Here is a 72089-nt window from a genome sequence, read left to right as displayed (position 1 = left end):
TAGCAAGGAATAGAACGGGAAGCCACGGAGGGTTTTCGAGAGACGATGGTGTAATCTAATGTATTAGTTCGCTCTGGCTGCCATAGCAAAATACCACATGCTGCGTGGCTTAAACAGCAGAAATGTATTTTCTCGCAGTTCTGAAGTCTAAGATCAAGATGTCAGAAGGGTCCATTTCTTCTGAGGCCTCTCTCTTTGACTTGCAGACTTTATTTGCCTCCTTGCTGTTCCCTCGAATGGCCTGGTGTCCCTTCCTCTTCTTATAAGGACACAAGTCCTGCTGGATTAGGGTCCAACTGCTAGGACCTCATTTAATTTTTTTTTTTTTTTTGAGACAGAATCTCACTCTCACCCAGACTGGAGTGCAGTGGCGCGATCTTGGCTCATTGCTACTTCCACCTCCAGGGTTCAAGCGATTCTCCTGCCTCAGCCTCCTGAGTAGCTGGGACTACAGGTGCCCGCCACCACACCTGGCTATTTTTTTTGTTTTGTTTTTTGTTTTCTAGTAGAGACAGGGTTTCGCCATGTTGGCCAGGCTGGTCTCAAACTCCTGACTTCAAGTGATCCACCTGCCTCTGCCTCCCAAACTGCCGGTATTACAGGCACGAGCCCATGCCAGGCCTTCATTTAATCTTAATTACCTCTTTAAAGTTCTTATCTCCAACTATAGTCACATTCTGAGGTACTGGGAGTTAGGGCTTCAACATATGAATTTGGGGAAGGGGGTCACAATTTGGTCTCTAACACCTGGTTTACATTTAACAGCATCTCTGGGTTGAGAATAGATTCTAGATTTGCAACATCAGAAGCCAGGAGACCAGTAACCCTGTAAAGACTTCCAGGTAACAAGAAGCTGAAGGAAGCCTCCAGCCAACAGATAGCAAGGAACTGAGGTCCTCAGTCCAACAACCATGAGGCGAGTGAGCTTGGAGTAGCTGCTCTTCTAATTGAGTCTTCAAATTAGGCCATGACCCACGGTGCCTACAGCCTCCTGAGAGCTCAAAAATCAGAGGCATCCAAGCGAGCTGTGCCTGACCCACAGAAATTGTAAGATGATAAGTGTTTGTGGATTTAAGCTGCTAAGTTTTAGGATAATTTGTTACTCAGCGACAGAGAACTAACATCACCCAGAACACAGAATAGTTCTCTCTAAATACTGGTTGAATAAATGAGTGAATAACAAATACATAGAGATATGCAGAGGAAAAAAGAAAGAAGATACTCAAAATCATTGATAGTGATTCTCTCTGGATAGATTCATAGGCACATAACTGATTATTTTTAAGTGTTTATCATTTCCAAATATGGTTCTAGCTTCTTATTGTGAAATATAACGGAGACATAAAATTGCATAAATGAAGAACGTAATGGAATATTACAAAATCAACACCTACGTAACCACCATCCGGGTCAAGGAGTAGAATATTGCCTGCACCCCAGAATTATGAGATTCTTTATAAAAACACTTTCTTCATATTCTGTGCTTCCAAACCCAGGTATTATCTTTCTATTAATTACTTCTTTTTTCATTTTTTATTGTGCTAAAATATACATTGCATAAAATTTACCATTTTAACCTTTTTTTTTTTTTTTAAGATGCAGTCTTGCTCTGTTTCCCAGGCTGGAGTGCGATGGTGCAATCTCGGCTCACTACAAGCTCCACCTCCCGGGTTCAAGCAATTCTCCTGCCTCGGCCTCCCAAGTAGCTGGGATTGCAGGTGCGTGCCACTATACCTAGTTAATTTTTGTATTTTTAGTAGAGACAGGGTTTCACCTTGTTGGCCAGGCTGGTCTCAAACTCCTGACCTCAGGTGGTCCACCCACCTCAGCCTCCCAAAGTGCTGGGATTACAGGCGTGAGCCACCACACCTGGCCCATTTTAACCATTTTTAAGTGTACAAATGAGTAGCATTAGGTACATCCACATGGTTGTGCAGCTGTCACCACCATCCATCTCCAGAACTGTTTTCATCTTCTCAAGCTGAAACTCTGCACCCATTAAGCACTAACTCCCCATCCTCCATTCCCCCAAACCCCAGCAACAACCATTTTACTTTCTGTCTCTATGAAGTTTACTCTAGGTACCACACATAAGTGGAATCATGCAGTATTTATCCTTTCAATGAATTACCTCTTAAATTAAAAAAAATTAGTATTTAAAAAATAAGATTAAACTAATGAGAACCAGTTCAGCCTTGTTAAATCCCATGATGCCCAACAATAAACAGTTCAGACGTGATTTAAGCAGCTCACTGGATGTCTCAACATGACAAGACTTAGCCATGTCTTGGCAAAGACTTACTTTTTCACCTCTTTCCATTCCCAAGTTTCCTCAAACCAGTTTGGGTGGGAGTAGAGCAGAAGCTAGAGAACAGGAGGAAGGTTTAGGGATGTCAAAACATCATTCCAGGTGAGCCTGCCACCTCACCCCACTAGCCTTTGCCTGGGAAATGTTTATAGCAGAACAAGAACGACAATGAAACTACTAATGATTAATTATACCAGCTGTCATCTATTAAACACCTTCTGTGGGCTAGGTCCCATTTAAAGTCCATTATGTGTATTATCTCATTCAATCCTCATAGCAGCTCTATGAGTTAGATATAACTATTATCCTCATTGGGCAGATGGGGAAATTGAGGCACAGGGAAGTTGGATAACTTGCTCAAGTTCACACAGAGAGTGGGAAGGCAAGATGATTTGAACCCTTGGCGGTCTGGTTTATTGCCCATGTTCCTCACCAGTAATTCTCAAACCTGAGTACATGTCAGAATCCCAGGAGGGCCTGTGAAAGCTCTCCCCTCCAGGGTCTCTGATGCAGTGGTCTGGGGTGGAGCCCCAGAATGTGCAGCAGAGCATTCTCGCTGTGCTGATGCTGCTGGTCCGGGGACCACACATTCAAAACCACTGCTCCTAACAAACTTAAAGGTAACTGCCATGTCTTGAGGACCTACTACAAATCAAGAACAGAAGGACTCTGAGAGAGGTTGCTTCCATTTTGCAGCTGAGGATTTGAGCACTAACAAGACTGAGGACTCGTTCAAGTTCACAGCCTGTATTCCAGGCCAGCTTCCTGAATGCCAAAGCCCCTGTCTCTTGCATCCCACTGCCACACTGATAGAACGAGGATAGGTGCTGTAGGCAGGGTAGTAATAGGGCACCTCTTTAAAGCAATGTTCAGTAAATATTTGTTGTTTATTTTAGTGGAGGCAAGAGAAATTGAATTTCTGTTAAGAAAATTATACATCTCACACATGTTATCTTTATGTTCAAAAATAGAATTAGCTGGGAGCAGTGGCACATGCTTGTAGTCCCAGCTAGTTGGGAGGCTGAGCCGGGGAGGAATGCTTGAGCCCAGGAGTTTGAGGCCAGCCTGGGCAACATAGTGAGACCCCGTCTGTTAAAAAAAAAAAAAAAAATAGAACTGCTCACCATAGCCTAACTTTTTAACCTCTGTAGCAGTGTCTTTTGCTTTATTTTATTTCTGTCACTCGTAGTTGAGTAGCATTTGGCCATTCACCGTCATTAAGTTTCAAAGTTTTGTTCAAAATTTACCAAGTTTGCTTGGTCCTTTGTGATTCTGATGTTGGCATAATAGCTCCTTGCCTTTTTTTTTTTTTTCTTTTAGACAGAGTCTCTCTCTGCTTCCCAGGCTCGAGTGTAGTGGCTCGATCTCGGCTCATTGCAACACCTGCCTCCTGGGTTCAAGAAATTCTCATGCCTCAGCCTCCCAAGAAGCTAGGATTACAGGCGCCCACCACCATGCCCAGCTAATTTTTGTATTTTTTGTAAAGGCGGAGGTTCGCCATGTTTGCCAGGCAGGTCTCAAACTCCTGGCCTCAAGCAATCTGCCTACCTCAGCTTCCCAAAGTGCTGGGATTACAGGCGTGAGCCACTGTACCGGCCAACATCTCCTTAATTTCTAAAGTTCTTTTTCTGCTTTCTGTGCTGTTTTACAGTTTATCAAGCCAGACAAATTCTGAGAAAAACTAGTAAAGGATTTAAGTTTGAGACTTTCAGCCAGCTCTAGGAACCAACCTTATGTTACTGTTGGCCGCTTGACCTCAGAGTTGATGATGGGGCCTATAATTGTGCTACTTGCAGCATACATGGACCTAGAGAAGAGTTTTTACTCCCCATTCAAGGTTGATGTCTACTTTGGCAAGATAGGGACAAATTTGTATTTGTCCTGTTACATAAAGAGTCAGGTACAGAGACCTGAATTAAATGGTCCCCTATTTTTTGCTTTTTTTTTTTTTCAGTGTTGTTGCGGTCCATTCTGTTGCTACCCATCCAAAGTCTTCCTTGCCTACAGAGCCCTGCTGTTATTCAGGTATTGGGAGTGCAGCAATGTGATAAGGGAAAGCAGAACCCTTCCCCAACTCCAGGGAATCAATTTGATTGTTCTCAAGCGAGTCATGGTAGTCTACACCTTTGTCAGTGATTGATCTAGGAGTGCACATGTGACCAAACTCTGGCCAATGAGATATAGAAGGAATACTGCTGGGGCCTCTGGGGAAGATTTTGCGCCCTGATAAAAGTAACAAAAGTTATTCTACTTCTTTTTTTTTTTTTTTTGAGATGGAGTCTCGCTCTGTCGCCCAGGTTGGAGTGCAGTGGCACAATCTCGGCTCACTGCAAGCTCCGCCTCTGGGGTTCATGCCATTCTCCTGCCTCCGCCTCCCGAGTAGCTGGGACTACAGGCGCCTGCCACCACGCCCGGCTAATTTTTTGTATTTTTAATAAAGATGGGGTTTCACCGTGTTAGCCAGGATGGTCTCAATCTCCTGACATCGTGATTCGCCCGTCTCGGCCTCCCAAAGTGCTGGGATTACAGGCGTGAGCCACCGCGCCCTGCCCTATTCTACTTCTTAATTCTTCCTTATTGCTGATCTTTTTTTATAGCACTTGTTTCTTTTGCAGAACATTTTTCAGGATACTATAAGTTACTATCTACTTCTCCTAGAAAGGATTGAAACAAATGTTAGAACTGGTTCCCATGAAAAGAAAAACTCCTGTAGCTTTGACCCTATAGCAGTTGCCCAAGATGGGGCCAGAATTGGAATGCTCAGAGTCCATTCTTGGGGACAAAGAACCCCTGGATGTCAGCCATCTCTCTCCTACGAGCTGGTCTCTGGACTTTGGCCCAGTTATCTAATGTGAGAATCTCAATTGCTATATGTTCTACAGCTATATTACTTATGAAGGCTCAGATAGTCTTACAGCTTAAATTACTTCCTGCAAAACCACCCATTCAGAATTCAATATAGCTGGTGCAGAACAAGACAAATCCCTTTCTGTAGGTAGGGATTTTCTGGGTTACAGGGACACCTGTGGGCTGTATCTGAGCCTTTGCAACTGCCCAATTATTACCAGTCATGTACCACTTATTAATTGAATTAATTAACAAAACATGGATGATGGCATCAACTTTGGTTTGGAATTCATTTCAACCTGGCCCAAGACTCTCAGGGTTAGAGATAGACAGCCCTGCTTCAAATCTCCAAGATCAGAAACCAAGGCCATTTTCTCACTTTGGGTTTCTGTATCAACCTTTGAACCTTGGGGCCTGCAAGTAGAGTCACTATTCTGTAAATGACTAAACCCAGAAGTCTCTAACCATAGTCTTTGGGCCAGAGACGGAGTAAAGAAAATCCTTCTTTGGTTTGTAGCCAGAAAGGGGGCCCTCCCACCTCCCAGCCAGTATTTGTCAAAATGCTGTTTTTCCAGACCCAAAGAAGAATCAGGCTTTCATTCTTTCTATGAAAATATTGAATTGTTTTACAGTTCACATGTCTGAATTACACCATTGTCTCTTCTTCTTGACTAGAATTTCTCAATTTTTTAAAAACTCAAGTCTCCTTCAAAGCTTTCTCATACCAAAGTCTATATATTCCTGACAGTCAAGATTGACGCAGCTTCATTTCCTGCGGTTTGGTTAATGAAAACAATCACTATGTAGAATTTATTTTTTGAACGAAAGTCACTTCTCTGGTCTCCGGGGTCCCCTAGACATAGTGACCTTTCCATGATTTGAGAATGTGTGTTCTAGTCCTGAATAATCCTAATCTTTGCACTTTCAACCTGTGGTGAGTCATTTATTTCTAAATGTAATTAAGGTACAAACCGTGTAAAGCAGGAATTTTATTTTATTTGAGTTTCTGTAACCTGGATAAGGAAATGTAAAAAGGAATGAGATCTTCTATTACATCTCTCACAACCCCCATATTTACTTATTTAATTTATTTATTTGTTTGTTTATTTATTTTGAGACAGAGTCTCAGTCTGTCACCCAGGCTGGAGTGCAATGGCGCGATCTCGGCTCACCTCAACCTCCGCCTCCCGGGTTCAAGCGATTCTCCTGCCTCAGCCTCCCAAGTAGCTGGGATTACAAGTGCCTGCCACCATGCCCAGCTAATTTTTTTGTATTTTTAGTAGAGACGGGGTTTCACCATGTTGTCCAGGCTGGTCACAAACCCCTGACCTCAGGTGATCCACCCACCTCGGCCTCCCAAAGTGCTAGGATTACAGGCGTGAGCCACCGGGCCCAGCCTACTTATTTTATTATTATTACTTCACTCCCTGCAATTGACATGAATTGTTGGCTATGTATCGGTGTACATTTTGCTTTTAGTATACTTTCTCTTAGATCACTAAAATTTTATAGCTTGTTACAAGTTCTATAAATTTTTCTTTTTTCTTTTTTCTTTTTTTTTTTTTTGATACAGGGTCTCCCTCTGTCACTCAGGCTGAGTGCAGTGGCACAATCATGGCTCATTGCAGCCTCAACCTCCCCAGACTCAGGGGATCCTCCCACCTCAGCGTCCCAAGTGGCTGGGACTACAGGCTCGCGCCATCACATCCCACTGATTTTTGTATTTTTTGTAGAGACAAGGCTTTGCCGTGTTGCCCAGACTGGTCTCACACCCCTGGGCTCAAGCAATCCGCCCACCTTGGCCTCTCAAAGTGCTGGAATTACAGGCACGAGCCACCGTGCCTGACCTTAAATTTGCAGGCGTATTCAAGTTAAAATGAGATCATGCTGTATTAGGGTGGGCCTTATTCAATCCTAATTAGGATTATTCAGGATTAGAACACACATTCTCAAATCAGGGAAAAGGCACTACATCTAGGGGACCCGGCAGACCAGAGAAGCACCTTTGGTACAAAAAGTAATATTCCACATGGCGATTGTTTTCATTAGCCAAACGGCAGGAAATGAAGCTTAGTCAATCTTGACTGGTAGAAATATACAGACTTATGAGAAGAGAGAAATTTGAACACATAGAGAGATGCACACATAGGGAAACCCCATGTGGAGACAGAGGCAGAGATTAGAATGTGGAGGAACACCAAGGGTTTCAGGGGTCCCCTAGAAGCTGGAAAAGGCAAGGAGGGATTCTCCCCTAGAATCTTTAGAGAGAACGCGTCCCTCCCAACAACTTCATTTTGGATTTCTAGCCTCTAGAACTGTGAGGCAATATGCTTCAGTTGTTTCAAGCCACCTTGTTTGCGGTACTTGGTTGCTACAGCCCTTGGACAATGTCCACCGTGATGATGGAATGTGAAGATAAATAAGACACAATTCCTGTCATCACAGTGGCCACAATCTAGAAGGCACAGCTGTGGACATTTTTAAATTACAGATTTTTAGTGTGTCATAAGTGTGAATATAAAACTCTGTCCACACTATAGAGACAATGCAAAAAAGGGGGTAACTAACACACGGGAAGTATACAGGAGAAGCTTTGTGAAAAAAGATAATTTTTTTTTTTTGACGGAGTCTCGCTGTCACCCAGGCTGGACTGCAATAACCCAATCTTGGCTCACTGCAACCTCTGACTCCCGGGTTCAAGAGATTCTCCTGCCTCAGCCTCCTGAGTAGCTGGGACTACAGGAGTACGCCACCATGCCTGGCTAATTTTTGTATTTTTAGTAGCCTGGGGTTTCGCCATGTTGGCCGGGCTGGTCTCGAACTGCTGACCTCAGCTGATCCACCTGCCTCAGCCTCCCAAAGTGTTGGAATTATAGGCATGAGCCAACGCGCCTGGTCAAAAGATGAATTTTTCCAATTATTTAATTTTTTTTCTTTTCTTTTATTTTTTTTAAGAAACAGGGTCTCGCTCTGTCACCCAGGCTGGAGTGCAGTAGTGCCATCATAGCTCACTGTAATCTTGGACTCCTGGGCTCAAGTGATTGGAACCACAGGCATGTGCCGTCATGCCCAGCTAACTTTTTAAAAGTTTTTTGTAGAGACGAGGTCTCGCTATGTTGCCCAGACTGGTCTTGAACTACTGGCCTCAAGTGATTCTTCCACCTCAGCCTCCCGAAGTGCCAGGATTACAGGCATGAAACTTTATCTCTTTGTGAACTATCTTTTTATACTGTTTGCTAATTATTCTTGATGGGGTTGTTTACTCTTTTGGATCAGTTTGTAAGAGTGTTTTGAATATTAGCAGTATTTATGGTATGTTTAAGTCTATCAATTTTCATTTGACTTTTTCATTGACTTTATTTTTTTTTAAAGAGAGAGGGTCTCACCATGTTGGCCAGGCTGGTCTCAAACTCCTGGCCTCAAATGATCCTCCCACCTCAGCCTCCCAAATTGCTGGGATTACAGGCGTGAGCCACCAGACCCAACTGACCATTTTTAATTATATCTTTTGTCACATGACATTTTGGGGTTTTATGCAGTCAAATATGTCTATCTCTTTTTTTAATAGCATCTGGTTTCCAGTATTTGATAAGGGAATCTCCTCTGCCTCTTACATGTAGTTTCCTAGATTTTCTCATAGAATTTATATATTATTATTTTATTTTTTACATTTAAGTTTTGATCTATCTTAAATTAATTTTTATATCTTATATAAAACAGGGGCCTGAAATTATTTTATTTTTTAATAGATAGCCTTTCCTCACTGATTTCAGCTACTCTCATGACCATATATTAAATTCTCACATGCACTATGAGCCATTTCTGGATTCTCTGTTTTCTCTATTCATTTCCACTGTTTTTTTTCTCTTTTTTTCGTTTCTTTCTTTCTTTCTTTTTTTTTTCTTTTGATGGTAATGGTGAGTCTATTCCTAGCCCAGTCCCAACTTGATTTGCTTACCATGACCTCCAATTTCCTCTCAAGCAAGAACCCCTCACAGCCTTCTTTTGCATATTTTTTTTTGGCTATTGGCATTTGGTATTCATCTTTCCATATAAACCATAAAAGGCTTAGGGTCTCAGGTGAAGGTCCATGTCTAGCTCAGCAGTTGAGTCACATGCTCAGAGAGGCAAGTCAGCTTTGCTTCTCCTTTTTAAACCATTAAACACCAAAGTTCTTATTTCCATACCCCCTTCCATGCTGAAGACCCTGACTGCTCTCAGGGCGTCTCAGACCCTCGCGACAGAACAGGTCTGATTACTTTGCCTGAAAGAGACTGAAGGGTGATTACTCTCTAAGCCAAGAACATGATTTACACTCCTGGGGTGAACAGGGAGTGAAATATGCAAAGGCATCCTAGAACAGCAGAAAAGAAAACACACACACACACACATTTTTAATCTCTGCTGTATCATATTAAGGAAGTTGGATTTTATCCTGTAGGTATTTAGCCATTTTAAAAGTTTTAGGCAAAGGAGTCACAAGATCAGTTTGACTAGGATGGAGTCAAGGGGGAAGCAGCTGGAGGCCCAGTTAGGCTGGCGCTGCAACAGGCCAGGCAAAGAGGATAAAGATCTAGAATAACACAATTGTCAGAGAGAAAAGTGGACAGATTTGAAAACCTCTTAGCAAGTAAAATTGTCAGGATCGGTGAGAGGTTTGATTTTAGGTTAGACAATAATCTAGGAAGACTCCCCGATTTCTAGGCTGGTTGATGGAGGTGACGGTAATATAGCTAAATGACACGGAAAACACAGGAGGAGGAGGAGACCTGGGTGGCAATATAGATAATAAACTTAGTTTGGGATGTGTTGAGTTTGAAGGCCTGTGAGAAGTGGAGATACTCAGAGGACTTGAAGATTCTATTGGGTTTGGAGCTAAGGGGAGCTCAAGATTGGACAAGCGGTTTTGAGAACCTTCAGAACATACATAATCATCAGGAGAGCTGAGGATGTAACATGGAGGGACACCAACCTTGACCAGAAGAGGAGGAGTCGGAGCCAGCCAGGGGTTCTGAGAACGTGCCACTTAAGAAGCAGAAAGGGGTAACACAGGCCGGGTGAGTGGCTCCTGCCTATGCGTCTGCGGTGGCAGAGGTGGGTGGAACACTGGAGGTCAGGAGTTCGAGAACATCCTGACCAATGTGGTGAAACCCCATCTTTACTAAAAATACAAAAATTAGCCAGACATGGTGGCAGGCACCTGTAATCCCAGCTACTCGGGAGGCTGAGGCAGGAGAATTGCTTGAACCCAGGAGGCGGAGATTGCAGTGAGCCAAGATCACGTCACTGTATTCCAGCCTGGGCGACAGAGTGAGACTCTGTCTCAAACAAAAAAAAAAGTGGGGAGGGGGTAACAGAAGATAAGACAGAAGTGTTTCAGGAAAGAGAAAGCAGTCAACTGTGCTGAAGGCAGCAGAGAGGCCTCAGAGGTATCCAGTGGATTTGCAGTTACCAAGTCCATGGTGAGCTTGGTCAGAGCAGTTCCAGTTGACTGTGGAGAAAATAAATCAGGTTTTAAACACAGAGTGAGGACAAAGAATGAGGGAATGTGCCAGATGTCTCCCTTTGTCCTTCCAGATTCACACTCAATGCTTTGCCACTCTGCTGTCTGTCCTGGGCACGCAGGCAGCACCAACAGATTCCCATGACTGTTGAGTTTGGCCAACGGTGAGCCCTAGGAGGAGACTGGAGGGAAGGAGGGTGAGATGGGGATATATATATATATCCCCCAACTCCTTCCCTAAGGCTTCTGCCACATTTGCTCAACCAGAAGTCATGGCTTTCCTCCTGGGTCCAGGTAACCACTCCTTCCCACCTCCTCTCAGGCCTAGAGTGGTAACAGCTCTGCTTTTCTAGGCCTGGGATTTTCTACTGCCCCTGGTGTTTCTCTGCAACCTGCCTACACCTTTGCAGACACTCCTTTATTACACCTTCCTCAAATTATCTTTATATGAACACACCATCTGTGTCCTGCTGGAACCCTGAATGATCCAGGAGGGAAATTTGACTGACAAGAGTAAAGAGACAGAAATACACAAAGGCAAAAGAGGTTTTGTCATGGGGTTTTATTTTTTAAGGGTTGGAGTGGCTTGGATATATTGATAAGCTCATGAAGTTTTAACAGTCAGGTCTTATTTCAAAGGCGTAATCTGAGAGGAAGGAAGAAAAGGCAGAGAGCTCTTTGCTCTCTGGAGTTGGTGACATGTCAAGTGGCCTCACCACAATTGCTTCAGATGTTCTAGAACTTGTGTTTCCAGTTTGTCCAAGACAGTCCAGTTGCCAGGTTTGCCCCGGCTGCATTGGTAAAGCGTTGGTCTGAGCCCTAAGCTGATGGAAAAGGAGACACAGAGGCTAAAGAAGGAGAAAGAACAAAGGTCAGGACCTCAACAAACCTGGACACACCTCAGCGCACTGAGGCAGTCAGACAATAAACAAAGTAGTTGGTGTTTTCTTAAACTTTGCAAGGCTCTGGATCACCCAGCCCTGCTCACCTTGCCAATCTCGACTCTTATGTCTCTTGGGTCATTGATCTGATTTCACTGCTCTGCCTCAGGGGCCTCCTCTCCCTTTCTCCAACGTCAGGAGCCGTGTTCTGCCCTTGAGCCTGAGCTCCTACCTGCAACCTGGCACTTCTCCCACCTCTAACCCCGGCCAGCTCTTTCTCACCCTCAGGTCTCATCTGAAACACCACTTTCTCCGCAGGCTGCCCACCCAACCCAAAGCAGTCCCTTGCTTTATCTCCAGAGCACCCTGGCTCCTCTTCCATAGTGGCTACCACTTCTTAAAATGCATGGAGATGAAGAATTTTATTTAGAAAGTCTAATTTTCGGCTGGACGTGGTGGCTCACACCTGTAATCCCAGCACTCTGGGAGGCTGAGGCAGGCAGATCACCTGAGGTCGAGAGTTCAAGACCAGCCTGACCAACATGGAGAAACCCCCTCTCTACTAAAAATACAAAATTAGCCAGGCGTGGTGGCGCATGTCTGTAATCCCAGCTACTTGGGAGGCTGAGGCAGGATAATTGCTTGAACCCAGCGGGAGGCAGAGGCGGCTGTGAGCCGAGATCACGCCATTTCACTCCAGCCTGGGCAACAAGAGCGAAACTCCATCTCAAAAAAAAAGTCTAATTTTCTTACAAACTTTTTTTGTTTGTTTGTTTCTTTTTGTTTTGACATCTATGTCTTTAATCTGTCTGAAACTTATTTTTGTATACAGTAGTCTGATTGTCTCAATAGCTATACAACATTTACCTTCCCGCTTTGCTGTAGTATTTTGTATTTTGTTTGTGTTTTTACTTGCATTGCTTATCCAGAGAACTCCATACCAAAGCATGGCTAAGAGCAGTTGAATGAAGCATCTCTTCTATTTTTCCCCTTTTCTGTCTTCTTTTGTGTTGGAAATAGTTTACCTTTCCTCGTGTTTCCTTTTTCAATTTAGAAGACACAACTAATATTTCTATACTTTTAAGGCTTTTCCTTAAATTTTTGGCATCTATTCAAATATGATATATTTTACTAATATTAAAAGTAATTTGTGGCTGGGCACAATGGCTCATGCCTGTAATCCCAGCACTTTGGGAGGCTGAGGCAGGCAGATCACTTGCGGTCAGGAGTTCAAGACCAGCCTGGCCAACATGCCAAAACCCCGTCTCTAGGAAAAATACAAAAATTAGCCAGGCATAATGGCGGGTGCCCATAATCCCAGCTACTAAGGAGGCTGAGGCACGAGAATTTCTTAAACCCAAGTGGCGGAGGTTGCAGTGAGCCAAGATTGCACCACTGCACTCCAGCCTGGTTGACAGAGTAAGACCCTATCTCAAAAAAAAAAAAAAAAGTAATTTGTTATCTAGACAAAGACCTTAGTGTGGTTTAGGTTCCATCTTACCTTCCCCTTCTTAATTTCCACATCATTACATAGAGTTTTTGTTCTACCTTATATGAAACATGTCTTTGTATTATTAATAATACTATTGCAATAATTACACTATACACAATCTAGGCTCATTGCAGCCTCCACCTCCCGGGTTCAAGCAATTCTCCCACCTCAGCCTCTCGGGTAGCTGGGATTACAGGGGCGCTCCACCATGCCTGGTTATTTTTTGCATTTTTAGTAGAGACAAGGTTTCATCATGTTGGCCAGGCTGGTCTCAAACACCTGACCTCAGGTGATCCACCTGCCTTGGCCTCCCAAAGTGCTGGGATTACAGCCATGAGCCACTGCGCCCTACCACAAATTATGTTTTATTGATGTTTTTCTCATTGTTGCTTTCTGTATTTTTCTTCCTTCCATTAAGTTCACTTTTGTTCTTGTTGAAGTTATTTAAATTAAGGGTCAAGGGTAAGGGCAAGGTAAGTATTGTTATTTTTTTGTACATCTACATTTTTTTCTGCAACTGTGAATAGTTCAGCTGAGTGTTCAAATTTTATCTTGACAGTCAGTTTTCTTTGGCATTTTGAAGATATTACTCCATGTTTCTTGGTTTCTATAGTTGCAGATGAGAAGTCTGTTGCCAACTCAATTGCTGTTATTTTGAAGGCAGTCTGTTGCATAATATAGGAGGCTTTTCATGGTCAGCATTTCTGTAGTGACTTGTTGGACTCTCTAACAGCTCTTCCTTTCACCCGGTCATTAATTTAACAATTGTTTACTGGTTAATGATTGTGTACTAGGCCTGTTATTGTGCACAATGACGGAGAGAATAATGACAGAGCTTCTGGGCCCCAGGCCTGGAGAGGGTCTGAATATACTTGGGCAAGTAGACATGAAAATGAAGAAATGACCGCATAACAAGATAAAGCTTTAATGATGCAGGCTGATTGTGAGTTTCTAGAATTCTGGCAAGGAATGTGTTTTTATTCTATTGAGTTTCTCACAGTTTATAGCACCATGTCTTACCCACTGAAATCACTTAAAAATACTTTAACAATTAACCTGAGTATAACATGTCTTTAATATTTTTCTTTTTCTTTTTCTTTTTCTTTTTTAATTGAGACAGAGTCTTGCTCTGCCACCCAGGCTGGAGTGTAGTGGCGTGATCTTGGCTCACTGCAAGCTCTGCCTCCCGGGTTCACGCCATTCTCCTGCCTCAGCCTCCAGAGTAGCTGAGACTATAGGTGCCTGCCACCACGCCCAGCTAATTTTTTGTGTTTTTAGTAGAGATGGGGTTTTACCGTGTTAGCCAGGATGGTCTCGATCTCCCAACATCATGATCCGCCTGCTTCAGCCTCCCAAAGTGCTGAGATTACAGGCATGAGCCACCGCACCCCGCCTAATATTTTTCATTTTAAAATTATTTTAGCTTTCACTTTTCTCCAGTTTCAAATGCATGGTCGACTACTTACTAGCTATCTCTGCCAGGATTTCCTATGAGAATTTCCAACTCAAGATGCCCTACAAAGAATTCTTTCCTCCAATACCTGGTTCTCTTTTACTCTTCACCTTGATTGTCTGCATTATTCTCAATGCTATCCTCTCCCTAAGCCCGTATCCAACTAGCCTGTCTATTCTAGGTCATAAATATTTTGTGATCTGTAATCTTATCCATTTTCTTATTCCCACCATCTTGGGTCAAACCTTCATTATCACTTCCCTAAACGGGTAAAAAAAAAAGTCCCAATAGATCTCCCTGCCTTTTACCACTTTTCTCTACAGTCTTTTAAGTGCCACCACAGTCTTATTTCTTTAACGTTGGATACTGAATTGGTTTTCTATTGCTGCTGTAACAAATTACCATAAATTTCGTGTCTTAACCCACATTTGTTATCTTAGAGTTTGGGAGGGTCAGAAGTCTTGAATGGATCTCACTGGGCTAAAATTAAGATATCAGCAGGGCTGCTTTCCTTTTGGAGGCTCTAAGGGACGACAATCTGTTGCTTTGACTTTTCCGATTTCTAGAGGCTGCTTCTCACACTGTTGGTTCATAGCTCTTTTCCTCAATTTTTCGAAGTCAGCAACATTGGCTGAGTCCTTCTCATGATACCATCTCTTTGGTTCTCTCTCTTCTGCCTCCCTTTTCTACTTAAAAGGATCTTTATCCAGCTGGATAATTTAAAATTATCTCCCCACCTCTAGGTCAGTTGATTAGCAACCTTAACTTCTCATTGTGGGGTAACTTAGCACACTCACCAGTCCTTCACATTAGCACTTGGACATCTTTGGTGGACCATTATTCTGCCTACCACAGGTTCAGTACAAATTGAAGAACGCATACCTATAATACCAGAGTCTTTGGGAGGCTGAGGTGGGAGGATCACTTGAGGCCAGGAGTTCAAGACCAGCCAGGGCAACAAAAGGAAACCCCATCTCTACAAAAAATTATTTAAAAATTGAATGCTGGCTGGGCAGGTGGCTCACACCTGTAATCCCAGCACTTTGGGAGACTGAGTGGGAGGATTGCTTGAGCCTAGGAGTTTGAGACCAACCTGAGCAACATAGTAAAACCCCATCTCTATAAAAAATTAAAAAATTAGCTGGGCTTGGTGATGCATGCATGTAGTCCCAGCTACTCAGGAGACTGAGATGGGAGGATGATGTGAGCCCAGGAAGTCCAGGCTTCAGTGAGCCATGATTGCGTTACTGCACTCCAGCCTGGATGACAGAGCAAGACCCCATCTCAAAAATGAAAATAAGGCCAGGTGCGGTGGCTCATGTCTGTAATCCCAGCTCTTTGAGAGGCCAAAGCAACCAGATCACCTGAGGTCAGGAGTTCAAGACCAGCCTGACCAACATGGAGAAACCCCATCTCTACTAAAAATACAAAATTAGCCGGGTATGGTGGCGCATGCCTGTAATCCCAGCTACTCAGGAGGCTGAGGCAGGAGAGTCGCTTGAATCCAGGAGGCGGATATTGCAGTAAGCCGAGAGAGAGCCACTGCACTCCAGCCTGGGCAACAGAGCAAGACTCTGTCTCAATAAATAAATAAATAAATATAGCAGGACAAAATAGTAAATACATAATGATTATAATTATAGCAAAGAAACTAGACACATAAATATGATTGAAGGAAAATAATAGTAAATGAATAGTTGTTATTGCTATGATTGTGGAATTTGAGTAATTGTTATACTTTTTTTTTTTTTTTTTTTTTGAGACAGAGTTTCGCTCTTGTTGCCCAGGCTGGAGTGCAAGGGCGCAATCTCGGCTCACCACAACCTCTGTCTCCTGGGTTCAAGCGATTCCCCTGCCTCAGCCTCCCGAGTAGCTGGGATTACAGGCATGTGCCACCACACCCGGCTAATTTTGTATTTTCAGTAGAGATGGGATTTCTCCATGTTGGTCAGGCTGGAATTCAAACTCCTGACCTCAGGTAATCCACCCACCTCGACTCCCCAAAGTGCTGGGATTACAAGCATGAGCCACTGTGCCTGGCCTGTTATTCTTTTATATCCTGCCCTTACTATAGTGTGGCTGTATAATTGAGGCAGGAACTGCTTGTTATCTACCCAACATCTACTCTCTCTTTCCTTCTTATAAAGATAACATTGATTGTCTTTGGGAAGGTAAAACTATTCCAAGATTTTCTTGCATGTGATTCATTTCTAGCTAATGAGCTACAGAAGAAAGTCATGGATGTGCTTCTGCTTCTAGGATTTTTTTCTTTTCTTTTCTTTTCTTTTTGATACAGAGTCTTGCTGTGTCGCAGAGGCTGGAGGGGAGTGCAGTGGCGTGATCTCAGCTCACTGCAACCTCTGCCCCCTGGGTTCAAGCAATTCTCATGTCTCAGCCTCCCAAGTAGCTGGAATTACAGGCGCCCACCACCAAGCCTGGCTAATTTTTGTATTTTTAGTAGAGCCAGGGTTTTGCCATGTTGGCCAGGCTGGTGTCAATCTCCCAACCTCAAGTTGATCTGCCCACCTCAGCCTCCCAAAGTGCTGCTGGGATTATAGGCATGAGCCACTGCGCCCAGCCTAGCATTTTTTAAAATTTTTATTATTATTTTTTTTTTTAAAGAGGGAAGTTCGGCTGGTATGTCTCTTTGGCCTTCCATTCTTTTTTCTTCCCATTTGGAATGTGGCTGCAAAGCCTACAGATGCAACCGCCTTTCTGTGACCACGAAGCATCAAGCCTCAGGCTGTTGGGCTTCACTTCCAAATGGAGGAGAGGAAAGATGGAAAGATCCCTGGGCTTTGCAGCTCTGGATTTATTTTTGTGTGAGATGAGTAACCTCTGTTTGCTTAAGTTATGGCTCACTGGGTTTTCTGTTATTCACAGCCAAATACAACTCTAACTGATAAAATTACTTCTGTAATTAAAATAAAATTAAAGAAGAAAAGTTGTCTGATTCCATTCCGTGACTAAACAAGGTTTTTGTTCTTCCTTTTTTGTTTTTGTTTGTTTGTTTGTTTTGAGGTGGAGTTTAGCTCTTGTTGCCCAGGCTGGAGTGCAATGACGCCCAGGCTTGGCCACTGCAACCTCCGCCTCCCAGGTTCAAGCGATTCTCCCAGCTAATTTTGTATTTTTAGTACATACGGGGTTTCTCCATGTTGGTCAGGCTGGTCTCAAACTGCTGACCTCAGGTGATCCACCCGATTCAGCCTCCCAAAGGGCTGGGATTACAGGTGTGAGCCACCGCACCCAGCCTGGTTTCTGTTCTTCTAAGCTCTGCCCACACTCTTCTTTCACCAATCCCTTCTAATCCTTACCCTCATTTCTTTCTTTGTCTAGCAAACTCCTACTCAACCTTCAAAACTCAGCTTAAGACCGGAAACAGAGGCTCACGCCTGTAATCCCAGTGCTTTGGGAGGCTGAGGCGGGCAGAACATCTGAGGTCAGGAGTTCGAGACCAGCCTGGGCAACAGGGCGAAACCTCATCTCTACAAAAATACAAAAATTAGCCAGGCGAGGTGGCGCGTGCCTGTAGTCCCAGCTACTCAGGAGGCTGAGGCAGGAGAATTGCTTGAACCCAAGAGGTGGAGGTTGCAGTGAGCCGAGATTACACAGCCTGGGTGATAGAGTGAGACTCCATCTCAAAAGCAAAAGACAACAATAAAAAACCTCAACTCAAATGTTAATGTTATACCCTGCAAAGTCTTTCCTAAACTTTCCCTCAAACAGATTCATCATCATTGTGCCCATGGTGTTTTGTCCGTGATTCTGTGATAGCACGTTTTACACTTGACTATGTTTGCCTATTTCCTTGGTATCTCCTCCACTGAACTGTGAGCAACATGTGAGCAACTGGAGGGTAGAAGCCACGTTTCATACTTGTTCCCTCCAAGGCAGCTGGCATACATACCACTAAGTATATAATAGGTGCACAACAAATATTTTCTGGAATGAGTAAACACAAGAATTAAAAAACAATGCCGGCCAGGTGCTTTGGCTCACACCTGTAATCCCAGCACTTTGGGAGGCTGAGGCGGGCGGATCACGAGGTCAGGAGTTCTAGGCCAGCCTGGCCAATATGGTGAAACCCCGTCTCTACTAAAAATACAAAAAATTAGCCAGGCGTGGTGGCACGCATCTGTAGTCTCAGCTACTCAGGAGGCTGAAGCAGGAGAATCACTTGAAACCAGGAAGCGGAGGTTGCAGTGAGCCAAGATCAGGCCACTGAATTCCAGCCTGGGTGACAGAGTGAAACTCCGCCAAAAAAAAAAAAAAAAACAACAAAAACAAACAAACAAAAAAACAATGTCTATATGTTTAAACCAAACATCATCCTCCCCTTCCTAGGTTGACTCCTGTTTTCTCTCCACCTCTGTTTAACTGGAAAAAGAATAGTTAATGAGTTGGCAGTTGGGGAATGTTTCACACTGTCACCTAGGCTAGTGTAGTGGTGCAATCACAGCTCACTGCAGCCTCAGTCTCCTGGGTTCAAGTGATCCTCCCACCTCAGCCTCCCAAGTAGCTGGGACCACAGTTGTCTGTCACCATGCCCAGCTAATTTTTAACTTTTTTGTAGAGACAGGTTCTCTGCATGTTGCCCAGGCTGCTCTGGAACTCCTGGGCTCAGGCAATCTTCCACCTCAGTCTCCCAAAATATTGAGACTATAGGGCTGGGCACGGTGTCATGCCTGTAATCCCAGCACTTTGGGAGGCCAAGGTGGGCAGATCGCTTGAGGCCGGGAGTTCCATACCAGCCTGGCCAACATGGCAAAACCCTGTCTCTACAAAAAATACCAAAAAAATTAGCTGGGTGTGGTGGCACACGCCTGTAGTCCCAGCTACTAGGGAGGCTGAAGCAAGATAATTGCTTAAACCTGGGAGGCAGAGATTGCAGTGAGCCAAGATCATGCCACTGCACTCCAGCCTGGGTGACAGAGTGAGACTCCCTCTCAAACAAACAAACAAACAAAACAAAAAAACAGGATTATAGATGTGAGCCACTGCACCCAGCCTTGGATCATTTTAATCTAGGTGGGAATGGGGGGTGAATTTGAAGTCATATTTTATTGAAAGTAGGAAAGAAGTTGAGACATACAGGAAGTAAATTAGGGCAGAAAGTTCAGAATTAAGAATAAGAATCTCTCAGTCTCTCCTGTGCTAAATCATAACTTGTCATGGCCAAAAGCAGGGTGACTTTAGCAGATGTAGCCCAACTCTGAGTCCCAGTGCTGAAGGGTGAGTCCCAGTTCCACTTACACCGTGTTGGATGTTGAGGAGGCAGGTCACTTACATCCTCCTTTTAAGCCACAGTTTCTTTCTCTGAGAAAGAATAGTAACACTCGCCTTCCCAACTCACAGAGTTGTGGTGAGGATCAAAGCGATCAGGCTTGTGCATAAGAATTGCTGTGACACCCCATGCAAATGTGAATCATGTCGCTTTTATTACATGTAGGAAAAAACATGATCCATGTTTGGTGAAAAGTTCAATGAATGAATGGATGAGCCCAGCTTGCTAATCACCTTATTTCAATACAAGACTAAATGCAGGAACAACTTCATCTATCATATTTTAATCAAAGGGTAAATGCAGGAATGACTTCATCTTTTGGGTTTATATAAAACATAACCAACATATACGACATCACCATTATGAAGAAAGTTCTTTTCCCCATTAAACAGCTGATGCTTAGACTTTATGGGACAAAACCTTTTATTCCACTATTTGAGATATGACTTCAAATACACTATGCCTGAATAAGGTACCATTGAGACTTAAATCACACTAATATATATATGACTATTTCATTTTTCAAATGCATATTTTAATGGGAACTAAGGGGAAAATGAGTTTGGTTTGTTTTGCCTTTTTTGTTTTAAATTTTACCAGTAAAGTGTATTTTGTTATCTGTACTCCCAAAGAGGTAAATAATTATATAAACTAGAGGCCAGTCACCCACCACTACGGTGGGCTATAAAAGGGCTCTTTCCCTATTTCTTCCATCTTCCTACCCTTGAAATTTTGGATCTTCTGCTTAATTTAACAGAGCAGATAGCTTCGACATTGATTTGAAGCTAAAAATAAAAAGCACAGACAACATAACCCCTAAATTATAGATGAACAAAAATCTTGGAAGAACATTGGAATAGATCACAGGGAATTGTATTAATTTCTACCCAGATAGCAAAACCAATATCTGTGACTAATCCGCTCTTGCTATGATCAAAATAGTCATCACAAACACCATAATGAAAAAAATCCACATGAAGAATCGGTCTATGACTTTCGCCACCTTCTTCCATTCACTCCCCTTGGAATTGGTGGCCTTGTGGTCTTTGAGGCATTTGGCGATGTACTCAATATTCCTCGTCAGCACTTTGTACCGTGCACAGTAACTCTCGGCCTCCTGAGGGTTCTTACCCTGGCAGCCCAGGTCGTTCTTTAAGCGTTTGTTCATGTCCTTCTTTCTGGAAAGGTCTTTGTTCCTGGCTGTTTTCAGGTTAGACTCTGGGAGTTTGCTATAAACTTTCGTGAGGTGGTCCCACTCTCTACTGTGGTGCGGGCTGAGGCAGCTTTCACCCACATCATAGACAAACAAGACCCTGGACATGTATTTCAGGATGACCACCCTGGCCCAGTGTGGCACCGGCCGGGCCTCGGCCCCACAGAAGTGGATATTCATCACCATGATGGTCAACGCAGTGGAGGCTGTGATCAGGGCCATCGTGGCTATGTAGTATTTACCTGGAATTAAAATAACAACCGTAACTGAATTTGCTTTAAAATGGTCCTCATACAGCCACGAGTCACTTAACAACAGGGATACATTCTGAGAAAGGTATTAGTCATTAGGTGATTTTCCTGTTGTGTGAACATCATAAGAGTGTATGTACACAAACCTAAATGGTCTAGCCTTCTATACACCTAGGTTGAATGGTGTAGCCTGTTGCTTCTAGGCTACAAACCTGTGCAGCATGTTACTGTATTGAATACCGCAGGCAATTGTACACATGATTATCAAACGGTCAATATTTGTGTATCTAAACATAGAAAAGATAAAGTAAAAATTGACATTATAATCTTATGGGACCATTGTTGTATACACGGTCTGTCATTTACCAAAACATTGTTATGAGGCACATGACTGTGTTTGGCTTAAAAAGAAACAAACACCCTTTCTAAGGAGGTGTTATACCTTAGTGGTTACTAGTATAGACTTTTTTTTTTTTTGAGACAGAGTCTCGCTCTGTCGCCCACACTGGAGTGCAGTGGTGCAATCTCAGCTCACTGCAACCTCTGGCTCCCAGGTTCAAGTGATTCTCCTGCCTCAGCCTCCCAAGTAGCTGGGATTACAGGCGCCCACCACTACGCCCGGCTAATTTTTGTATTTTTAGTAGAGAGGGGGTTTCGCCATCTTGGCCAGGCTGGTCTCGAACTCCTGAACTTGAGTGATCTGCCTACCCCGGCCTCCCAAAATGCTAGGATTACAGGCGTGAGCCACCGCGCCGGGCTATAGTATAGACTTTTGAATCTGACTTCCTGGATTCAAATCCCAGCTTTATCACTCCCTAGACTTTCAGCCTTCAGCAAGGCATATAATCCTGGACTTTTGGCCTTCAGCAAGGCATATAATCCTGCTAAGCCTCAGTTTCCTACTCTGTAAAGTGGTGGGTGTAATAATAATATCTAACTCGCAGGAATATGAGGAGGCGTAATTGAGATGATATATGTGAAGTTCTCAGCACTGTTCCTGGCTCGAAATTAAAAAGTTTGGAAATGTTTGCTGAGATCATGAGGTGAAAAATTTTTCCACACTCAACGAACAAACAATTAATGAACTTGACCAGTTCTCAGAATTGTCTTCAGACCTCATTAATATGAAAGCCAATTCTATTAGGTAAGAAAGGAGACTGTATCACTATTAGTCTTCAAAATGTGATTATATAAAGCACATGTTGATGAAAAAGTGAAATTAAGGAAGGAAACAATTAAGATAAGGCTACAAATTTATGAAATATAGAACAAAAAGCCAAGAGGATGAATAAAACCAAAAGCAAACTTTTGAAAAGAGTAATAAAATTGATAAACTTTTGATAAGACCACTTACAGGATAGAGAGAGAAATAGAGAAAGGGAAAGAGAGAGAGAGAAGATGGAAAAGACTTATAAAATAGTACAATATTATAAATAACTATATAGTCGGGCACGGTGGCTCACACCTGTAATCCCAGCACTTTGGGAGGCCGAGGTGGGTGGATCACTTGAGGTCAGGAGTTGGAGACCAGCCTGGCCAACATGGTGAAACCCCGTCTCTACTAAAAGTATAAAAAACATTAGCTGGGTGTGGTGGCGCGTGCCTGTAATCCCAGCTACTCAGGAGGCTGAGGCAGGAGAATCACTTGAATCCAGGAGGCGGAGGTTGCAGTGAGCTGAGATTACACCACTGCACTCCAGTCTGGGCAACAGAGCTAGACTATGTCTTAAAAAATAAAAATAGCTGTATAATAACATATTTGATAATCTAGATGAAACTGCTGGAAAAATGTTAGATGTCAAAATTAGTGCAAGAATAAAGAACACTTTAATAGAAATGGGAATCAATCAAATACCATCCCCCTACCAAAGGTTCCAGGCCCAAAAATAATTTATAGGTGAGTTTTACCAAACTTTCAAGGAACAAATAGTTCCCATCTTATGCAACTTGTTCCAGAAATAGAAAAAGAGGGAAAACTGCCCAGTTCATTTTGTGAAGTCAATTTGACCTTGATTCCAAAAGTGACAAGAAAAGAAATATTAAAGCCATTTCACTAATCGACATATTTGAGAAAGCTCTACAAAATATTAGCTAACTGAATCCAACAGTGTCTTAAAAGGATAATGTATCATAAGAAAGGAGTTTGGTCCAGTTATACAAAAGAGTTCAACATCAGAAAACTTATTGATGTAATTCACGACATTGACGAGTAAAAGAAAACTCACATGATTATCTTAATAGATGAAGACAAAGTATTTGATAATGTTTATCATCTTTTTTATTTGTCTGAGTTAATATATGAGACCTTTCTTAAAATGGTAAAGGCCATGGGCCAGAAACCGATATCAAGGGCTACATTTGATGCAGAAAACTTAAACATATTTCTATAATATTGTGAGCACACTCCATGGGTGCTATGAATAACAAATTTTAATTGTTAAATGAATGTTCTCAAGATCTGTGTGCACTTTTCCTAAAAAGATAAATTTCAGCCAGTTGCGGTGGCTCACACCTGTAATCCCAGCACTTTGGGAGGCTGAGGTGGGAGGATCACTTGAGCCCAGGAGTTCAATACCAGCCTAGCCAACATAGTGAGGCCCTGTCTTTCTTATTTTTTTTCAATTTTTTTTTTTTTTTTGAGACGAAGTCTCACACTGTCCCCCAGGTTGGAGTGCAGTGGTGCAATCTTGGCTCACTGCAACCTTCACTTCCTGGGTTCAAGTGATTCTCCTGTCTCAGCCTCCCAAGTAGCTGGGATTACAGGCACGCACCACCGTGCCCAGCTAATTCTTTTTATAGAGATGGGGTCTCACCATGTTGGCCAGGCTGGTCTTGAACTCCTGACCTCAGGTGATCTGCCTGCCTCAGCCTCCCAAAGTGCTAGGATTACAGGCGTGAGCTACCAAGCCCGGCCTTCATTTTTAAATAATAAAAATAAATTAAAATAAAATTTAAAAATACAAATTTAATTTAATTTTTAAAAGATAAATTTCATATTATCATAAAAACAGAACAAGCAATTCCTGTGAGACATCTGTCTTTAGAAATTGTGCCAGCTTGCTGTATAATGTCACTACCCAAGAAGAGAGTGGGACCACCCCATGATCTTTCCTCAAACAGGGCTATGATTGGATGTCATCACTGCCAATCATTTCTGCCTCAGGAGAGGTAATAAAATGCCAATACATCTCCTTTTTATTAGAGGTGGAAAAGCCTTCTGTGTTTAATTCTGAAAAAGAGAGGTGTGTGTGTGTGTGTGTGTGTGTGTGTGTGTGTATTTTGCAAAGAGAGACATAAAAAGGAAGATATCTCCAAATGGAGAAGCCACTGTAGTATCATCTCAATATTGGGTAATTGGACTCAGTAAAGAGTAAAAGGGCAAGGCAACATCTCCTGATATTGGACTCTAAGTTCGTTGGTGTTCTAAAATTTCTCCTTGTTGCTTACTTTAAGGAACTCAAACTTAGATCTAACTTGATTCTGGTAAGCATCTGTTACAACAGCAACTCCTCGAGATGGAGGTGTTGGATCTCAAGGATATCCTTGGAGGCAGAAAGTAGATGTTAAAGGGGATAGGAAAGCCCTCAGAACAAGCTAGGCAAGGATAGGGGAGGCAGGGGTGGTACCCTCAGTCTGCACTCCAACCCTTGGAGGGACATTTCATTATTGCAGATTTTTGAAAATGTAGTCTGCTTTGGAATCACCTCAGATTCCCAAATCTCGGCCAAGTTGCTAAATCAAACTCTCTGGGTGTAGGAACTTGCATTTTAATACACTCTCCCACTGCTATTATACCCAGTGAAGATGAGATTTTTCTGTTAAGGGTAGATGTCAGGCTTAAAAAGCACATCTTTCTGCCATGTTTGCCACTCTTCCCAAGAAGAAAGCCCTTGTCACGTGAAATGATAACAGTAGTCACTGTTTACTCAGTACTTACCATATGCCAGGGTGTGCACTAAGCAATGACACAGAAGGAAGCAATCACACAAATTTTCCAGATGATGAAGCAGAGACTAAGAGAACAAGTAACTTGCCTAAGTTTGATCAAGGAGTGAGCAGTGAAGTCAGCGTTCAAATGCAAGTTTCTTTGACTTCAAAATCAGGTCTTAACTTCTGGGTCAGTGGATTTCAGACTTCAACAGAAAATGCATCAGAATCACCCATAAGCCTTGTTAAAACAGGATGCTAGGGCCTTATCTCCAGAATGTCTGATTCAGTAGGCTTCCGGTGGGCCCTGAGGTTTTGTGTTTCTATAAGTTCCCAGGGGATGCCGATGCTGTGCATCTGGGGACCACCACTTTGAGAACTACTGCTCTAAAGTATAATGTCTTTCATTGCTCTTTCGTGTAAACCCAGAGACCATAAGACCAGTTTTGATTGCAAAAGGCTCATCTATATTGAAAGATGCTAACTGCAACCACCAGAAAAATTTGAGACAGTCTGTATTGAGTCGAAATTGGCTCCATTTTTTCAAGTTTAAAGGCACACACACAACCTTAAAGGCATGATCCCAGGCACTACAAAGCTGGGCTTGAAGTGGAAGACACTTGAACTCACCTATCAGGGGCACATTTTCTGAGGCCGGCATGATTTCTGCCACCATTAGCTGAAATACAGTCATGGCCAACAGGATGGTCACTCCCAGGGAGACCTTTTCTCCGGAGGCTGCTGGGAGATAAAAACTCAGAGGAGCCAGAAAAGATATGAGGACGCATGGGATGAGGAGGTTGACGATGTAGAATGAGGACCTCCTCTTCAGAAGGAGGGTGAATGTGACATCCGGGTAAGGCTCAGAGCAGCAGCCATAGGAGATCACATTCTTCACAGCGGGCATGCCATGGACCTCCCATTCCACATCTTCAATGAAGTCAGAGAGATCTCCGCTGTCCAAGGCGTTGAATATGTCCACCTGATTGCCATTGTAGGTCCAGGAACCAAAGGTCAGGTTGCACTGCTGGTTGTCAAAAGGGAAGTAGGTGACATCCACCACACAGGAGCTTTTGGTGATGGCCGGTGCGTCCCAGGTGATCAGCCCATCATACCGCAGGACCACATTGGTGTTCACAGGCTCTGAAGATTCATCATCAGCCCTGAAGGTCAGATAAGGAAAATGAAAGCCGCATGCTAGGAGAACTTGCCACCTTCCTTACCCCAGACAGCTCACTGTGCCCATCACTTCAGTGTTTTGGCAATGGACCACCATTTTGCCTGTCACTGTGGCTCGGGAGTCTGGAATCAACTCTAATTTGTCCTTCTCCTCCATCTCCTGTAACTAGTCAGGGCCAAGTTCTCTTGGATTCTTCCTTTAAAGCATCTCTTCTCTCTATCCCTTCCTGTCCATTCCCAGTGTCACTTTCTTGGTCCAGGTGTAATGATTTGAACACGCAGACAAAAAGTAAGCCTGTCGATACTAAAATCTGCTTACTTGATTTGTTAACTTTAGGCACTAGAATATTAAAATAATATTCTAAAAATAAAGGCCTGGGGTCATGCCTTTAAGCAATGACTTTATTGCTATTATAAAAGTTGTACATGTTTATTTGTAACATTTGGAAAACTCAGAGAAAAAAAGTTGTTCACCCGTAACTTTAGAGATAGTCACTTATTCCAGATATATCTTCTTTTGCTTTATCAATATGTATGCCTTGTATTTTGGGGTACAGAATTTCTATTTTTCTCTAGGGAATTACTCTTTCTCCCGTTACTTCCTCCTTCTCCCATTACTTCCTCTCCCATTGCAAGGCAGAGGAAGTGTTGGTCAAGGTGCCCCAGTGTCCCTGGCCAAAGGCCGGCTGGGTGGCCCAGGCTTGGTCCAACAGATTCACCCTCTCCAGAGTTTAGATCTTAAGCAGAGTGATCCAGAGACCAAAAGCATCACCCTAGTGATGGCTCCCTATTCAGAAAAAAAACAGACAGTCCCTCCTGCCTTGAACACTAGAGCAGCCTTGGTTCTGTCCTTTCCAAGAGCTGGTTGTTTACTTTTTCCTTTAATTCAATGAGATGTGCCACATCCTTCTAACAAATTCCTATTTCACAAGGTTGCCAAAGTCAGTTTCTGATGCTTACAACCAAAGAGCCTTAATTGGTACATTTCTGTTAACATTTGGATGCATATTTTTGAAGTCTTCCTTACAAGTTTTTCCCCGAAAAGTATATTTTGGCTAAATATAATGTGGTATTCTGGATTGGATCCTGGAACAGAAAAAGTACATTCATGGAAAAGCTGGTGAAATCTTAATAAAGTAGTTTAGTCAATAACATTGTATTAATTTTGGTAAGTATATTATGGTTATGTAAGAGGTAACATTAGGGGAAACTGGGTGAAGGGTATAGGGAATTCTGCACTATCTTTGTAACTTTTCTATAAATCTAAAAATTATCCCCAAATTTAAAGTTAACTTGCAAAAAAATAAAAGGGAAAAAAAAGATGAGACAAAATTTTTAAAAATACGTGGTCATCTGTTCATACTCTTCTACAACATTCTTTTCATGTCTAAATAGCATTCTATTATAGTCCATTATATTAGATACACCATAGTTATTTAACCAATCTACTGAGGCTTCACATTATGGTTGGTTCCAGTTTTTGTATTTATAAGCAATGCTGCAGTGGACATCTCTGTAGCTGAGTCTTTACATTTATCCACTGACCCTTTCCTTAAGTTAAATTGCTGAAAAAGGATGTGCTGGGTCAGAACAGGCATGTTTTTGAAGGGGGGTAAGGGATAAAAAAACTATATATTGGGCACAGTGTACACTACTCGGTGACAAGCACACTAAAATCTCGGATTTCACCACTATACAATTCATCCATGTAACTAAAAAAGACTTGTACCTCAAAAGCTATTAAAATAAAAAATATATTGGCTGGATGTGGTGGCTCACACCTGTAATCCCAGCACTTTGGGAGGCCGAGGTGGGTAGATCACTTGAGGCCAGGAGTCCGAGACCTGCCTGACTGACATGGCAAAACCCCATCTCTACTAAAAAAATACAAAAATTAGCCAGGCGTGGTGGCGCGCACCTGTAGTCCCAGCTACTCAGGAGGCTGAGGCAAGAGAATCACTTGAACTCAGGAGGCAGAGGTTGTAGTGAGTTGAGATCACACCACTGCACTCCAGCCTGGGTGACAGAGTGAGACTCCATCTCAACAACAACAACAAAAAAATAAAATAAAATAATATATGTCTATATATATTTTTTAAAGAACAGGCATGTTTTTAAGGTTTTTATTGTTTCCACTCATTAGAAATGGGTGCCACAATATTAACTTTAATGGTCTGACTGAGTTCACTCCATACCCGAGAGGATCTTTAATGTGAGTGTTCGTGAAGATAACAAAATGAATTTTTTGAAAATGCCTGAAGCTTCCTCCTGTAACCGTGAGAAATGTGTACAGTTAGCTATCTGAGAAGTGAGAATTAGACGTGAACTGAGAACACTGCTCACCCATCCTACTTCCTTGGTGCAAGAGAGATCTGGGGATCAGAGAGAATCTGTTTGGGGCTAGGACATTTGCATTGGGCATGATCCCTGTAGGAAATAGATGGCCTACTCCAATTAGATAACCTGAGGAGAGTTTAAGAAAGGGACTGTTCATAAAGGTATGGATACAATGCAGAGAAACCATTCCTGGACATGAAGAGGTGAGGAGAAAGTGCAGTTACCAGAACCTGGAAGGAAAGATTTGCATGAAGTAGGTCACCATGATAGGAGTGATGACTTTCTTTCAGGGCACACATCCAGCCGAAGATAACCTCCCAGGAAGACAGCGAGGGAATACACATGCTAACCTCACTCTCTCTTTTCCCTGCAATTGCCCACTGGTGCTCCACATTGGCCAAACCCAACCCCAAGCCAAAGGGCAAGGGAACCTGCTGACCAAAAACATCACCCCAGCTGCTTTGGAGTAGGTTGTGGGTTTTTGTTGTTGTTGTTGTTTGTTTGAGACGGAGTCTCACTCTTGTCACCCAGGCTGGAGTACAGTGGCGCCATGTCAGTTAACTACAACCTCTGCCTCCTGGGTTCAAGCAATTCTCCTGCCTTAGCCTCCTGAGTAGCTGGGATTACAGGTGCCAGCCACCATGCCCGGCTAATTTTTGTACTTTTAGTAGAGACAGGGTTTCGCCATGTTGGCCAAGCTGGTCTTGAACTCCTGACCTCATGTGATCCACCCGCCTCAGCCTCCCAGAGTGCTGGGATTACAGGTGTGAGCCACCGCGCCCAGCCATTTGTTTGTTTGTTTGTTTGTTTGTTTTTTGAGATGGAATATCACCCTGTTGCCCAGGCTTTAGTGCAGTGGCACAATCTTGGTTCACTGCAACCTCCGCCTCTCAGGTTTAAGCAATTCTCCTGCCCCAGCCTCCCGAGGTGCTGGAATTATAGGCACGCACCACCACGCCCAACTAATTTTTGTATTTTTAGTAGAAACAGTGTTTCACCATTTTTACCAGGCTGATCTCAAACTCCTGACCTCAGGTAATCCGCCTGCCTGGGTCTCCCAAAGTTCTGGGATCACAGGTGTGAGCCACCACGCCGGCCTTGACTAATTTAAATACATTACATTAAAAATATTTTTTTTTGTAGAGACAATGCCTCACTATGTTGCCAAGGCTGATCTTGAGCTCCTGGCCTCATACGATCCTCCTACCTTGGCTTCCCAAAGTGCTGGGATTACCAGTACAAGCCACCGCGCCCAGCCAAGACATTATTATTTAATCACTTCATGACCAATATCTTATTGTTTATCTCCCTAGATTTTTGATCATATCACAGCTCAAAACTTGCAGTGACTTCCTATAGCCCAAACAATACTTCTGCACCTCCACAGTTTAGTGTTCTAGATATTCCATGATCTATTCCCACCTCACTTTCTAGCTGTGTGCCTTCTGCTGGTCTCCTTCACTCCCACTCCACCAATCAAGGCTGAAATCCCAACAAACCCTGTGAGTTTCTCTTACTCAAACTCTTTCTCTTACTCAAACTCTTTCTTCAACTCGTAATAGTCCCCCTTTTCTGCATGTAGCAGTATAACACATCCTTCAAGACTCTGCTCAGAGGCCACCTCTGTGAAGCCTTCCCTGCCTCTCCAGTCAGATATCTTTCCATCCTTAAAGGGCCACAGCACTTCACTTCTGTGTTATAAGGGACTTGCATTTTTACCTTGCACTATAGTTTTTACATATATAGCTTATTAGATTGTTCCTTGAGGTCAGAGACTGGGTCTTAAAATTCTTATTTACTTCTCATAAAAATATCATGGAGATTTGAGTTCAGAACCTGATTCAAGTTTCATAACCTTAGGTGGGTTATAGTTCTGTCACTCACCTGTAAAAGTGGGCATTATAATACCTTAAGGCTTCTTTTTATATTAAACAAACTATATATATTAATTTCTATTGCTGCTGTAGCAAACTACCAAAAACCTAAATCTAATGTCTTTTTTTTTTTTTTTTCTTGAGATGGCATTTCACTCTGTTGCCCAGGCTGGGGTGCAGTGGTGCCATCTTGGCTCACTGAAACCTCCGTCTCCTGGATTCAAGCAATTCTCCTGCTTCAGCCTCCCGAGTAGCTGGGATTACAGGCTCCCACCACCACATCTGGCTAATTTTTTTGTATTTTTAGTAGAGACAGGAATCTTGCCATGTTGGCCAGGCTGGTCTCAAACTCCTGACCTCAAGTGATCCACCCACCTCAACCTCCCAAAGTGCTGGGATTACAGGCACGAGCCACCGTGCCCAGCCCCTAATGTCTTAAAACAACATAAATTTAGTGTCTTAACAATTCTAGAGGTCAGAAATCCTAAAACCAATGTGAGCAGGGCTGCATTCCTTCTGGAGACTCCAGGGGAAGATCTGTTCCCTTTCCTTTTCCACCTTCTAGAAGCCACCTGCATCCCGTGAGTCAGGGCCCCTTCTTTGCATCACTAACCTCTGCTTCCTTTGTGGTATCGCCTATTCTGGCCATCTCATCTCCCTCTTACAAGGACCCTTGTGTTTACATTAGGCCCACCAGGATAATCTCCCCCATCTCAAATCTTTAATTCAATCATACCTGCAAAGTCTCTTTTGCCATGTAAGATAAATCTTCACAGGTCTTGGGGATTAGGATGTGGACATCTTTAAGTGGGGCATTATTCTATCTATCACACTTTGTAAAGCCCCAGCTCCATGCAGACACATAGTAAGTGGCCAATATGTATTAATTTCTTCCCCTTCCCTCTGTTTCTAACTGTGTTTTCTTGTTCTCAACTAAAACATGAAAAAATTACAGGGACAAAATGTAAGCCGGAGGTTGGGAAGGCATGTTTAATAATATAACCCTCACAGAATATTTAAATTGCTTTCCTCTTACCTTCCCTTTCCTCAGCCACTCAGTGGCCTTCAGGCAGTGATATGGTTTGGCTGTGTCCCCACCCAAATCTCATCTCGAAGTGTAGCTCACATAATTCCCACATGTTGCGGGAGGGACGTGGTGGGAGGTAATTGAATCATGGGGGCGGGTTTTTTCTGTGCTGATCTTGTGATAGTGAATAAGTCTCATGAGATCTGATGGTTTTATAAAGGGGAGTTCCCCTGCACATGCTCTCTTGCCTGCCACCATGTAAGATGTGACTTTGCTCCTCATTTGCCTTCAGCCATGATTGTGAGGCTTCCCCAGCCATGTGAACTGTGAGTCCATTAAACCTCATTCCTTTATAAATTACCCAGTCTTGGGTATGTCTTTACTAGCAACATGAAAACAGACCAATACAGGCAGCCCCCTCTCCTCTTCTGTATCTGATCAAAGACTGAGCTAACTTTAGTTGTTTTGCAATTGAGCAAAAATGACTTTCCCAGCCTTGGCTGTAAGAAGCCCATTCCTGGGAACTGGAGAGGAACAGGCTGGTGAATGAGGGAGCAGGGAGAGTCGCCCAGTGTTTTCAGTACCCAGAGTGCCTGGAACCTCAGCGTAGACTTGTCTGTTTACTCAGTCCCAGGATCCCTTCCTGGTTCCATCTCCAATGTCTCTTTCACATATTCACTTTTCCTTCCTTTCCATATCAAAAAGAAGTTCCCCCCTCTCTCTTCCTGGCTAACTTCACTTCTGGTCGTGTGAGTCCTCTCCTCCCATGCCTCCTTCAGGATTTTGCCTCCCTTGCTCCCTCTTCTTCTCTTTGGCCCCTCTAGCCACTTTCCAACTCTGTTCGCAAGTCTCTCCTGCCAAACTCCTTTTCTCCCTGGCCCTTCTACCTCTCTCATCTCCTTCCACACACTGCTCTCAAAAGTAACTGATACCTGCTGTTATCCCGTTTCCTCTTGCTTTTATTTCTTGACTCCTGCTTTTTGATGTCTTTCCGACAAGTACAACTAGGCAAATCTCAAGACTTCTCCTAAGTCTTCATCTTCTTCAACTCTTCCCAAACATTGGGATTATGGCTTGTTCCTAGACATCCTCTCTTCCCTTGGTTTTCATGACATGACTCTCTCGCTTCTCCTTCTATCTCTTTAACTACTAATTCTAAGTTTCCTCTGTAAATTCCTTAAATGTAGAGGTTTTTTCAACTTTATTCTCAGCCATTTTCTTTCCTTCCATGAGTAGTTCTATAGGACTTTAAGGACTTTTGGCATCTCTATTAGCCCTGTCTGTTTCTCCAGGTTTCAGATTTGCCTTTGCAATCTCACTATTGGACATTTCCATGAGGATGTTTCTTTGGTTCCCCAAACTGAACATCAAATTCATCCTCTTTTTTTCCAAACCTGTTTCTCCTCGCCCTCCTTTATTTCCAGTCTCTTCTGGAAGTCTTGCCATTCTCTAAATCATCTTATATGGCTAAGGATAGATACATAAGCTGGCCTTAAAGCTAAATTCTAGACAAATCCTTTTGAATACAATAGGGCACCCAGTTCCTCACCAGGTCTAAAATCCAGCCATTAAAACTGCTCATTAAAATCCAACCACTGGGGCCAGGCATGGTGGCTCATGCCTGTAATCCCAGCACTTTAGAAGGCCGAGGCAGGAGGATTGCTTGAGCCCAGGAATTCAAGACCAGCCTAGGCAACAGGCAATATAGTGAGACCTCATCTCTATAAAAAGGTTTGTAAAAATTAGCTGGGTGTGGTAGTGCATACCTGTAGTCCCAGCTACTCAGGAGACTGAAGTGAGAGGATCACTTTGTTACCCATGGAGGGTCTTGACTATAGGTCGTCCACGTTCTTGACATTTTGAACAAAGAATTGGACAAAATACACAAATAAAGCAATGAAAGTACAGAACAATGAAAGAAACAATAAATGCTCAGATTTATTGAAACGAAACCACACTCCACAGAGTGGGTATGGGCTCGAGTAGGCAGCTTAAGACCACCAGTTACAAAATCTTCTGGGGTTTAAGTACCCTCTAGACGTTTCCCATTGGTTGCACCCTATGTAAATAAAAACTTGGCCCACAACCAATTGGAGGCTGAAGTGAAGTTATACCCTATGCAAATGAAGATGTGACCTACAACCAGTCAGAGGCTGAAGTGAAGTTACACCTCATGCAATGAAGACTTGGTCTGTGACCAGTTGGAAGCTGAAGTGAAGGCTCCCTGTCTCCAGACCCTATTGAGGAGAATACTGTCTCAACTTAAGTCCAGAAGGTCAAGGCTGCAGTAAGCTACGATCACACCAGGGCACTCTAGCCTAGGTGACAGAGCAAACTACCGCCACCACCCCCGCCAAAAAACAAAAAAACAAAAAACCAAAAAAAAAACCTGACCATGAAAACCCTGCCATAATGAATTCAAATTTACAATTTCTGTAATCTGCATTTTACCTAATCTAAAAATGTCAGGAATCCTTGTAGCCTCTTATACCAGCCACTATACTAACCATATACTAATACTAAACATTCCCACCAGAACTTTGAGCCCCAATTCATTTATTTCTCTACTGATTTACTGAAAGAGCCAGTATCTACTTGAACTGTTACATTGCTAAAAAGCTCACTATTTCTTGGGACAATTCAATTGCCGAAGTTATTAGGGAAATGTTCTTTTTTTTTTTTTGGAGAGCTTATCTTCCCTTTGGCTTCTACTGATTATCTTGGGTTTTGTCTTCTGGAACATGGTTTGTTCTCTTTTTTCCACCTTACTTTCTCTCTGATTACCTAAGGTAACCATCATCAAGTCTTCAAGGTCTTCTCTCTTCCAAACTAAGCATCAGCAAATTCAACTGTTCTGTGAAGTGGTATCCAGGCCCATCTCCTTCCTGATCACTCCCTAACCAGTCTAGCCCCATGGATTTGGGCACCAAAGGTGACTCTAGATGCTAAGCATCTTCCTGCCTGAGTGTCTTTATCACACTGGACTGACTCACCTACCCCCTACCCCTATTTCTCCTTCCTGCCACAACTCAGGAAGCCCATTGTGTTGCCTATGATGTTCTGTACCTGCTTCTGAGAAGCAATGATATTGTATCTGGCATCAGAAGATTCTACAGAGTCAGGGATTCAGCTAGAAGGACTGAGCTCAGGGAAATAGCCATGACTAAGGGCGCTTCTTTGCCTGATCCTGCAACACTCTTCCATTTTCATTTCAATTTGTTAAAGGCATGAAGATGTCATCCAACCATAGCTTCATTTAGAGGTTCCTCTACACAGCAAAACTCTGAGAAGTTTTACTGAGAAGGAGAAGGCAAAAGAGAAGAGAGGAGCAGAAACAGAATTGTCCATGACAAGAGCACAGAGATGACTAAAGAGTCAACCAGAAGAACAAAAAGGAGATGATGAATCAGTGTGGTGAAAGGCTCTGTGTAAAGGGGTGGAGAGTGGGGAAGGGACAATGTGGACAGAACTGACCAAAGCCACAGTTGGCTTGTGTGAACTCATGAGTACATAACTGGCTTCTCTAATGAGGGAGCAGTGGGGTCAGCTTAACTTAGGGTGTCTTGTAAGCTTGCAAAGAAGCATTTCAGTAAGACAAGGTCACCGCCTCAGCCAATCAAAACAGGAGGGAGAGGGGGACCACCGTTCTGTTTGACTTCTGGAGAGAATTTATAGAACTTACAGAATGCTGGCCGGGCACAGCAGCTCATGCCTGTAATCTCAGCACTTTGGGAGGCTGAGCTGGGTGGATCGCTTGAGCCCAGGAGTTCGAAACCAGCCTGGGCAACATGATGAGACTCTGTCTCTACTAAAAATTAAAAAAAACAATAGCTGGGTGTGGTGGCATGCACCTGTAGTCCCAGCTACTCAGGAGGCAGAGGTGGGAGAATAACCTGAGCCCGGGAAGTTGAGGCTGTAGTGAGCCATGATCACACCACTGCACTCTAGCGTGGGCGATAGGAGTGAGACCCCGCCTTTTTTTTTTTTTTTTTTTTGAGATAGAGTCTAGCTCTGTCACCCAGGCTGGACTGGAGCATGATCTCGGCTCACTGCAAGCTCCGCCTCCCAGGTTCACAGCATTCTCCTGCCTCAGCCTCCTGGTGCCCGCCACCACACCCAGCTAATTTTTTTGTATTTTTTGTAGAGACGGGGTTTCACCATGTTAGCCAGGATGGTCTCGATCTCCTGACCTCATGATCCGCCCCCCGGGCCTCCCAAAGTGCTGGGATTACAGGCGTGAGCCACCATGCCTGGCCCCCAGACCCTGTCTTAAAATTAAAAAAAAGAACTTATAGAATGCTGTAAGAGATCATCTGTGTCAATGAAATTATCTTTCTTTTTCTTTTTTCTTTTCTTTTTTTTTTTTTTTGAGATGGAGTCTCGCTCTTGTCGCCCAGGCTGGAGTACAGTGTGCAGTCTTGGCTCACTGCAACCCCTGCCTCCCGGGTTTAAGTGAGTTTCCTGCCTCAGCCTCCCAAGTAGCTGGGATTACAGGTGCATGCCACCACACCCAGCTGATTTTTGTATTTTTAATAAAGACCGGATTTCACCATGTTAGCAAGGCTGGTCTCGAACTCCCGACCTCAGGTGATCCACCTGCCTTGGCCTCCCAAAGTGCTGGGATTACAGGGGTGAGTCCTCATGCCCTGCCTGTGTCAATGAAATTATCAGATATTACTCTCCTGCACTCTGCAGACGAGAGTGTGGTAATGGACAATGTGGCTTGTTTTCTTGCTCTGTGTGTGTGTGTGTGTGAGAGAGAGAGGGAGAGAGAGAGAGACAGAGAGAGTGAGCACGGGGAGGGAGGGTAAACCGGAGGAATAAAGCCCAGTATTTGAATGTTATCTTCCTGTTATATTCCTTGGGAAGGGATACAGATGATTCCTCTGGCCACTCAGAGTGGGGAATGGACAGAAAGAACAGGGCTATGATTCCAGAGCTCATGACCCTTAGATGAGCTCTCTGAGTAAGGAGTGAGACTAAAATCCAGGCTGCAACCCAGCCGTGTTGCTTCCTTAAAGGAAATCCATGCCCACTGGAAGCCTCCACCCAGGGGAGCCCCCTGAGCTGCCCCTCATTCACATAGGTCTGAGCCACAGAGAAACTTTTCCCACTCCACAGAAACTTGGGTTCCAGAATAAAAAGAGAGAGAAGCTCTTTCAACAACAGGCGGGGCCACTGAGCTTGAACTGTGACCAGAGATCTGGTATTTTTCTCAAAATGCAGCCCATGGACCCACAGTGCCCACGTCTTCTGGAGCTTGTAGAAATGCAGAATCACAAGCCCGCCCCACACCCATGGAATCACAATCTGTATTTTAACAAACTCCCTGGGCGATTCATATGCACCTTACAGCTTGCGAAACAAACCTTACCTACCCATTATACAAGGCCCCTTGCTCTGAGACTGGGAAAAGGTCACTTTGTATCCTGTAAACTGGTTCATCCTCCACTCCACACAAAGCCCCAAATCCACAGGTCAGTTTCTAGATGGCCCATTCCGGTTTAATTAATTATTGATACATGATCTTGGATGGTGAGTGTCACTGTTAAGAGTAGAATTGTGTCCCTGAAAAATTCACATATTGAAGTCTTAGCCCCCAACACTCAGAATGTGACTTGATTTGAGAATAGTATCATGAAGATGTAATTAGTTAGGTTAAGATGAAGTCACGCTGGAGTAGGGTGGACATCTAATCCAATATGGCTGGTGTCCTTATAGAAAGGAGAAATTTGGACACAGGGAACACACAGGAGAATGCCATGTGAAGATGAAGGCAGAGCTCAGAGTGACGCTTCTATAATGCCAGGAACACCAAAGACTGCCAGCAAACCACCATTAGCTAGAAGAGAGGCCTGGTACAGATCCTCCCTCACAGCCCTCAGAGGAAACCACGCTGTCAACCCCTTCATCTCAGGCGTCTCAACTCCAGAACTGTGAGATAACACATTTTTGTTAAGTCATCTAACCTGTGCTACTCTGTTATGGCAAAGTTAGCCCTAGCAAACTAATGCAGCCTCCACTTTCCCACCCGAAAAAGGGGCATGTAGATGGATGGTTTCCTTCCAGTTCTAAGCTTTTATGTCATATTATCTCCTGATCTAAGATTCTATGTCTCTTATTTCAGTAAGTCCTAGGAACATGGATTAATATTTAATTTCATGCATGTTTTAAACATTCCTTTTTCATTATGTTTAAATTCTATGAAATCAACACGTTCATGCCTGAAAAGCCTCAGTTCTGAGCTGCACTTACTTGTTATATAAGACGATGTCTGGCCTCCACACGAGGTCACTGGGGATCCTGATGGAGTCTAGGCCATCGTACTGATCTCGGTCCCACGTGAGATAGGCATCGTGCCAGATTTGGCGGATCCACAAATAAGCAGTCAGAATTTGGTTTCTTTCATCCTACACAATGAATCCAGATGTCGCTTTACCTAGCAGACACTTGAAATGTTTTCCACTGATAGGACACTTGTTCTTCACAATAGCAATTTCACAAACACTCATCAATTTTCAATAAGTAAAGTGAGAGCTTTATTCTTTATTTATTCTATCCCCTTGATTGACTGCCAAGATCATATTTTTTTTCCTCCTAGATTTAGTGTTCAGAATGTAAAGTGGACAAATATTTTAGTATTGATATCTTTGCATAGATCAACTGCCTATATTTCCTGAAAATTGATCAATGAATGATGTACTTGAAAGCAAAAGTCAGGAAATAACAATGTACAGAAGGAAAATCTTTCAAGTTTCATAACATTGTGTAATTAAACATAGATAAGCACTAAGAAGCTATGCCATCTTAAAACACTACCTTTTTTAAAAAATTGAGATTGGCCGGGCGCGGTGGCTCATGCCTGTAATCCCAGCACTTTGGGAGGCCGAGGCGGGCGAATCATGAGGTCAGGAGATTGAGACCATCCTGACTAACACGGTAAAACCCTGTCTCTACTAAAAATACAAAAAAAAATTAGCCGGGTGTGGTGGCAGGTGCCTGTAGTCTCAGCTACTCAGGAGGCTGAGGCAGGAGAATGGTGTGAACCCAGGAGGCAGAGCTTACAGTGAGTGGAGATCATGCCACTGCACTCCAGCCTGGGTGACAGCAAGACTCCATCTCAAAAAACAAATTAAGATCAAATTCACATTAAAACTCACCATTTTAATCATTTTCGAAGGGAACAATGCACTGGCTTCCAATATATTCACAACGTTGTGCAACCATCACCACTGCCTAATTCAAGATCATTTCTTCCCCCCGCAAAGAAACGCCGTAATCATTAAGAACTCACTGGCCGTTTCCCCCTTCCTCCCCACAGACCCTGGCAACCTCTATGCCGTTTTCTGTCTCTACGGATTTACCTCTTTTGGACATTTTATATAAATGGCTGCATACAGTATGTAACCCCATCTTTCTTTAGATTATCTAAGACTGTTACAGTTAATGACCAGGATTAGGTAACGTTTCTTGAAATTAATTAGTTTTGTAGAAAGCTTCCTTTTCCCGACATTCTCTTCTCCCACCAGCTTGCTTAAGGAGCTATCATTCCCTCTCAAATTCCCAGTTAAGACATTCTCTTCAGAAAGCATGGTTGTTTATCCTCTAAGAATCATTCCACAGAGTCAGCACCATGTGTTACTCACCATATCCTTAATCTGAGAGAGCGTAATCTGCAGGGTCACATTCAGGACTTTATCTGTATCTTCCACTGGACGAAGAGCATTGGAATAATCTTCAAAAAGGTCATTAAACAACTTCTGAGCATATTTTCCATCTGCCGTCTCTGCAGCTACTCAACAAGAGGGATCTGGATTAACGTTCAGAGTGTTGTGTGTATTTCAAGACAAACAACACAAGACTGAGGTCTAAAATGGGGGATGGCCCAACACTGGCGAGGGACAAGCTTTGGGTGGATGGATGAGTTGTTTTTCTGGCATGCCCTTCCAAGATCAGAGTCAGTAGGAAGCACAGAATACTTCCATGCGGTTGAATCATCTGTTTTGTCTTCCCTGTCCTGCCCCACCTCCCACCAAAGCAATAGCCCCAGATGAGACAAGATAGGTTACATGTCACCAGCCTCTCACCTCTCAGTCTGGAAGCAGCAAAGTAAATCCAGCAAAAGGAGATGCAGGAATGGGACCAGTTCATCTTTTTCCTGAGCCTCTATAATAAAGTCTCAGTCAGGCAGTGTGGTCTTCCACTTCCCCCTATGAATACAAAGGATCTGGGCACAAGGAGCCCACTCCGCTGCAGCCTTATGGTGGGAGAGCTCAGGCTTGCATTGCATGCAGGACCGAGATCCTGAGATCCAGGCCTGCCCTCCCTCCCCTCCGGTAATTTGAGACTGGCAGCTCCAGTGGCTGAGAAGCCGGGAACCCAGGGTGTGTTAGGTCCAACAGTGCTGTTGTGGGGGGCCATCTCAGTTGAGTGTCCCTAGCCACCCTCAGCAGAAACAACCAGACAGAAAAGGAGGTAGATGCAGGCAGCAGGGGTATGCCTGACACCCCAGAGACTCCATCTAAGCAGAATGGGAGATTTCTACACCCACCATGAGCAGAGTCAGCCTGAATCCAGGGACTAAGGGAAGCCTAAAGACTGAGCCATGGGACGGCTGTCCAGAAAGACTCTACGTGCTTTTAGCAGCATTTGAAGAGGGAAAGAGACACGGTTCTATGATCTCCAGAATATATTGGCATTTTGGTTTTTTCTCTGCCTCAGCTTCTGATCCCTCCTGCAGCTGTCCCACTGGGCATGGATCTTGCATAGTAAATGTTTGTGAGTATATATGTGAGGGGGTGTGCTGGATGGGCGGATAATCACTCGCTTAAGAAGCAGCAACACTGTGAGTTGGATTTGGACTTGACCACCTGGGTTTGACTGCCAGCCAAACCCTGACGAGCTCTATTATTCTGTATAAGTCACCTAACCTCTCTGAGCCTTCCAGAACTACAGACTGGGGAAAATAATGTTTTCTCTCTCTAGAGCTACTGAGATAACTGTATGTGAAAGCACTTTCTAAATATCAGCAATTTTCATCTTTGATCAGCTTTGCATACCCAGAATTTCTATACTCACCAAGTCACCCAGGATTTACCAGCTCGAAAAAAAAAAAAGAAAAACTGGTTCAAAGGCTGACCAAATCAGCATGAGAATAATAACCAATGGTGATATTGCTAATGATGACACCCTTTGCATTTGAATGCTACTTCATATAAAGTTTCAGTCATTTCTTGTATGTGATATAATTTTACTCCTATAAAAAAATGTCAATTTTCAATTGCTGCTTAGTCTGGAAACTCATGTCTGTCTCTCCTCTTGCCTGGGGAAACTGCTTTGGAAAACCATATTAAGATAATTTGGTTGCCTGGAATTGGAGCGAGGAAATTGGATAGCTCTGTTTCATCAGGTTACAGCCGCCTGATGAGTCACCCCATCCCTCTTCGGGAATGTATCCTCTGAGTGGAACAGACACTCAAGCCATCGGCAAAGTGTTTCTTAATTGCCTATCCCATTGTGTTGATTGTGAAGACATTATTTTTCTGACGCCCCTAGTCTGACTCATTCATCAAATGACACAATTCCGGGTGCCCACGCTCAGTCCTCCTTCAGCAAACCATCCACTCCAGAATCTCAGAGGCAGAAGGTACTTTTGAAATTGAGTTTAATGCCTCACTTCTATATGAGGAAACTGAGGCCCAGGGATGCAGAGTGGCTTCCCTCCAGCAGTGATCGGCCAGAGACAGGATCCAGGCCTTTAGGAGGCTTGGGAATGCACTTCCTTTCAGCCAAGGGCAGGTGGGACCTCGATCTGCCCCACAGGAGGGTGGGTAAAGGATGCTGACTCTCCACCGAGAACCATGCCAGAGACCCTCAACCTCTCCAGGAGGCTGGGCTCTTCACAGAGGAGTGCTGTCCTAGGTACTCAGAGCCATGACGCTTGCTAACCAATGCTTCAAAACTCACTGAAATGGCAGGAGATACCTCAGTGGGATGCCATCCCCAAGGACCTATTTCACTACTACTTTCTAAGTTTGCTGGATTTATCCTAGATATGTGTCTTGAAAAACAAACAAAAAAAACCCCTCAAAGCTCCTTTAAAAGACAGCTACATGAATTCCTTCACCTCGCACCAGAGTTTAGGATAAGGTTGGTAGTTAGGACGCAAAGTCATGCCAAAAGGGCTGCCCATGCCACCACTCTCCAAACATTTTAGGGTTTACTTCTGTCTTTGTTTTGTTCTTCTTCTTCCTCTTTTTTTTTTTTTTTTTTTTGAGATTGAGTCTTGCTCTGTTGCCCGGGCTGGAGTGCAGTGGTGCGATCTCAGCTCACTGCAACCTCCACGTCCTGGGTTCAAGCAATTCTGTGCCTCAGCCTCCCAAGTAGCTGGGATTACAGGCACCTGCCATCACGCCCGGCTTTTTTTTTTTTTTTTTTTTTTTTTTTTTTTTTTGTATTTTTAGTAGAGATGGGGTTTCACCATCTTGGCCAGGCTGGTCTTGAACTCCTGACCTCATGATTCACCTGCCTCAGCCTCCCAAAGTGCTGGGATTACAGGTGAGTCACCATGCCCAGCCACTTTGTATTCTTGATCAAAAGCAGTATAATGTAGAGTTTAAGAGCACAGACCCTGGAGTTGAACTGCTTGGATTCAAGTCCAACCCCACCACTTACTAGCAGTGTAAGCTCAGCCAGATTATTCGACCTCAGTTTCTTCATCTACAAAATGGGGACAATTATAAATAGTGCCTACCTCTTGGGGTTGTTTTGAGGACTGAATCAGTTAATGCATGTGGAACCCTAAAAATAGTGCTTGACCATAAAATTGCTGGATAAATGATCATTAAAGGGGAAAATGACATGCTAAGCATGTCATTTGTAGCTCAATGTCACTATTTGTTTATTTATATATATATTTATTTAATTTATTTATTTTTCCTCCCCTCTTCCTCTCCCCCTTCCATCTCTCTCACTCACCCAATCTCTCTCCCAACTTCTTGACAGACCTGGTTAGAGGATAATTGTTTTTTGTGACAAGCAATTTGTACTGTGGGTGGAAGAATATGAGTCCTACAATTTTCTTGTTGTCCTTTTTTATTGTGATGTTAATATTATTGTCAGTCCACCGTGGATTTATTTATTTACTTACTTATTTCTGCAGTAGTCTTTTTAATCCTCTTATCCATTTTGTGAGAGTTACACAATCTAACTCCGTCACAGAGATTGGCAAACTCTCTGCAAAGAGCTAGATAGTAAATATTTTCATCTTGGCAGGCCATATGGTCTCTGTACCAACTACTCTTCTCTGCCATTGTACTATGAAAGCAGCCTATAGCAAAATGAATGTGTGGCTGTGTTCCAATAAAACTTTATTTATGAAAATAGGTGGCAGGGCATAGTTTGTTGACCCCTGACATAGATAAACAGATCCATAAATCCACTTTGCTCATGAAAATTGCAATAGGAAACAGTGTTCCAGATGAAGAAGGGGCAAAGCCTGCAGGGAAAAGAGCTTGACGTGCGCAGATGCATGGCAGGGCCAGGGCTGACTCCTACTGCAGCTCAGCCAGTGAGACTCAAACTGCCTCCCAGCGGAGGCTCTGGGCATGGAAGAACCCTTTCTAATAAGGAGTCAGAAATGTAAGAGAACTGGAAAGAGTAGGAAGCAACCCTGTTGGATGTCTGGAGGCTGGGTAAGCCTCCTCACTTCCACAGGGTGACCGTGATAGTGTCGTGGATGAGGAATTAGAGTTTCCAGATATAGGTAATGGTGGGAACTGTAGCTACAGCCAGGCCAGGGGCTGGCAGAGTGAGCAGCAGGGGAATGGGTCAGAAGTTCAAGTGAGTCTCTCTGGGGTCCCCATGAATAAGGACAGGCCTGGAGGGCAGAACTCTGGCAGTTTCACTGAGAAGTATAGAGTCCCAGAACACAGTTTGTTTCTAGATTGCTAGAAATCTTAGCAACTCCCTTCCCCAGCTGTACTCAAATCCATTGGCCTGGGGGAGTGCAGGTTAGATCAGAACAAAAGCGATTCAGGAAGGGGAGGAAGGAGGACCTCTGGGCCAACAGGAACGTCGGCCCGGAGCTCATTATGGTGTGGGCACCAGAAGGTGATCACACTGGGCGTGGAGCCGATTCTCCTTTTGTGACTGCACACGCCTGTGTCTCACTCTTGTCCCACTGTGCTCTGGCTCTGTCAGTGGTGTGTAGTGGACTGGAAAACTCTTCTGAGTGAAACCCAGCAGGACAATCTCTCTTGGTGCTTCTGGGCATCGAGAAGGAAATGAACTTTCCTAACCTAACTTCAAACAGATCCAACTCCTGCGCATCATCCTCGCTTCTTCTCTCTCAAACGCCATGTATTAGTCTACTTGGACTCCCACAACAAAATACCATAGACCAGGTGAATTAAAAACAGAAATTTATTTTCTCACAGTCCTGCCTCCGTGCCTAAGGACCAGCTCATCCAAGAATCAGCTGGAAGTCCAGACCAAGGTGTGGGCAGGGCTGGTTTCCCCCAAGGCCTTTCTTCTTGGCTTGCAGATGGCTGTCTTCTCCTTGTGTCCTTACAGGGTCTCCTCTGTGCATGTCTGGGTCCTAATCTCTTCTTCTCAGATCCCCATGAATAAGGACAGGCCTGGAGGGCAGGGCTCTGGCAATTTCCCTAAGAGATACAGAGTCCCAGAGTTCTGTTTGGTTTCTAGGTTGTGACCTTATTCCCCGATTGTACCCAAACCCGTTGTCTCCTCAGATGAAATTAGTCCCGCCCCAGTGACCTCACTTAACCTTAATTACCTCTTTAAAGACCATATCTCCAAATATGGTCACATTCTTCAGTACTGGGGGTTGGGACTTCAGCGTGTGAATTCTGTAGGATGCAATTCAACCTGGGACACCCCACATCCGAGCTGTGAATGAACCCCAGCAGTTCCACCTTCACAACATATCAGGAACCCAGCCGCCTCTCCCCACCTTCCCTACTGTCTTCCTGGTCTAAGCCATTGCTGACTGCCATCTGCACCAACCACACTTGCCTCCTAGCAGCCAACGGTGCCCCTGAATTCCCTTCTCCAGGTAAGAGCCAGACGGTCATTTTATTTCATTTCATCTATTTTTTATTTCTATTTTAATTTTTTTAATTTAATTTTTTTTTTTTTTGAGACGGAGTCTCACTCTGTCACCCAGGCTGGAGTGCAGTGGCACAATCTCAGCTTACTGCCTCCCAGGTTCAAGCGATTCTCCTGCCTCAGCCTCCCAAGTAGCTGGGATTACAGGTGCCTGCCACCATGCCTGGCTAATTTTTGTATTTTTAGTAGACACAGGGTTTCACCATGTTGGCCAAGCTGGTCACAAACTCCTGACCTCAGGCGATCCACCTGCCTCAGAGTCCCAAAGTGCTGGGATTACAGGCATGAGCCACCATGACCAGCCTATTTTTAAATAATTTATAAGCTGGGGGTCTCACTGTGTTGCCCAGGTTGGGGTGCAGCAGCTATTCACTGCACTCCCTCATTATCATTGTGCACTGTGGCCTCCAATTCCTGGGCTCAAGAGATCCTCCCATCTCAGCCTCCCAGATAGCTGGGACTACAAGTACATGCCACCAAGCCCAGCCAGGTGGTCATCTTAAAACACAAATCTGATTATGTCACCCCTCTGCCCAGTGGATTCTCTCCAGTGGATTCTCACCTTATTTGGAATAAAAGCCAAAATCCTTACTGGCAACTACAACGCCGTACGTGACGTCTCCCCCGACTTTCCTTCTCCAACACTCTCCCCCTCGCTCATGTAGCTCCAGCCGTGCTGGCCTCCTTGCATTCCACACGTACACTGCGCCCCTCCTTCTGTTCCCTCTGCCTGGAGCACCATTAGCATATCCTCCTGACTCCCCTTCTTCTTCCTGGGTTCTGCCCAGTGCCTCCTTATCAGAAGCCCTTCCCTGATGATGCTACATAGAGTAACATCCCAGCCCTCTCTCCATCTCTGGGATCCACCCTTCCTCGCACTTAGGACCAGCTGACCTGCATGTATGCATTGCACTTGGTAGTTATCGTCTGTCTCCCTACTAAAATTAAGTTCCACAAAAGTGGGGGCTTTGTCATGTTCTGTGCTGTTCTCCCAGATACAGAGAGGATATTAGAGGATATTTGTTGATGCATAAATGAGTAATATCTAGAATGAGAAATCTAAGGAATTAAGAAGTAAGGGAAAGGCCAGCTTTCAGACAAAGAATGGTGGGTATATTTCCTATGATTCATAAGCTTACCTGATTTTTTTAGCACTCATGGCCAGGGTGTTATTTACAGCCTTACATTGTCAGTCTACTGCTGTGTTATATTTTAACCTATGTCAAAGCAAAATTCCTTGAGAACATGGACCATAATTTTTCCCTTATACATAGTCCTAGCTCAAGGGAAACAACCACCAAGTCCAGTTAGCAGCATCTGCCACGGTTGCAGGGGGAGGGTGTGGAGGCATCTCCCCATGTCTCTGCTGACCTAATGCAACAGAAAGGACCTAAGGACACAGGAGGAGTCCTATGGCCCCGGTTCAAGTCCTAGGACCACCACTTACTAGTCATGTGAGTAGTAATTATTTCTCAGAGTCTCATTTTCTCATTTGTATAAAGGAAGATTATAATATTTTACCCAAAAGGGTTATTGTGAGGATTCAAGAGAAAGCAGATAAAGTACCAAGCACACACCTGGCACAAAGCAAGACTCTCAGTGAATGCCACTATGATTCCCCTTGCCAAACCACACAGGCTACGGTAGTCAGAAAGCACCCACTGGTAAAAAGAAACTCATAAAGTTGCCAACAGAAGAGCCAAGTTCATGAAGAGACATGAGTGGGTGATAAGAGACATGCAGTTTTCTGGGTCAGGAGAGCAGCTGATATATGATCCAGGGTATCCGGTATGTCCAAGTGAGCGATCTGGGGACTGTAGCGGGCTCTGATGTCTGTGCTTTGTCAGAGGGTGCATACTATTCTCCCTGAAATCCCCTGAGGGAATATATTTGAAAGCTATAAAACCGTACAGTGTGGTATAGGGTGAGTATCTCCTGGCTTCCTCCTGTTTCTGGGGTCTTTCTTTGCTGCGCAGAGGAGACCTCATCCATGGGAAATTTCTGTCCTCAACGGTAGCCCACTTGCTCCTTGGGACTTCTCAGACATTTTCCTTTGTTCTTGAGTTTCCGACCCCTTCTCATCCCAGGAGGTTCTCACCCCACTGGCTCTGCTTCCTCTTCTCATAGCAGACCCTGCAGTCACAATTGTGCAATATTTCCCTGCTCGTTGCAAACACTGTCTCTCTGCTAACACTGTAAGAGTTAGGCAAATGACAAGCATGGGAAAAAGCAGAAGGGGCACGCTCTGCTCTTCTGTTAACAGTAGCACGCTACTTCAAGGATGCTAATCATAGAGAAGGGGAGCTGGGAGATTCGGAGACAACACTGTGCAAACCCAGCTGATACCCTTCCCAGGCTATTCTGAGAGCTACCAGCCCCCAACCTCTCCCACAGCTTCTGCCCCCTTAGAAGCAGCATGGCCCCATGGCCCCAAGACCTCACTCATCTCCCGCTCCCGCATCCTCTGCCCTGTCCTGGAAAGTGGGCACTAAAGGGACATGTTAAAACTGAAAAGAGGCAAGGAGGTGCTTTCTCCCAGGCAGCAACGCGCTGCTCCATCTCCCACCCCACCTGCCCACCTGCCCTCAGCGTCTCTTCGGCTAGGCCTACTTAGCCGAGAGCAGCCCCGTGGGTATGAATGGCCTAGGCGCCTGCTTCTGGAAGCATGTTTGGAAGGAAGCAGGGAGGGTACTGAAAGGTAAAGCAGGAGAACTGGAAGATTTTATTCCCAAGTGATTTCCTCGAAGACACTTTTTAACTTTCTCCGTTTCTTCTTCTCACCTCACCATTGCCATTGACATAGGCTCTGTACGCCAAGGAGCTGAATGAGAGGAATCCAGGAGAGCCACAGAAAGGACAAGGGGAACCAGTGCAGGGGGGATGGACTCACATCCGCTGACCATGTAAAAGCCAGGCCAGAAGCTAGGCTCTTAGCCTAGCTAAGGCTAGGTTTTCTCAGTGCCTTTCCGAGCCGTATTGGAGCCTGAAAAAAAAAAAAAAAGAGAGAGAGAGAGAATATTGGCAATACTAATCCTGTTTTTTGTTGTTGTTGTTGTTGTTGTTATTGGTTTTTTGTTTGTTTGTTTATTTGTTTTGACAGAATTTCTCTCTGTTGCCCAGGCTGGAGTGCAATGGCATGATCTCAGCTCACTGCAACCTCCACCTCCCGGGTTCAAGAAATTCTCCTCCCTTAGCCTCCCAAGTAGCTGGGAAAACAAGCATGCATCACCACACCCAGCTAATTTTTATATTTTTAGTAGAGATGGGGTTTCACCATGTTGGCCAGGCGGGTCTCTAACTCCTGACCCCAGGCGATCCACCTGCCTCAGCCTCCCAAAGTGCTGGGATTACAGGCATGAGCCACCATGCCCAGCCACTAATCCTGTTTTTAAACTTTGGTATTTTTATTTATAATGAAATATTTTCATTAATTTTGATGTTTAGAAATATTGTATTAAGGCCAAGTATGGTGGCTTATGCTTGTAATCCCAACACTTTGAGAGGTCGAGGTGGGAGGATCACTTGAGAACAGGACTTCAAGACCAGCCTGGGCAACAAAATGAGACCCCCATCTCTACCAGAAAAAAAAAAAAAAAAAAAAGTTCTTTTAAATTAGCCGGGCATGGTGATGCGTACCTGCAGTCCCTCCTACGTGGGGGAGGCTGAGGCGGGAGGATCACTTGAGCCCAGGAGTTTAAAGCTGTAGTAAGCTATGATCACACCACTGCACTCTGGTCTGGGTGACAGATAGAGATCCTGTCTCAAAAAAAGTTATCTATATTCATTACTAATATTTTTGGCTCCCCCTTAAATGTGCACTGGAAGCAAGTGCCTCTCCTGCCTCACTCTGGTCCTGGCCCTGATGAGATTCAGCCCAGCTGATGGAACTGGTCAATTCACCTGGTTGATTTTTTTCAGAAAGAAAGAGTGAAAGCTCTAAAAATAATCTTTAAAAATCAAAGTCTATTTTTTAAATGTGCATTTCTACTAAAATAATTAAGAAAGGAGTGAAATTCTCAGCCACAAAAAGAAACCAAATTTAGACACAATTCGAATCCTTTATCTTCTGACAAAGCCAAGGTACTTCACCTTCTCAGCCACCAGGTGTCTCTGTAAACTCCCTGCAGGCCTCTGCACAGGGCACTGCAGATAACGTCATATGTGAAATCTGCTGTTTTTAACCAGCTCTAAAGAGACAGCACATACAAAGAAAAAAAAACAGTTTGAAATATAACAGCTTCAAATACCAAATTTACAGTGATCCGTCCATTTATCCAGGATTTCTGGCTAATAGCCAAGTGCTTATGATAATAAAATCTATTAACAGATTTAAGCTAAGAAATAGATTATTAGAGTCAAGTTGTCCTAATCAATACACTTTCTAGAATGTTCCTGCTTTATTGTTTTCTCGTATCTTATCTGGATTAATTTCTAAGGGAGTATAATTCTGCAAGATCAAAATAGAGTATTCCAGGAACTAACTCTTCCCCTGGTTTGGAGGACTGGATTTTACCCAATTCTTTAGGGTAGAGAATTTTTTGTTGTTTTTGTTTTTGTTGAGGCAGAGTCTCACTCTGTCGCTCAGGCTGGAGTGCAGTGGCGCGATCTCGGCTCACTGCAACCTCCACCTCCCGGGTTCAAGCGATTCTCCTGCTTCAGCCTCCCGAGTAGCCGGGACTGCAGGCGCACACCACCACGCCAGGCTAATTTTTTTTATTTTTTGTATTTTTAGTAGAGACAAGGTTTTACCATGTTGGCCAGGCTGGTTTTGAACTCCTGACCTCAAGTGATCCGTCCGCCTTGGCCTCCGAAAGTGCTGGGATTACAGGTGTGAGCCACCGTGCCCAGCCCTGGGTAGGGAATTTTGAAAACAATATTTAAACCTTTTGTTTATGTTTTAAAAAAATCAGTGCATGAAGTGCTATGGGAGGCCCAGAAAACAAAGTAGTGGGAAGGTTGTACTATTCTTTCAAAGTAAGTTTACCTCGGCTTGTTGTCATCCTTTCCCTTCACATCCTCACCTCACCCCTCAGAAGAAAATGTAACACTTCAGTGAACAGACCATTTCTTCTGAATTTAACATTTTTGTGAGTTAATTCTGCAAATAAGCACTTCGTTCAACACCATGGGGGACCATCGATCCTTCTTCCAAAGGTCCGGGAAAATGACTCTTGGGAGAGACCTCTGTGATGAGACTCCATGAGCTTCTCTAGCTCGTCTAAGATAGCATTTGTTCTTCATTTTAAAATTGCTACTCATAACAATCCCAATAGGAACATGGCTAATGTTCACAGTGAGGTGCTCACTACTTATTTTAGTACAGTCATTTCTCTGGGTTTCCACGGCAGGAAAACTCCAGCTTTTCTCTTAACTTCCTACGCAATTCCTCCTCATCTGCTTCTTCCCTCAATGTTGGATTTCTCAGGATTCAGTCCCAAGCCTTCTTCTCTTGGTCAAGGTAGAAGAAAATCTTAGCAGTTATAACGAAACCTCAAACTATAAGAAAAGAGAGAGTAATAGTGGGTTCCATGATGCCAAATTCATTGCATGTCCTGAAGAAGATTGCCAGCCACAGGCTCCATCCCTCATATCTAGGTAGCTGCATCCTTTCTATGAGTCATCTGGGCTTTAAATGGCCATCAGATCACAGGAGGTTTCGTTCAAATGCAGATTCTGAGTCAGGAGGCCTGACTGAGGCTGAGATTCTGCATCCCACGTGATATAGATGCTGCTGGCCCATGGACCACACTTTGAGTAGCAAGGTTTAGATGATCATATAATTATAATGAGATATTGATAAAACATACCTAAATTATCAATCACACCAACAGATCAAATCAATATATAATAATGGCTGAACTGGGATAGGGAAGCTGATTTTGAAAAATTTAAAGAATATATGCTTCTGGTTTCCAAAACTCAAAATCTATTTGAAGAGAAAAGGGACCTAAAAGTTCCATGAAATCAGAAACAAGATTCTGTTTTTTCAAAGGGCCCAACCTAAAGATTGTTTATGGCAGGGCGCGATGGCTCACGCCTGTAATCCCAGCACTTTGGGAGGCCGAGGCGGGCGGATCACCTGAGGTCAGGGGTTCGAGACCAGCCTCAACATGGAGAAACCCTGTCTCTACTAAAAATACAAAATTAACCAGGCATGGTGGTGCATGCCCGTAATCCCAGCTACTCAGGAGGCTGAGGCAGGAGAATTGCTTGAACCCGGGAGGCAGAGGCTGCCGTGAGCCGAGATTGCCCCACTGCACTCCAGCCTGGGCAACAGAGCAAGATTCTGTCTGAAAAAAAAAAAAAAAGCAATGTTATGTCATAATTTCTGTAATCTTTGTGATAACTAGTATGTTTTGCCAGTTTTTAAAGGCTTTTAAGGTATTTAAGATCCAATGGATTTGTGTTGTGATTTTAATTAAGCAAAAAACCAAAAAAACGAACTTAATTTAGGCATGCAATTAACACTTAAATGTTTGGGAAAAAATATTTTCTTAAAAGCATAAGTTTTACTTTATTAGTTATAAATATACTACACACATAGAGAAATGCTGACTGTTGACTAAAAGAATACTAATTGCTTCACAAACTTATGAGAAGGTCTTGCCGACCTTGTAGTATATCAAACGTGTCAAGTTCCTGCCAACGCAAGATTTCTGCAGTTCCTTTCTCCTAGAATGTGCTTCTCCAGCCTTTGCTTGCCTATTTGTGTGTCTGTGGGCTTAATGACTCTTTTATCTTGGATTGTGAATTATGTGACCATGGAAACAGTTTACCATGGTAATCTTTATACCTCTGCAAAGGTTGCTGGTATTATCCCATTTACAGAAGGCAGGCTTGGAGAGTTTTAAGTAGCATGTCCAAGTTGCAGTGCTGGGATAGAACCGAGGTCTTTCTTACTTGTGAGTCCATGAACATTATTGTGACACTGAGTTCAATAAACAGTGATCACTGATTGAATGCTGCTCAGGTCATCTGCTGTGTTCTGCAAACGCAAAGTCACAGAATCATGGGACCTCCCAGAGCTCTCCTTGAAAAGAACATTTGGGGCAAAACTTTAAACACTACTCCCTTGAAGAGCCAATCATAGAAAACACAATGAAAATATACATCTGTCATTTAGGCCTTAATATAAATTATGCCCCTTGCTCTTTACAAAAATCCATGGACTGATAAGAAAATGAAGGCTGTGCAAAGTGATATTTCCTAGCTTTTTGCATGGAAAGGCAGCATAGCATAGTTAGGAGTAGTGAAGAGTCCCTGAAAGGATTCTGGGTTCAGGCTGTCTGGGTTCAAATCATCGAATTGCCACGTTTTAGCTGGTGGCCTGGGGAAAGTTGTTTAAACTCTGTGTTCAGTTTACTCATCTCTAAAGGGGGCAGAACAAAGACTCTGCCATGAGGTTGTTCTGAGGATTGAATGAGGTGATACACATAAAAAGCTTACAACACTGTCAACATCTCTAAAAGTAGATAGCAAACATTTGCTTCATGTCTGATACTCTGTGACAGACGCTCAACTCATACTTGAACCCAGGACATTAGACTTGCATTTCTTTTCCACCGGATCAGACTATACTTCATCATCCATTTTGGCTAGAATGTGCTAACATTTTTGCCCTGCAGGCACGAGCTGCCCTCTGCGTAGCTCTCTTCCTCGTTTCCATGGCTGCATTTCTTTTTCCTGCGTAACTGAAAACCCCAACTGCAGAGGCAGGTTTATTTATAGCTGAAAAATTAGTGTTATTTAGCTTGAGCTTTTCTGCAACCATCAGTCCATTACTGTAAGAGCATCCACATTTACATTGCAACATCCTTCTGTTTTCCCAGTGCCCTGTAATTCTTAATTAGCTACTCAAAACAATGTTTATTGAATGTCTATAGAGAGAGAAACCTGATCCAGCGTTTTTACATCCGAAACCAGTATCTACCCAAAGCTCAGACTCTCACATACCAAGCACTTCCTAGATGGCTCTGCTTGGAGATTCCATAGCATTTCAGATGTGGCCAAAGTGGAACTCACTATCTTCCCCTGGCCTGCCATGGGTTCCTGGTTTTGATGAAGGAAGTCACCATTTCCCAGTCCCCCATGCCAGATACTGGGAGTTGTCCCAGATTCCCCTCACATACTACTACATCCCATCTGCTACCAGGTTCCATCAATCCTGTCTGCTAAACCCACGCCATCCCTCTCATCACCCCAAACCCCTACAAGGTAGTATTTCCTGGACTATTGAAAACCATCTTGGGGCTGGTCCTTCTTCCTTCAGTCTCCTTTTCCTCTAGTCCCCACTCACACTGCTGTTACTTCAATGTTTTGGACTCTGACCATGTTACACTCCCCTGCCTGTATGAAATCCTCCCATGTCCCCCATCACCCACAGGATGAAGGCCCTGCTCTAAATCATGGCATAGGAGACCCTTCAAACTCTCTGTCCCGCCTTCCTCACCAGGTGCATCGCCTGCCATCCCACATAGCTTTTTTTCTCTTTTCTTTTCTTTTTTTCCCCCCTATTTATTTATTTATTTAAGACGGAGTCTGGCTCTGTCGCCCAAGCTGGCATACAGTGGCACAATCTCAGCTCACTGCAACCTCCACTTCCCGGGTTCAAGTGATTCTCCTGCCTCATCCTCCTGAGTAGCTGGGATTACAGGCATGCATCACCACACCTGGCTAATTTTTGTATTTTCAGTAGAGACGGGGTTTCCCTATGTTGGCCAGGCTAGTCTCGAACTCCTGACCTCAGGAGATCCACCTGCCTCGGCCTCCCAAAGTGCTGGGATTACAGGCATGAGCCACTGCACCTGACTCTTTTTTTTTTTTTGACAGGGTCTTGCTTTGTCACCCACTGGAGTGCAATGGTGCAATCTCAGCTCATTGCAACCTCTGCCTCCTGGACTCAAGCGATCCTCCCACCTCGGCCTCCAGAGAGCTAGGACCACAGGCACCGCCACCACATCCAGCTACTTTTTTTTTTATTTTTAGTGGAGACAGGGATTTCACCATGTTGCCCGGGCTAGTCCCGAACTCCTAAGCTCAAGCGATTTGCCCACATCAGCCTCCCACAGTGCTGGGATTATAAGCGTGAGCCACTGCACCCTGCCAACTATTCCTTAAAGGCGTGACTCGCTGCCAAATGAGAGGTCTGAACCAGAAGTTCAGAGAAGGGAAAGAAGGTTGCGCCTCCAGGGTGGACTGATCCATAGGAGGCAGAGACCAAAAACGAGGCTCTCACTTGACGGACTGGACCAGCAAGATGGAGTGCATGGTGGAGGCGTAGGGCTGCATCTTGGTAGAAAAAAAGGCTTTGGGATTTGGGACTGGAGTTTCGGTTCTGTCATTTATTAGTGAGAGATCTCAGGCATTTTTAAAAAATCTTCTTTGCACCTCAGTTTCCTCATGGGTGAAAGGAATAATATTATCTACCCCACTGGGCTCCACATATCATTCAGACCACAAGCATCTGTGGAGTCTACTTATACTAAGCCCTTTTGATAAGCCCTGGAGTACAAGATGAAAAGAGAAGGGCCTGCCCTCAAGAGCTGCCAGAGAAGGAGGGGCAGTCACTGTTGGTCCCTCTCTTCATTTACCTTCCAGGGGTCTGTCTTTTTGTTTGTTTGTTTGTTTTGTTTTGTTTTTTGTGTGTGTGAGAGATGGAGTCTCACTCTGTCATCCAGGCTGGAGTGCAGTGGCACGATCTCGGCTCACTGCAAGCTTCGCCTCCTGGATTCAAGCAATTCTACTGCCTCAGCCTCCGGAGTAGCTGGGACTGGAACTACAGGCGCCCGCCACCAAGCCCGGCTAATTTCTTTCTTTCTTTTTTTTTTTTTTTTTTTTAATTTTTAGTAGAGACAGGGGTTTCACCGTGTTAGCCAGGATGGTCTCGATCTCCTGACCTGGTAATCTGCCCGCCTCGGCCTCCCAAAGGGCTGGGATTACAGACAGGCGTGAGCCACCGTGCCCGGCCCAGGGGTCTGTCATTTTAAAGCAGCAGTGGTCAGAACCATGAGCCACATACATGGAATGCAGGACATTGGTTCAGAAGTTTGAAGACAGAACAAGCTCTTCACCATCCACAACGGAAGGTTCCTGCCTTCCTGTCCCGCGTTCTGTGAGGAAATGCGTCTGTCCCTCTGGAGCTCCTGATTTTCAAGGCTTCTCCCCTGAGCTTTGATGAAGTCTGGGGGAGCCAGCGTCAAAAGCAGCACACTCTAGTCACCTGCGATCGTTACCCAAAGAGCCTGCTGTTGACCTCAAGTCACTTCATTTTTTTAATTGCAAAAGACAACCACTAGGGGGCCTAGGAGCGAGACGCTGAGCTCCGATTCCATTTATCAGGCAAATAGCCTTTCCTTCTTGCTGAAAAACGCAGTCAAGGTCAACAAAACACACACCGTGGGCTGAGAACAATACCTTCTGCACCTTCTGCAAACGCTTAGTGAAGAACGCATCTCCCTTGAGGCTAAAAAATATTCTTAACTCAGCCCATCCTCCACAGCCCATCAGGCTGGGCCAAGCGTTTCTTAGCCCTGATTCCATTTTTCAGTGTTTCCTTCTGATTAAAAGCCCTTTGGCACAGCAGGATTGTCTATAATAATGGTAAATGACTCACATGATGATGAGGCAATCTTTTCACATCCTGAGCTACAATCCATCTTGTAAAGCCTTGCAACGGCCTGAATTACAGCCCTGGATTCTCAGCAGAGGCACAGAGTGGGGGTTTTTGCTTGATTCTCTCTCCCCTCTCAGTTTCCCACACCTTATGCAGAGGCTTGAATGTCTAATGTACTGTACCTACCTATAGCAATCCTCATTAAAATCAATCACTCATTTGAAAAAAAAAAAAAAGCAAGCAAGAAAAAGGAAGGAAGGAAGAAAGAAAAGAAAAGAAAAGATGGAGGAAAAAAGAAAGAAAAAAAATGATCAGGCCCCTAGGGGCCTCTGAGGCCACAGTAACTCAAGTCCCCATGACCAAAACTGGGTGGCAAAGCTTATTTTTCCTTAGCAGGAGCCTGCTTTTGCAAAGGTTCGTCTCTTACATTTTCTTTCAGACACTCACGCACACTCCAGCAACAATGGAAATGAACATAATTTCCCAAGCAGGTTGCCTAGAAACCACTCCTGTGTTTCTGAAACTAATTTAAACATGAAAATTCAGCTCCTGACTCATGCCAGGAATGCACGTCATAATTTTCTCAGTATTTTACTTTCTTTTTCTTTCACATTACAAAATAATGCATGCTTATTGCAGAAAAAAGTGAAAAGAATATGAAAATACAGAGGTTCAGAAAATGAAGAATCTCCTGTAATCTCACTATCAGAGGCAACTTCTGTTGTCATTTGGGAATATTTTCTTCTAGGCTTTTTATTTTTCTATGCATTTTTAACATCATGGAGATTAACACAGATTTTACATCGAGATTAATACTGAATTTAATTAGCATATTGTCAGTATTTCTCCATCTGGTGAAATTTTCAGAAACTTGATTTTTAAAAGACTGCATTATATTACAGTTCATTTCCCCAATATTAACCATTCTCTAAATGCTAGATGTTTAGGTTATTTCTAATTTTTCACCATTATAATGTCACAATGATCAACTTAATACAAAATATTATATCTTTATTTCTCCAGGATAACATCATAAAAGGAGTTTCAAAGAGGATAAACATTTCAAAACTTTTTAAATATTGAACAAATACATGTTTATGTTTTTTTATTAAACAGTACATTAAAAACAAATTTCCTTCTCCACTCTCTACAGGTAGCCCCTGTTTCTGTGAATACACAGCACATGTGTATGATTTGTCTATTTGACACTGTACATTGTTCTATCACTTGCTTATTTGACTTATTGTATCTCAGACATCTTTCCATATCAATTCAAATTGATCCATTCTTTTTAGAATTTGCAGAATATTCCACTAGATGATGTATTATCACTTATTTGCCCTAGACAAAACTTCTTAATGCACTGGATACATATGCAGTGAGCTGGGGTCCCTAGCAATGGGTCTGAATCTATACTGTTCCATCCACACCACACCTTTACTGGGAGGGAACAGATGATGGCAAAGGTAACTGCCTTATCTGGCTGGAATTAGTATTATATTCTAACCCAGAGGTCTCCAAACTTTTCTGATCTCTCCATTTACTGATTCAAATTTTGAGCATGCTCCCCTATTTATGTATTTTTTAAATTTATAGATTACATACATATATATGACTTTATAAAATAGAGTCACGTGCTACAAAACATTTCAGTCAACGCGAAGTGGCCACATATACTGTGATCCCATATACTGTGTAACCATTGTGTTATAACTGCCTACAATATTCAGTAAGATCACATACTGTACAAGTTGATAGCCTAGGAGCAAAGGCTATGCCATTTAGGTTTGCATAAGTACACTTTATGATGTCCACATGATGATGAAATCACCTAACAATGCATTTCTCACAAAATGTCCACATCGTTAAGTGACATGACTAAATTATTGTTCATCTCACAGGACAGACACCAAAAAGGATATCTTAGTGAATATCCATTTTGAATTAAAGATGAAATAAATATATTAAATTATTTATTTATATAATAACAATTGCATACAATATAATAAAAGAATTTTGCTCTTTTTGACAAGCACAATGTGACTGAATATGCTTCATTATATTTTAAAATATTGGTTTAACATCTTGTATTACAGTTACTCTGGGGTCTGATTTTAAATTCAGCATATTTTAATTGTCAGTGTAAGGTTGTCGTCGCAGGAAGAGACTCCTCACAAATATACATAGATCTAAACAAAGAAGAGTATTGTTCACCAATCTTACAATCTCACCAACCAAAAATGCAGTATTTTGGAAATTCACCTTCACTTACAGTATTCAGTTTATCTTTGATTTGTGGTTACTTTGTAGAAATCTTTTAAAGCTAAGTATCCATTTTATGCACTTTAGCTTAATTAAAATTAAATAATATGTTCCCTGAATCCACTTACCCAGGCCCATGTCCAAAAGCGGACTCTCAATCTCCCACTTCAAATCTGCATTTCCCTCCACTTCATCCCAGTTACTGACAACTCCAGGCTCCAGTTGCTCGGGCCAGAAAACTTGGGGCTCTCCGTTGCCCCTTCCCTTTCTCTCAACTCCACATGGAATTAATCAAAAAATCCTAATAGCTGTACCTTCAAGACATATCCAGAACCCGAATGCCCCCTGTCCCTTTTCCTATCACTGTCCTGGTCTAAGCCACCATCTTCTCTCACCTGAAATACCAAAATGACAGCCTGACCATGTGGCCGGTTCCTGCCCTTCCCCTCCATGGTCTGTGCATCACAGCAGCATGTGTGTGTCCTTTAAGAGTTGTATTCTTTTTAATTATTTTTTATTAGGAAAAGATTTAAACTTACAGAAAGTTACAAGAATAAAAATACTACAAAAAATAGCCTGTTCCCTTACACCATAGCCACCTATAGTTAGCATTTTGCATGTCTTTTATCTACCTACCCAGCTCTCTCTCTCTCTCTCCTCTCTAAATACTAATATTTCACGGCCCTTTACTCCTAAACATTTCAGTGTGTATTTCTTAAGAATATTCTCTTCCATAACCATAGTCCAGTTACAAACCTCAGTAAATGTAACATTGATAAGGCCAGGTGTAGTGGCTCATGCCTGTACTCCCAGCACTTTGGGAGGCCAAGGCGGGTGGATCACTTGAGGTCAGGAGTTCGAGACCAGCCTGGCCAGCAGGGTGAAATCCCCTCTCTTTTAAAAATACAAAAATTAGCTGGGCGTGGTGGCACATGCCTATAATCCTAGCTACTCGGGAGGCTGAGGCAAGAGAATCGCTTGAATCCAGGAGGTGGAGGTTGGAGTGAGCGGTGATCGTGCCACTGCACTCTAGCCTAGGCAACAGAGAGAGACTCTATATTAAAAAAAAAAAAAAAATTGATATAGTAATTTTATCTAGCCTACCGTCTGTTTTCTCGTTTTCTGGTTGACCCAATGATGTCTTATATATCATTTTTTCCCTTTTAGTATAGAATACAGTCTAAGATCAGGGTTACATACCGTATTTAGCTGCCGCAACTGTTGTCTACTTTAATTTGGAAGATTTTACACTGCCTTTCTTTGTCTTTTACAATACTATCATTTTTGGAGAATACTAGTCCCCTCTTTTCTATTTTTAAATAGAATTTTCTCATTTGGGTTTTTTTGATGTTTCCCATCATTAAATTCAGGTTATGCATTCCTGGACAGAACATTAAATAAGTGATACTGTGTCCTTTTTGGAGCATCACATCTGGAAGCACACAAGGTCCATCTGCCCCTTATTGGTGACATAAATTTTGATCACCCAATCAACGTGTTGTTTGACTTCTCCACTGTAGAATTACTATTTTTTCTCTTGTAACCAATAAGCAATCTGTGAATAGGTACTTTAAAAATCATGCAAATATCCTGCTCCTCATCAGAATTTCCACTTAAATTTAGCAACTATTAATGATCCTTGCCTGAGGCAGTTTTCACTTGGATGGTGGCAAATGATGATTTTCTAACTCCAGCTCACCCTGCACATTTACCAGTTAGCACTTTGCAGGATTCTACTGTAAGCAAGATCCCCCCACCTCTCCTTATCTACTTATTATCAGTATGCACATGTAGATTTCCATTTTTCTTCCCCTGCCCCTTTTTTTTTGAGACAGAGTCTCCCTCTGTCACCTAGGCTGGAGTGCAGTGGCACAATCACAGCTCACTGCAGCCTCGACCTCCCAGGCTCAAGTGGTCCTCCCACCTCAGCCCCCCAAGTAGCTGGGACTACAAGCATGAGCCACAACACCTGGCTAATTTCTTAAATTTTTTGTAGAGATGGGGTCTAGTGATATAGCCTAGGCTGGGGATTCCTATTTTTCAATAGTTCACATCCCATTGCTGTCCTTAATTACTTTGGTGCTCAAATTGTGTCCGATTTGGCCAGGGGTAGCCCCTTCACACTGGCTCCTGTGTCCTTGCTTTAAAATCAGATCACGTAACTTTCTGGATCCCTTCTCCTTTGATTCAGGCTTGGTCTGCCTGAAGCTGAAAGTCATCCTAGGAAGAGGGAAGAAGGTACCCCAGATGCTGCAACCAGGCGTACCTGTCCTCCTCGTCACAAGGCCAGTCTCCAGGGAGTCTCTGTCAAAACAGGAGCAAGGCTCAGCTTGGGATGGAGACGTGCCACCCAGTGCCCCATTTCCTAGTTGGATGTTTGATTTGTCCTCTTCCTGCCACCACCCTGCTCAGCCACTGTATCACACAGAACTAGAAAAGTCACATCTTGTAGCCATGGTGACCAACTAGCACACAGGTTCGCTCTCTGGCCGCAAGAAGCAGACAAGGTAGCTTTTCTGTTTGCAGTTTAGCTCTTTATTAAGGCCCAGATGCTAGGGTTTGCTGGCTATCTGTAAGGAATTGAGCAATTGCAGGTTATGTTTTTCTTTCTTGGGTGTGGTTGGGGGTGTTTTTTCAAACATAGTGTGTCTTAGCAACTGAAAGGAATTGTAAGAGGGCTCCTTTGGTCTGTGGCTAATCCAGGTGCCTTTGGGATCCCCATTTCCTCAAGATTAGTGTGCTCACAGCTGATACCCTCTTTATCAACTGGCTCCATATGCTTCCTGTCCCCGCAGTTTGAGACGGGCGAAGGCAGCCGCTACTGCTCGGTATAAACAGAGACTTCACAACTGTGAGGGTCTTTGTCGGTTCCTTCAGACCTTCTGCTTCCAAAGCTCAATAGGAACATAAAGTGGATCTCCCAGCCAAAGACTTCACTTCTAGCCAAAAGGAAGGAGTTTTGCAAGGTTAAAAGGATAACTGGGGGCCAGAAATTGGTTATCTATATTCCTTTTTTTTTTTTTTTTTTTTGAGATGGAGTTTCACTCTTGTTGCCCAGGCTGGAGTGAAGTGGTGCAATCTCAGCTAACTGCAACCTCCAGATTTAAGCAATTCTCCTGCCTCAGCCTCCCGAGTAGCTGGGACTACAGGTGCCCGCCACCACACCCTCCTAATTTTTTTGTATTTTTAGTAGAGATGGGGTTTCACCGTGTTAGCCAGGATGGTCTCTATCTCCTGACCTTGTAATCCACCCCCGCCCGGCCTCCCAAAGTGCTGGGATTACAGGCATGAGCCACCTCGCCCAGCCAGTTATGTGTATTCTTAATTATTCACAACATTAAATGTTCACGATTGAAAGGAAGAAAAAATACATTCATTGTCTATTTAACTGCCTGATGCCATGACAAGTATATATAGTCATCATTGTAGAGCAGGAACTAACCTCATCTGAGAGAAACTGAGCTCTGGAATGTTAGGTAACTCTCTCAAGGCCATGACAGTGGCGAGAGGCAGAGCCAGACTACAATCTCCGCGTCCCGGCCGAGGCTTAGAGTATTAGCCGTTGTTCCAGCAGCATCTCCTCGATGACAGGAGGGAAATGCTAGAGCTTCTTTTTAGTTCTGGGATCTGATCCTTCTTGGGTCTGAACATCTTTCACAACGCCAGCCATTGGCTTATAGAGGAGATTGCTGATTGTCTCCAAAATCCATTCTCTAATTCTTCAGTAATAAAATGTCAAATGTTACCAAGGCCCATGGTTGCTCTGCCTCATTCCCCAGTATACCTGACAGTGAACTCATGTCTGAGGACTGGTCAGCAGGATGTAAGGGAGAGTGGTGAGCACTTCTCTTTCTTTTCTTTTTTCTTTTTTTTTCTTTTTGAGACAGAGTCTCGCTTTGTTGCTGGGGACTGGAGTGCAGTGGTGCCATCTCAGCTCACTGCAACCTCCGTCTTCCAGGTTCAAGTGATTCTCCTGCCTCAGCCTCCTGAGTAGCTGGGACTGCAGGTATGTGTTACCATGCCTGGCTAATTTTTGTATTTTTAGTACAGATGGGGTTTCACTGTGTTGTCCAGGCTGGTCTCGAACTCCTGACCTCTGGTGATCCTCCCACTTTGGCCTCCGAAAGTGCTGAGATTACAGGCATGTGACACCACACCTGGCCAGTGAGCACTTTAAAGAACTAGAATGTACCCTTCTCTGTTCCTTTCCTCCTGACCAGTGACTGAAACGCTGAACCAAGCTTGGAGCTGGAGCAGCCATTTTGGGCCATGAGGTAGAAGCCATGTGTTGAAGAGAATGGAACAAGATGGAAGAAACCTGGTGATCAGGGAGCCGCCATAACAGTCTTGGGTTGTCTCTGTTTACATGAGAGGTAAATAAATTATTATTATTTATTATTATTATTATTTTTGAGATGCAGTATCGCTCTGTCACCCAGGCTGGAGTGCAGTGGCACGATCTCAGCTCACTACAACCTCCACCTAAGCAATTCGCTTGCCTCAGCCTCCCGAGTAGCTGGGACTATGGGTACCTGCCACCAGGCCTGGCTAATTTTTGTATTTTTGGTAGAGATGGGCTTTCACCATGTTGACTAGGCTGGTCTTGAACTCCTGGCCTCAAGTGATCCACCCACCTTGGCCTCCCAATGTGCTGGGATTGCAGGCATGAGCCATCGCACCCAGCCTTTATTATATCCAGTGATTTAACAAAAACCACTTATATTTGGGGTTTTCAGTTATAAGTATTATGTTCGAACACAGAAAGTGAAACTATTTGAAAGTTTCTTGTAGAATTGGCTGGGAAGAAAGGCAATTCATTCCCTTTGAAGGATTTCATTCCCGGGATGTGGCTGCCTGCTTAAAGAGCAGGTTCCATTCTGTAGAGGAAGCTTGGGAGACAAGGAAAGACCCTCATTTCAAAAATATAGCCACTTCACTTCCTGCTGACTTGAGTTTTTGTTTTGTTAAACTGGTTTCTCTTTTAAAACAAATGTCCCCTCAGTAAGCTAAGCTCATTGATTGTTCACACCTGAGAACCAGAGCATCCTCTGCTGATTAGTAAGGAGTTTGGGGGAAGGGGAGTTGCGACTAGGCTGCAGGAGGAAGTGACACTTGGGGGAGGATAGGCCAAGGTGGTGGGATTGATTGAAAGTCCCTGAAAGCAGGGAAACAAAGAAGTGGGAGAAGGGCCAGACAGGGTCGCGCTCACGCTCTAAATCGCACTGGCTCGGCTTTGACTTGCTCTCAAGACACTGGGAACAGCGCATGACCACCAGAGGGCAGCAGCGCAAGATGAAATTAACAGGGACTCTTCACAGGGCCCCTGGCTTCAGGTCCCAGGGAGAGCCAGCCTTCCCATCCAACCTGGATCTGCCTGGTTTTCTTTGTCCAAAGTCAACCAGGGTGGAAGACTTCAACCAAAGTGGGCAGGGCCCACTTTCATACACATTCCTACAGGGATTCCTGGTGATGGTCGTTCCCCCTCTCTAGTCCACTGATGCCATCTCTATCACACATTTAACATTGTATTAATATAGTCTTTAATGTGGGTTATATATGCTTTTTACCTAGCCATGCCCTAAGCAATCAGACCTGTGAAATGATGATTTTGGTGTGCTGGTGTGTGTATGTTATAATTATTACATTAGAATATCTATATCACCAGAAAATCATCTATCACCTATAGGATGTATATCACACTTGGAAAAACATTGCATTACTTCATTAAATTCCCCCCAATGACCCAATGAAGAAAGTGATATTATTCTCCCCATTTTCTAGATGAGGAAACTGAGGCTCAGAGAGGTTAAATATCTTCCTCAAGAATTTTCGCCAGAGCTGGGATTTGAACCAAGGTCTGCTTGACTTAGAAAGCAGTGGTCCTTGCTTTCTCCCGAGGAGAAGGGAGCAGAGATACCTAAAGATGCCTGACTCCCAATCCCATCGGAACATGCCCCCCGCGGGCTCACTTCCTCTCTTCTTTGTCTTCATTTTCTAAGAATGTCTTCTTTCCACTAAAACGAAACACTCCAGAATGCATTCTGCATGAATAAAGACTGCCAACTCCATGGCAGAAATAACATTCCTTTTGGGAATATTTATCACTTCTAAAATGATGATAAAGAAATTCAACAGTTTGTATTTCTGGACGAACTAGGGGAGAAGAGGAAATAAAGTATCTACAGAGTATCACAACACACCTACAGGAAGCTGAGCAAAGTAGGCTAATCACACTGGGCCCGGAGGACGGCTGGTAACAGAAACCTCGACGTTTATCTGAAGTGACTGCTCATCCCCGGGCACCACGGTGACAGGTGTGATAGAAAGATAAAACCCTAGACTCTGCTGCTCACCTGCTGTGGGGCCTTGGTCAAGCCACTTCTCTCTGAGCTTCAATTGCCCCATCTGTAAGAGGATAACAATTCCGGCCTCAGGGGGTCATCATAGCAACAAATGAGGAACCTGTAAATTAGTGCGAAAACACCCCACTTACTACTACTGTTTTTAAATGATTGTGAGAGTAAAAAGGGCCTTGGTGTTCAGAACCCAATCAGCTTAGAGTGAATTGTAGCACTTGGCAAATACTGCCTTTTCTGCTTGGAAACTTCACTTAAAAAGAAAAAAAAAAAATGAGGTCAAAGAGCGATTCCTAAAGCAAAAGGAAATTGCTAAACTTTAGACTATTCCTGACCCCAAAGTCCTCCTTCAGACCATGTTTCCCCTTTTTCACTCATATCTAGCCCAACATGCATAAATCCTTGCTTCTACCAGAGGGCCACACAGAGGAATGGACAGACAGAAAGAGTCTTTGCCCAATTAGTTTCACTTCCTCCCTGGCACCCCGTGGTCACAGCCCTGGAGAATTGTTTTCTGCGGCGCTGAGGGCTACATTTTCGTTTTAACCAGCGCAAGGTAGGCAAGAGGCTTAAGTCAGAGAGCTTGATGATGTAATGAATTTGCCAGCTGCCAACGACACTAGGACCTCATCACATTTCTTTGTTTTCCTTTCTAACCCCAAATCTAGCAGGCATCCCTGTTCTCATTAACAAAGCCTCCTATTAGCACCATTGCTCCCTAACTACCATCGGACATCACAGGGAGAAGTTCTGTATCGAGAACAGTAGAGCAAAAAGACAGGAGGAAAGCAAGTCCCCAACATCATGCAGCCCACATACTAGCTCTGGATGACTTACGTACGATGAAATCTCCAAGATGCCTTCCAAAAACCAGATGACCCTGTCCTTTCTGGAACTACCGCCATCCCTTGTAACTCTGTAAGCTTCATCTCCAACCTCATCGTGCTCTAACTCGAGCACAAACATAAGTCTGTAGAACCACAGTGGCCTTGGGGGCATCATTATCTTTGCCTTGTCAACATTTCTATTTTATATCCCTCCCTGCTCCTGTCTAGAGGTTGGTACTCAGTCTCCTGAGACTCATCTTATAAATAGAGCTTGATGGACCACGGGGAGAGGGCATCACTCCTGCTACAGTCTGAATGCACACACCTGGGGCCCAGCTGCCCAACCTTCCACCACTGAAGTTCAAACAGTTGCATCTTAGACAACTCCTCCACATCTAATCAGCCCAGCATAGAGGGAGTTTGGAGGTGTCAGACACCCATCAATGGCTGAGAGAGAAAGAAATATAGTAAAAGATCTGTTAGCAGTCACTTTGTGCCCAACAGAACTCTCATTTGTCTTATGTCTAAAAAGCTGGCCATTGACTTTCAACAGGATTTCACTGATGCTATTAGAAAATATTTTACCACTAAATGAAAATAAAGATAAACTGCCTTTCTGAAGATGCAAAAGGTAAGAGATAATACATAAAAATGCAAGTTGATCAAATTTCACTTGATGTTTGATGACCCTCAGCATCCCAGAACATTGCTTTGGGAATTATTTTCTCCTTTGATCTTGCAGAATAGTGTGAATGGACATAGAGGCCATTTGTATAAAAGAGGAACCTGAGGATGTAGGGCAAAACAAAAGAATTTGTCAGGGATGGGAAAAGCACACCCATTTAAATATGCAGAAACCTTAATGCCAGTGTCTGGCTAGCTATTAAGCAGTAATTCCTTCTCTATCCCTTATCATATCTACCAGTTACTCTGCAAGATTCTTCAGTGTAAAGAGCACTGTAAAATGTATTTTTCAGATTTATCTCGTCTTTTTGCCAGATCAGCCCACCCCATGCATATCTGCCAGCTGCCTCTTACACAATCCCTCAGAGCCCACGGAGCTGCACTGTGGGCCCTCAGATGATCTGATGCAGGTATAGAACCCCTCCCCCACATTATTTTCTTGCTAGCTTGCCTCCATTACAAACTGTCTTCCTCACTCAGATATTTTCAATCCTGGTAGTTTTTGCTTGTTTGTTTGAGACAGGGTTTCACGCTGTCACCCAGGCTGGAGTGCGGTGGTGCAATCGTAGCTCACTGCAGCCTTGACCTCCTGGGCTCAAGTGATTCTCCTTCCTCAGCCTCCCAAAGTGCTGGGTTTACAGGCGTGAGCCACTGCACCTGACTTCCCCAGCAGTTTTGATCGTGATCTCATTTGCCTCCTTCTCCTGATTAGGCCAGCATTAGAGCATCCAAGAGGCTGCATAATAGGGAATAAACATAGGTCATTAGATTTAAATCAAAATTCTGGCTTTTTACTTCCTAGCGATGCAAGCTTTGTTGAGTTCCTTAACTTTTCTTAGCATTTCTGCTTTTTAAAAAAAGTTGCTATAATACTAAATCGTAGGATTTTTGAGATAACTAAATGAGAAAATGTGCATAAGACTTGCAGCACCTTAAGTGCTCAGTAAATAACAACTCTTTTTTTCCCGCTTCTATTTCCCAAAATAGTCCTGGCTGGGAAGACTCATTGTCACAGGCTACACTAAATAGTTTGGTATTATTATTACTCAGATTTCATTCAATACTTTCATTCATCATTCTAAGGAACACAATAACATGTCATTTTTGGCATCTGCCTCTGGGGAAGTAATAGCGTCATTTTTTCATAGATCATTTTCATAACTGGCCCTTTGCCCTCACATAATACCACAGGGTGGGCTCAGACCGAAACTGTCAAGATCCTCAATGGTTTCTCACTTAGCACCAGGAAGCCTCCGTTGGTCCCTTGGAAACCGGAACAGTACCAACCAAGAAGTTTCTACTTCCCTTCTACTCAGATGGCACTGCCGAGAAAAGGTGGGAGGGCTGCCTGCTCAAGTGTGGCCTTTAAAGACAAAGTGGAGAAGAAAAAGAGGTGAGAATGTGGTGCAGTAGTCTGTGAACCTGAGATATGCAGCGGTGGGAAATAGCGGCCCCTAAGGAGCCATTTGTATAAACCAGTTCACAGCTACATGCAATGTGCCACCTGCAAACAGAGCCTCTGAGACACAGAAAGGGTTTTCCGATATTGCTTTTACCATAGAAAGGATTATGGCTCATCTTGGTTCTCGGTGAAATTTGATTTGATGCTGCCTGCACAGTTCCAGAGTTTCTTGGTCTAAGCCAGGGGCCACAGGCCCCCTTACAAACAAGATGTTTTCTTCAAGATATAACTGAGGCTGCTGTAAAAATGAGAGATAAAAACAGAAGTTTGTTTTTCTTAGGTAAGAGTGTGAGCATAAGCCTTCCAGACCTGCCGTGTGATTCCATGATGTTGGGGATGTAGTTTCTTCCTGTCTTTTTGCTCTAGTATGCTCCATACACAGCTTCCATCTTGTGATAGCACATGGCTGCCCCAGCTGCCACTATCCCATCCACAGTCCAACAGGCAGGAAGAAGAACTAGAGCAAGAGAAGACATCCTGCTTTCCATTAAAGGCAGTCTGGAAATTCCAAGCATCAATTCCACAATCATCTCCTTGGCCAGAACTTAGTAACTGGCCCACACCTAGCTGCAAGGGAAGCTGGAATTGTAATCCTAGGTGGACCATCATGAGTCCATCTGGAACATTACTATGGAAGAACAGAATGCAATATTGGGGAACAGCTAGCACTCTGCACAAAGGACTAGACAGGAATATAAACCAGTGATTCTTGCCAGGTGTAAGGACATATGTGTATCTTTTGTGGGCAGTGGAGCACAGAGCAAACAGGGAGAGCCCCATTTTAAGCAGCAGCCCCTTGCACCTTAGATGATGTGGTCATGCAGAAATTCAGGCTCCATGTTTAACTCTGCTGTTTTCAAAAGAAGCCAGGAATCAACATTTTAAAAAATAATGAAATCTCGGCCAGGCACGGTGGCTCATGCTGTAATCCCAGCACTTTGGGAGGCCAAGGCAGGTGGATCACCTGAGATCAGGAGTTTGAGACCAGTTTGGCCAACACGGCAAAATCCCAGGAGTTCGAGACCAGTTTGGCCAACACGGCGAAATCCCATCTCCACTAAAAAAAAAAAAAATTGGCCAGGTGCATTGGCTTACACCAGTAGTCCCAGCTACTCGGGAGGCTGAGACAGGAGGATTGCTTGAACCTGGGAGGCAGAGGTTGCAATGAGCTGAGATGGCACCACTGCACTCCAGCCTGGGCAACAGAGCGAGACTCCTTATCAAAAAAAATAAAATAAAATAAAATATAAAATAAAAATATAAAATCTTTCCATTTTAGAATGTTGGCTCAAATTTTTTTTTAGATTCTGTGTGGGCCCAACATATCTGTGGACTGGATATGGCCCAGTAGCTGCCATTTGGGGCTCTATATTGATTCAATTTGCATGAAAATGTCCATTGTGCTTAACTCTGCCTGAAATGCAAAATTTTGGGAATCCAAAATTAGAGTTAAAAGGCAAATAGGCTTAGTAAAGAGCTGTTATCAAGACAAAGCCTTCAAAGTACTTAATTTGTTTGGCTTGTTAGTCAGGCACTGAAACACAAGAAAATCACAAATTGGTTTTGAATGGGTCGCAATGTCCAAGTAGTTACTTAACCAGGAAAATGAACTGGAAGAAACTCTCAAGTTCCATTTTTCAACATGTTTCATGTGTGAGATGGAAATGATATGCATGGCAGCCATGCTAATGCTGCTGGATCTCCTGCTGTGGGGAGCGTGATGGATGGTCACCCCGAAGCTGCCTTTCTGGATCCAACACCATGGCTACAGGGAGGCTGCACTTCCTGCCAGCTGCTCCAACCAATGACTGAGCACAGAAGAGGGACAATTCCAATAGTCCACTTTGGCTCCAGGATTCTTTACCAGCCTGGCCAAATCTTTCTTGTAAAATTACTGCAGTCTCAGGCTTCTCCAACCCAATCCTCCTTCCTTCTCTCCTTCCATTTATTTATTTATTTATTTATTTATTTTGATATAAAGTCTTGCTCTGTTGCCCAGGATGGAGTGCAGTGGTGCCATCTCAGCTCACTGCAACCTCCACCTTCCGGGTTCAAGCGATCCTCCTGCCTCAGCCTCCTGAGGAGCTGGTATTACAGGCACCTGCCACCACACCTGGCTAATTTTTGTATTTTTAGTACAGACAGGGTTTTGCCATGTTGGCCAGGCTGGTCTTGAACTCCTGACCTCAGGTGATCCATCTGCCTCAGCCTCCCAAAGTGCTGAGATTACAGACATGAGCCACCGCGCCCGGTCTCCTTCTCTCCTTCCTGGTACAGATGTCAGAACTCCTCTCCCCGCTTTCTCTGGCCTCCTCCTTTATCCTTCACAGGTGTGTCCCTCATAAATCTCTTGCACCTCTAATACCATCTTGGCATCTGCTTCTCAGCAGACCCCCAACTAGCACATGATGCTAAAGACAGCAGCAGCGCGTCTAGGGGCTAACTCTGTGCACAGTTCTGAGAATAGAACTAGAGTCTCTGGCAAGAATAATAATCATGGCTAACTTTATAGAGCACATACTGTGTTCTAGTACCATGTATTTCAGCCCTGCATGAGTTGTCTTCACAAAAGTCCTCAGGTAGGTGATGAATTGCTGGTCTCCTGATTTTACAGATGTGGAACTAGGTTAAATAACTTGCTCATCTTCCCACAGGTGGTAGGCAGTGATTCAAACCCAAGTTAATATGGCTCTAAAGCCCAGCCACTCATACATCAAATATCCATGTACTCCATTCCCAATTTTTACTATCTTCAACTATCACCACACTCTATCCTCATGACTTTTATTATTTATGAATAGCACTCATACAATTATTTACTTCCTATTTTTCTTTAAATTAATTGATTTTGAAAACTAGAACATGTTTATTTTAAAAGGAAACACAGTAGCCCTAAGGTAAATGGTAGACTGCTATCCCTTGCCATACATTTAAGGTAATCCTAAAGATAATTATCACAAAGACAGAGCAATATTGTCAAATTTTATTTAGACAATATTATAACATTTAATTAGACACTATATCTAACTAAAGACTAATTCCAAGGTCTGCACTCACTTTGGTTTTTTTATGTATAAAGGGAGATAAGTAGATGTTAGGTGTTAAAGATAGCTTCAAACGAAGACTTTTTCTTGACAAAACCAGAAAGATTGAAAACATTTGAAAAGGGACTAACTTTCTCAGTGTGTGTGACTCAATGCTCTTGATCCTTTGTATCCCTAAAATCCTCTTGTCAGGGTACATTTTGGGAACTAACGACCGATATGAATATGGAGAATGCTCATTTGAATAAGGAAAAATTGTATAGAATTGTCCCAAAAGAAAATAAAATCAATTTCATTACTCTCCAACCTCAACTGGTTCTCCATAACACAACTGTGCACCCTGGTTTATCTGGAGGGTGCAATCTTTTTAAAAGTAAAACAAACCGGAGCCTGCAGCACAAGTGAACCCTGCCTTTTTGGCAGGTGTATCCGGTAGAGAAACAAAACACCGCTCTGTGGTTAGGCTACTGGTGCTCTGGAGTTCAGCACATTCACAAATCAGCCTGTCTGGGAGGGGGCTCAACCACACACATAGACCCAGGGCCTTTGTAAAAATATCTCCCAGCCTCTTTGGGTTCGGAAGACAGTGCTGATCCGGAGCCGAGCAACAGCGACAGGCAAGTGTGGGCCACCCCACCTGCCTGGCTGTGCACTGGGCCCTTTCCAGCCCCAGCCATCATGTTACTTATATAGACAACAGATAAAATCCTACTGCACAGATTGCAGAGCTTGGCTGCAGTATAGACACATTTCAAGAAGTCATACCCCACTGTCCAGGGTTTAACCCCAAAAGACAAGACCAATATCTAGTCACTCTGTGAATTAGACAGTGTTTTGAGTCCCATAAGAAGGTGGAGAGGGTTTCTCACCAACCCTCCTTTCTGCCTCTGTGTTCCTCAGTCAGTTTCCATGATGTATCATTTGTATTTGGATTGCTGAGTGGTGGGCAGATTTAATTGGCTCTGGAAGTAGAGAAAGGACTGGGATGCCTCGTGGAGAAGCGTTTCCTCCGTTCATCCTCAAGAAGTCCCAGTCTAGGCCAGGCGCGGTGGCACATGTCTGTAATCCCAGCTCTTTGGGAAGCTGAGATTAGGAGTTCGAGACCAGCCTGGCCGACATTGTGAAACCCCATCTCTACTCAAAATAAATAAACAAATTAGCCAGGAGTGGTGGCAGGCACCTATAATCCCAACTGCCTGGGAGGCTGAGGCAGGATAATTGCTTGAACCCAGGAGGCAGAGGTCGCAGTGAGTCGAGATCGTGCCACTGCACTCCAGCCTAGGCAACAGAGTGAGACTTGGTCTCAAAAAAAAAAAAAAAAAAGGTCCCAGTCTTGCGCCCATTTTGCAGATGGGAACTCAGAGGCTGAAGTGAGTCACTGAATGCTGAGGTCTGACAGCAGGTCTCTGGCAGTTCCTTATGCTGTATTTCCTTAGACCTCTGGATTTCTGGCATATTATTCTTTTGAGTAAATCACCACCCCCACCTGACATAAATCGTAAAGAAGGAGAAATAATTAATACTTGCAAATGCTAAATACCTTAAATAGCTCCCGTTTAATGCTAAAACCCCATGAGGTTGAGATATATATATGTTTATCGTCTCCCCTCTACCAATGAGGAAATTGAAATACAAAGAGGTTGTCGAAGATTGCCCAAAGCGAGGAATCAAGCCCAAGTAGTCTGACCTCAGTGTTCAAACTCAAAACCACTATGCTGCCGTCTGAGGCAAATATACCTGCATTCAAATCCAGGCTCTATCTACTAGTAGAGATGTGTGTCTTGAGCAAATCCCTTGACCATTCTGGCCAGATGGTCACTTTACATATGACCATCTTCTCATATGTAAAAATGGATAAAAATATTCCTTACCACTTACGGCTGGTAAGAAGAGAAGTTAAATGAGGTAATGCAGGTACCATGCTTTGCATGGTGTCCCGCTTGCAGGAAGAGCTCAATAAATGGTAAGTATTATTAGCAACATCATCATATCCCAAAGGATCAGCCACCTCTCTGTGGCTGATCTGGGCAGGGGAAGCCCACAAGACAGAGAAAAACTCATCCTCCTCAAGTGGTCTTTCCCCTTCAAAGCTTCATGCCCCACGCATGTGCAGGGGGCCCTACAAAACACTTTCAGAG

At 43.7% G+C, this 72089-nt stretch overlaps 1 protein-coding gene and 1 long non-coding RNA gene across 2 annotated transcripts; both read right to left on the bottom strand.

Annotated features, from left to right (window-relative positions):
* Window positions 1–19990: 19990 nt before the first annotated feature.
* On the bottom strand, window positions 19991–42884 carry CHRNA9 (cholinergic receptor nicotinic alpha 9 subunit). Its single transcript, XM_003832209.4, has 5 exons — window positions 39664–42884; window positions 39223–39368; window positions 37832–37986; window positions 25790–26322; window positions 19991–21223 (listed from the first exon to the last, which is right to left on the bottom strand). Exons 1-5 carry the CDS (start codon window positions 39725–39727, stop codon window positions 20682–20684), a joined length of 1440 nt encoding a protein of 479 aa, XP_003832257.1. The 5' UTR covers window positions 39728–42884; the 3' UTR covers window positions 19991–20681.
* A 1097-nt stretch (window positions 42885–43981) lies between these two features.
* LOC103783957 (uncharacterized) lies at window positions 43982–55923 on the bottom strand. Its single transcript, XR_609533.4, has 3 exons — window positions 55317–55923; window positions 47486–47687; window positions 43982–44241 (listed from the first exon to the last, which is right to left on the bottom strand). It is a non-coding gene; the product is annotated as an uncharacterized LOC103783957 (long non-coding RNA).
* Window positions 55924–72089: the final 16166 nt, after the last annotated feature.

The sequence above is a fragment of the Pan paniscus genome, chromosome 3, assembly GCF_029289425.2.
Source record: "Pan paniscus chromosome 3, NHGRI_mPanPan1-v2.0_pri, whole genome shotgun sequence".
NCBI lineage: Eukaryota > Metazoa > Chordata > Mammalia > Primates > Hominidae > Pan > Pan paniscus.
This window is presented reverse-complemented; position numbering and strand designations above follow the sequence as displayed.

Excerpts from the sequence above, each read along its gene's own strand:
- CHRNA9 (XM_003832209.4), bottom strand. The coding sequence starts at position 39,727 with ATGAACTGGTCCCATTCCTGCATCTCCTTTTGCTGGATTTACTTTGCT. Across the intron at positions 39,369-39,663 it reads TGCTGCTTCCAGACTGAGAG|CTGCAGAGACGGCAGATGGA; the intron begins GTGAGAGGCTGG and ends CTTGTTGAGTAG. Across the intron at positions 26,323-37,831 it reads GACATCGTCTTATATAACAA|GGCTGATGATGAATCTTCAG; the intron begins GTAAGTGCAGCT and ends TCTGACCTTCAG.